We start from the raw sequence: 61,668 nt of genomic DNA on the forward strand, positions 1-61,668 counted from the left end.
TTGACTAAGAAAAGCATGTCAGTATCAAACTCAGCACCCTGTAAGCATCTTAGTGAAGATTCAGAACCTTTAGGTGTGTTAATGAACGTTGATTTCTCAAGGCAAAGCAGGACTAATCAGGAAAATCAGGCAAATTTAATCATCTGTGCCAAGGATGTTGGCAGTCAGATATTGCAAACAATCAGGAGTGAAATAAATAGGGGTGATGACAAAGGATGTTGCTCAGGAGCAAGAGCAAAACCCTCAGAAGAAACCCTTCAAGCAAGTGAACTGGTGGATTCTGTTTTATCTACATTTGAAAATCTTAAAGTTTCAGATGTGGTCTTAAAGCCAGATTATGAAACAATGCACCTCTCTGGTGAACAATATGGGAAAGACAGGATGTCTAGTGCAGAAGACACTGTCCATAAAGAGTACACTAAAAGTAACCGTAGAGAATATTCTGCTCAACGTTTCCCACCCGTAAATGTGCCTGGGATGGTGATTGATTCTTATACAGATGACACAGAAGTCATGAGTCGGGACAGTCCCTATAGAGCCCTGACTGATGCTTCATCAAAGCTTCAGCATCAACCTACACCTACAGCAGAACAAGAAAATGAATTGACATGTAAAAGCAATCGAGTTCCCCGGTCCCGGGTTTGGAAGAAACCCTCTACTTCAAATGACATGGGACTGGGTGAACAAGAGTTCATGGAACTTCCTTGCAGAAGCAATGTGATAGAAGGTTCATTTACAGATCAAAACAGCTTAAATACCGCAGAACAAAAGAGAGGCTCAGAGAAAACAACACTTGACAATGTTGAAGAAGGAGACCAGCCAAGCCCTCTCATTTCACCAAAGCTTGACTTCTCAGCAGAACACATAGCCCGTGCAGAGCCTGCAGTGTCTGACATTGAAATTGTTGCCATGAGTATTGTTGACATTATTATGGGCGAACTTGGTTTAACGGAGGCCTCAGATACAAAAAGCAAGTCTAGAGCAAGCCAAAAGAAATCAGAGTGTGCTGCTGGTCTCATCACTGAGAATATAGCATTTCAAACCCACTCCAATAATGTTAACTTAAACATTGAAAAGCTTTCAGCTGAAGAGGCATCCTGTGCATCTCAAGTACCAGGAGCCACAGCAAAGCACAATCTCCCCCCACTACAGACAAGGGTTTCAGAAGAGCCTAAGGACCACGTCAGGACCTCCACAGAGAGTTCTACAATGAGTCCTATTGAAAGGAAAGTGGAACAACTTGTCTCGAGTGGATCTCTGCGTGTATTTTCAGAAGAACTTGTCAAAAATGTTTTCCATTTAATTTTGAAATCGGGAATTGCAGTACAATTGGGCACAGCTCACAAATCTAATTCAGATCCAACTTTAAAGAGCCATCTAGTTGTTCAGGATTTATCCCATCCAAAGTCTTCAGAGCTTTCTATGCAGTTGTTGTATTCATTTACTGAGAAATCAGTGAAAAAGCTGTTGAAGCAGTGCCTCAGTTTTCCCGATTCTCCAACTTTTGATGAAAATGAGAAAGATGTTTCACTTTTTCAAGATTGTGATACAAATCCGGAATTTAAGTCTTCCCAAAGGATTTCAGAGAAAGTGTCTCTGACTGCCAAGGATCACAGACCACAGAAAAGTACTGAACCATCAGTGCCCAGTTCACAGATGTACCATGATGCAATTAATCAGCTTTCCAGCTTGCTTGTAAAGTCTGTCATGGATGTTTTGTCTGCTGTGTGTGATTTATCAATGAAGCCTGAAGACAGTGAAAATCAAGGTAAGAAGGAAATCAAATCAAATCATTTAATAGTGTATTAACCTTTTAGTTGCTATGAAGTACAAGTTAAAAAATGTAGTGACTGCACTTTAACTTGTTTCTTGAATATACTGCGTTTCTATACTGTAAATTGGAACAATTACAGAAATGGACACTTAAAAATTGTGTTTATACACATAAGATTATTAAAATATAGCTCCCAATATATGTGTTATTTCAAAGATATGTGTAATATTGAGCAATTTCTCATAGAAAGATGTGAAAACAGAACTGAAACTATGAACGATAGAAAAAAATACAAATGTATTGATTGCTACAGTATATTGTAAGATGTTAACACAATATAAGTTGGGGGTAATTCTTGTGTTGTATTGTAAATATACAGTACCTTGATTTTCTATCTCTTGTATCTTTTAAAAGTTTTTGATGTATTTAGACTAAGATAGTGTAGGCCATGACTATGAATGAGAGAATGAGTGAATATAGCCATATATTCAGTAGCCATATATACAGTATCTGTGAATATGGCTGCTTGTTTGTATGTAGTTACCTGAGCTCCAAGATGTAATAGTTTTACAGGAACATGAAGCTTTATACTCAAATATTTTGTGATGCCTGTCATTCGTTACTTCTCAATATAATTTAGTTTTTGTTTCAATTGTACATACTTTCTGATATTTTGTTTTACTATCATTAAATGAAAAGCTCTTTGTTACCATAGGTAATATACCAGCAGCCAGGGTGACATCAGAAATTGAGAAGAGTTCTTCTGAGGAACTGAAAAGAGACTCCCACCTTGAAAACAGTTCTGAAATCAAACCACTCAGTGTCCCTGTAGAACCGTTGAATATTGAACCGGTTTCCTCAGTTGGGCTCCAGGAAAGTTCTATGGCTAAATCAACAGAATCACTTAATATGACTTTAGTGTGTACTGAGACTGTGGAAAACATCATAACACAGCTGCTATTACAGATATACCCTACTTTGATAAAAGAGGAAACTTCTACAGAAATCCCAGGGAAGATGTCTGTGTCTTTGCTGAGTCAGATAGCTGTGGACCTCTTTGACAGTGTGTTGCAGGACTTGTCCGAAAACCAGGAGATAACAGTTGTGAAACAGGATAATGATGTGTTTCATGAACCACACAAGATTCAGCAGGTTGCCAGCTCTGTTCACAATGAATTGCTGTGTCAAACTGGATCCCAACAAGTTCTACAGAAAGCTGTAGCCTCCAGAAATGAGACAGTGGTCAAAACCATAATCAGCTCTATGGTGACCAACATTTCCAAGCTGACACATTCAGCTTCCCGATGTTCATCCCTTTCACCAGAAACCAGTATTAGCAGAGAAGCAAGTGAGATCGTTGATGAGGTGATGGGTGATATTAGAATCACTAGTGAGCACAACAAAGAGGCAACACCCAGTGCTCAGTCTTCTGAAGTTTCTCTTGTTTCTTCTGAAATAGTACATGGAGTCACAAATAATCTGCTAAAGGAAATTCAGCTAAACTGTTCCAGCCCTGAGTCCAGTACTCCTCAAGCTGCCATTGATATGGAAACCCGGAGCACTGAGCAGCTCATGTACACCAAAACGGACCAGTTAGAACCTTCACCTGTTATTGGTCGAACAGTCAGAAGTAAAAAACTGCAGTCTTCTATGACAAAGTCTCCAAAAGGCTTTTCTCCAACAGTCCCAAGTGGTTTTGAAAACAGTTTCCAGCCAGAAGACACTATGGATAAGCCCTGCTCATCACGTTCCCTAGGAGAAGCTGTTGGTGTGACACCTTGTTCTAATAAGAAAAAAGATTGCTTAGCTTCTGAGACCCCAGACAAGCCTGGAGATTATCTGGTTCAAAGAGTCCAGGATGTAGAAGGAGTACAGCAGTGTAAGGCATCAGGGAAGACAGTTAAGAAGACTAAGAAGAGCTCCTCGAGGCCAGACTGTATGAAAACACAACCTCTGGAGTCCTCTTCGCATGATGTGAAGGTTGATGAGGTGATGAGTGATATTAGAATCACTAGTGAGCACAACAAAGAGGCAACACCCAGTGCTCAGTCTTCTGAAATTTCTCTTCTTTCTTCTGAAATAGTACATGGAGTCACAGATAATCTGCTAAAGGAAATTCAGCTAAACTGTTCCAGCCCTGAGTCCAGTACTCCTCAAGCTGCCATTGATATGGAAACCCGGAGCACTGAGCAGCTCATGTGCACCAAAACGAACCAGTTAGAACCTTCACCTGTTATTGGTCGAATAGATGTATTGAAAGATATCATTGCAAAACTGCTTTTGAAAATTCGCCCTGGATTCCCCAAAGCAGAAGATTATTCAGGGGAAGTGGAAGAGCTGTCCGAGTCTCAGGTCAGGGACCTGGCACTGAAACTCACCAAAGATGCGCTGAAGGAATTGTCAAAGGTTTCCACTCTAACCATCAGTGAACCAAAGGCTGAAGGACATTTTCCATCACAGCAAGCCATCAAGAAAACTGTTAGCTCTGTTTACAGCAAACTGATGGAATCCAATGGCAACAAGAAAGTGTTACAAGTAGGAATTGCCTCAGAGAATCCAGAAATGATAAAGGAAATGGCCTGTCGTGTGGCTAAAGAAACAATTGCAATTCAAGGTTTAAGAAGTGGGCATTCAATTCCATCTTCACAATCTCTCATTTCTCAGAAAACCAGTGAGTCCACACAGGACAAAATTGTTGATACAAACGTAACTACAGTCAGAAGTAAAAAACTACAGTCTTCTATGACAAAGTCTCCAAAAGGCTCTTCTCCAACAGTCCCAAGTGGTTTTGAAAACAGTTTCCAGCCAGAAGACACTATGGATAAGCCCTGCTCATCACGTTCCCTAGGAGAAGCTGTTGGTGTGACACCTTGTTCTAATAAGAAAAAAGATTGCTTAGCTTCTGAGACCCCAGAGAAGCCTGGAGATTATCTGGTTCAAAGAGTCCAGGATGTAGAAGGAGTACAGCAGTGTAAGGCATCAGGGAAGACAGTTAAGAAGACTAAGAAGAGCTCCTCGAGGCCAGGCTGTATGAAAACACAACCTCTGGAGTCCTCTTCGCATGATGTGAAGGTTGATGAGGTGATGAGTGATATTAGAATCACTAGTGAGCACAACAAAGAGGCAACACCCAGTGCTCAGTCTTCTGAAATTTCTCTTGTTTCTTCTGAGATAGTACATGGAGTCACAGATAATCTGCTAAAGGAAATTCAGCTAAACTGTTCCAGCCCTGAGTCCAGTACTCCTCAAGCTGCCATTGATATGGAAACCCGGAGCACTGAGCAGCTCATGTGCACCAAAACGAACCAGTTAGAACCTTCACCTGTTATTGGTCGAATAGATGTATTGAAAGATATCATTGCAAAACTGCTTTTGAAAATTCGCCCTGGATTCCCCAAACCAGAAGATTATTCTGGGGAATTGGAAGAGCTGTCTGAGTCTCAGGTCAGGGACCTGGCACTGAAACTCACCAAAGATGCGCTGAAGGAATTGTCAAAGGTTTCCACTCTAACCATCAGTGAACCAAAGGCTGAAGGACATTTTCCATCACAGCAAGCCATCAAGAAAACTGTTAGCTCTGTTTACAGCAAACTGATGGAATCCAATGGCAACAAGAAAGTGTTACAAGTAGGAATTGCCTCAGAGAATCCAGAAATGATCAAGGAAATGGCCTGTTGTGTGGCTAAAGAAACTATTGCAATTCATGGTTTACGAAGCGGGTGTTCAATTCCATCTTCACAATCTCTCATTTCTCAGAAAACCAGTGAGTCCACACAGGACAAAATTGTGGACACAAATGTAACTACAGTCAGAAGTAAAAAACTACAGTCTTCTATGAAAAAGTCTCCAAAGGGCTTTTCTCCAACAGTCCAAAGTGTTTTTGAAAACAGTTTCCAGCCAGAAGACACTATGGATAAGCCCTGCTCATCGCGTTCCCTAGGAGAAGCTGTTGGTGTGACACCTTGTTCTAATAAGAAAAAAGGTTGCTCTGCTTCTGAGACCCCAGAGAAGCCTGGAGATTATTTGGCTCAAAGAGTCCAGGATCAAGAAGTAGTACAGCAGTGTAAGGTTTCAGGGAACAAAGTTAAGAAGACTAGGAAGAGCTCCTCGAGGCCAGACAGTATGAAAACACGACTTCTGGAGTCCTCTTCGCATGATGTGGTTGATGAGGTATGACCAACAGTTCCAAACCTGTAAAAATTTCTCTTACCAAAGTAGGATGGACCTGTTCTGTACCTAATTAACAGACATTTGTGTAGAAAGTACTGGAAGATGGAACTCATTTTGTAAATATGATTATAGTTATGTTGTGCATTTTCCTTTACAATGCAATAAAACTACAAATCCAGATTTGTTTTCCCTAATATTGTATAACATCTCAGAAATATCCCTATTGTCAGTTCATAGCGTACGTACAGTACCAAACTCACCTGTCTGTGGATTTCAGCTTTATCACTTTCTTATTAAATTAGTACAAAAGCAATCAGGTGAGTTATTGCTATTATAGAGAGACTTGCTCACAGTATTGTCTACATTTCCAAACTGATGTCTGATTATTTTAAACTGATTATTTTATATTTCATTGTTTGCCTTTATTCTAGTGTTAACGTCAGTGCTAAAATCATATACACACCCCATAATCCTTATCTTTTTTTCCGTAAGAGAAGTGTTACTTGTTTTGATTTACTTCTAAAACTGAAACAACAATCACTGAACTGTAACTTTTTGTTTTTTTGTGACAGGAGTTGCCTGGACACTCATCTTGGTATGTGTACAATCCCAGCCTTAATAAGGACAAAAATGTCAGTCCAGCCCAAAGCAAGAGTGGTCTGCGCATTGACATAGCAAAACATTACATGACCCCAATGCAACTGACCAAAACGTCTGAGAGCGAAGGGCTTCTCTCGCTCAGCAACATCCCCTTTGCAGTTAATACGCCGGATGAAGATGTGAATGTGAGCCAGAAAGTCAAGAAACATCCTTTGAAAAAGTTTGGCTCCATGATAAAGCATAAGATCATGGGTAATAGGTCAAAAGACTTCAGAATTCAGAATGAAACAAATCCATCTTTGGAAAACTTAAGAGCCCAGGGAACATCCAGTGGACGTGGGAGCTGTGAAAGCTTTGGACCTTTTAAAGTGCCTGATGAGTACAACAAGCCTCAAAAACACAAGGTATGGATTAGTTACCCAAACTTTAATTATTAATTAATTTGGGCATTATTGTATTTTTAATATTAGCACTACAGAAATTATTGGAATAGAATGACATTTCTATTAATTGCAATCAACAAGAATAGCAACTGCTATGGTGGCCAATGCTGAATATTCTGTATGAATAATGACTACAAATTTATCAAGATCAATACAGTACGTAACAGTTCAATTATAATACCTGTGGAAGAAATATTCCTTAATTGTTTTCTTTGTGTGCTCATAGTTCTTCAAAAAAGAAGTTTTTAGTTTGGACAGATTCAGTAGGAACAAGCCTCAGAACACTCCAGATGGTGAGTATTTAGTTTGTGACTGTGATTTTATTTTGTGTAGCACATTAGTGACCAGTGTGGTTCAGAATTAGACATTGGATGGAATTTATGTAGAATGGGGGAATTCATCCTAAATTTAGAATCCTTTAAAAACAAACTGATTTTTACACAAATTGGCCTTAGTCTTCTGCAAATGTCACTTTTTATTGACACTGCTACCTCCATGGGAATGGTGAGGCAGAACTCTAAACTCCACTCTGATCTAGTGGTTAACTGTGCAGCTCTACTCTTACCTGATCTCTCTTCTTCTAAATAGTCCATTGTCCAGTGCATCAATCTTTGGCAGTGCTCTTCAACAGTACTCTGTTTTCTCCATTTTCAGTGCCCTACCTCATTCCCTTCTACAGTATCTCTCGGTATAGTAAATATGACTAAATGTGACTTATATGACAAGATATAAGCTAATACGTCTTACTTCTTTTACAAGTAAAGTTATGAAAACCACTTTAGAACTAAACAACAGGATCGCTCATATGAAGACCCTAGCAGTAGTCAATATGGTTTTAGAAAAGGTCATTCTTCCTTTACCAACTTGTTAAAATTCTTCAAACAAGTCACAGCAGTAAACACGCAGAACGTACAAAATGATATGATTAGATTTTAAAGATGCTTTTGATAGTGTTCTTCTTAAATTAAAGGCAATAGGCATTTAGGGAAATTCATGTATTGAACTGGTTAAGGGACAGGTAATAGTACAGATCAGGGGTGAATAGTCCAATAGAAGATGAGAGGAATTAGAGTTATGAATGTGATTGAAATGACTGAAAAACAGTTGTCTAATAGCCAAATTACCACACACCTTTAATCAAATAGCTTCTTATTGAATAAACCTGACATTAAGATGCCGCTGGGAAGAACTGTATCCAAAGTCTATCTGACCCGCTGCCATGGAATAAAGAAACTCGAACAGTGACATGTCAAACCACTCTGTGTTTCCAGGGATCCCTGTAATTCCAAACTCCAGGAAGATGCCAAAAAAACCATCTTTGCTGTCGAAGATGTCGACCGCTTTATCCAGAGCCTTCCTGTAAGAATCAAAAAAGGAGTTCTAATGATGGGAACCTCATTTGCCTAGCTGATCTACTGTTTCTGAAATAAAAATAATTGCATTCATGTTTTTGTATAATGTTGTGTTATTCAAATAGGTGAGCACACTGCCACATCCATGACCAGACACTTTTCAACTAAATCACAAAATGGTTTGTTAGTTTTAATGTTGTCTGTAAATATCTTATTGGTGTACTACACCATTAAAAAAATAAAACAGTCTTAGCCTTCATAATTCTATTCATAGTTATAGCAAGTAACTATTCAAACTATTCAAAATCCTCAAAGCTACTGACCTACAGTAGTGCACTTCATAAGATTGAGTAGTGAAACACGAACTAGGGGAAACTATTTGAATTTTTTTAAATATAAGAGGTTTAAATAATCTACCAAACAGGGAAATGCATATTTTTATTCAAAGGGTTTGGGGCCTGGAACAAACTACCCAACTATGATGTGGACGCCGATATCCTGATGTCCTTGAAGAAAGGGTTAGACGAGTTACGTGAATGACTTAGCCACTGAATTAGCTACTGAAAAACCAAGCAAGCCAGATGAACTATCAACGTTCTACTGTGCAACAACAAGTGCACCTAATGAACTTTTGTGTGATTGGCAAGTTGCAATGCCTCACTGCACGAGCTGTATTGCTGGTCAGAGGGCTTAAAACAAATTGACAACTTTTTGTGAAAGTACATAAGCTATAACTATAGTATTCTCATTCCAGAAAATGTTGCGTTTCTTTTTTCCATCTATACTGTATATATAGAACTAGGAACTTATGTACTCTGCGTCTTTGGTTTCCCTTCGGACCGCTTAGGGGAGCGAACGGTAAACGGACCGCGGTGAGCAACAAGTTTTTTTTTTTGCTTTTCTTTTAAATTTTTTTAAATTTTTATTTATGCTTAACAAAAGAACAAACATTACAACACAAACAAGAGTACATATAACAATTCAAAACAAAAATAGCATCAGGGGTACATACTACTACATCAATTCAAGTTATGAAAAAAGATTAAACAAATTAAATAAAAATAATGTCCGCACCGCTTTCATATTTTTGCATTTCGAAATAGTCTGCAAATACCCCTTTACTTCCATTTTAAAATACTCAAACACAGGGTACCTCCCAGACCACTTCATTTTATGTATGTGATAACGTGCCAGTATAATAATTAAATTTATTACAAACGAAATTTTTCTATTGTTTTCACTGGGGCTGAAACTTAACATAATATCTTTTTCAACAAAACAAATATCAATATTAGTCTCTTTTTTAATATAATTCTGCAACTTAGTCCAGAACATTTTTACCCTGGGACATAACCAAAACAAATGCTGAATAGTTTCAGGGCTATTGTCACAAAAAACACATTTGTCATCTATATTAATTTTAAATCGTTGGGTAAGAAGAGTTTTAACTGGGTAAATTTGATGAATTATTTTGTATGAAACCTCCTTAATTTTACTGGTTATACAATATTTATTGGGCATCATCCAAATTTTTCTCCAATCAATGCGTTTTCCAAATGCAGAATTCCAATATATTGTAGTCGCAAGTAAATTATCATTTTTTAACAGGGATCTCAAAAATTGGTTATTACATCCACAATTCACAATATCCTTTCCTTGTAGTCTAACATGAGCTGTAAATTCTTCCAATGTTTCTAAAGGACTACTATTACAACTCCTTAAAAGAGTTCATATTTCCCCAGAAATCGCATTAATTACAGTAAAATACTGATCCAAAGTAATAGAAATATTGTATCTATTAACAAACTCGGTGTAACTATATATTTTACCATTAGCCTTGATTAATTGTTTAATCCAAATTATATCATTCTTGACCCAGTTTTCAAAAAATAAGGTTTTATTTCTAATTTTTATATATTTGTTGTTCCAGATAGTAAATCTATGTGGGGAAAAGTTATGTTTATACATAAGTGACCACGTCAGAAGTACTTGTTTATGAAAACTGGCAAGTTTCAAGGGGATTTTTCCAATGTCAAAGTTACACTTTAGTAAAAACTCTAGACCCCCTACTTCTTGAAATATCAGATTGGGGATTATATGCCATATACTTTGCTTATTTTCTAAATAGTTTTGTATCCATTTAATCTTAAAAATAGCATTAGATGTCCTAAAGTCTAAAGCATTTAAGCCCCCTTCTGCCTGTGGACGACAAATCATTTCTCTTTTAAGATAATGGGGTTTATTCCTCCAGATAAATTTGAAAAGTTTGGAGTCAATTTTCCTAATAGTTGCAGGTGGTACGTCCAGAACCAGTGAAGCATAAACTAATCTAGATAAACCCTCAGATTTAGACAAAAGTATTCGACCATTTAAAGAAAGGTCTCTTAACAACCATAAGTCAAGTTTTTTTTCAAATGAATGCATAATTGGAGAAAAGTTTAGATCATTTCTAATTTTTGGATTTTTGGAAATCTTCATACCTAGATATTTAACTACATCTTTTACAGGAATATTACATAGAGATGAAACATCACAGTTCCCAAGAGCCATCAGTTCACATTTTTTTAAATTAAGAGAAAGACCAGAAACAGAGGAAAAAACATTTATACACTTAATTGCCTTCTCAATCTCTGCATGGTTTCTTAAAAATAGCGTTGTGTCATCAGCTAATTGGGAACACTTAATCTCTCTATCCTGTATTTGAATACCCTGAAACACATCTTGTTTTATATGAATAGCCATAACTTGTGTGACCAGCAGGAATAAGAATGGGCTTATGGGACATCCTTGTCGAATTCCCCTACCAATTCTAAATCTATGAGAAGTTCCATGAGCCAATTTAACAGAGCTGTTACCTTGATTGTACAAAATTCTAATTACCTTTTGAAAATACTCACCAAAGCCAAAAAAATTTAGAGTTTCAAAAATAAAAGAATGTTCAATTGTGTCAAAAGCCTTATAAAAGTCCACAAATAGAACAAAGCTATCCTGACTAATAAGTTCACCATAGTCTACAAGGTCCAACACCAAACGAATATTATTACATATATGTCTTCCTTTCATGAAACCCGACTGTGACTCATCAATAATTGAGTCAAGGCCTGTTTTCAGTCTCTCTGCAAAAACAGAAGCAGGAATCTTTCCATCATTATTAATCAAAGTGATAGGCCGCCAATTATCTATCAACAAATGATCTTTATCTGGTTTTGGAGTTATGGTTATTAAGCCCTGAGTCATCGAGGTTGGTAAGACTCCCTTGTCAATTGACTCCTTAAACACCAGAAGAAGAAATTCAGCCAAATCATCTCGAAAGGTCTTATAAAATCCAGTGGTAAGGCCATCATTACCAGGAGATTTGTTAACCTTGAGCTTATTAATAACTTTCTTAATTTCAAAGATGGATATCTCTTTATCACAGATGGCTTTAAACCCTTCGTCTATAGTTTTAAAGTCTTCTTTTAATGAGTTCAGAAAATCACACATTTTTTCTGTAGAACATGCCTTACTAGTATATAACTTACCATACAAATCTGATACATATCTTGAAATTTCTACAGGATTTTGAGTTTCACAGCCATCTATGTTAAGTTTACTAAGAGATGTATAATCTCCATTCTTTTTTTCCAAATTATAGAAGTATTTTGAGTTTTTTTCGCCTTCCTCCAACCATCGTCTCCTGGATCTAACAAAAGCTCCTTTTGCTTTTTCTATGTATAGTTCATCCAGTTCAGCTTGCAGTCCAATTAATTTACAAACATCTGTTTGATCAGTATTGCTGTCATCAGTAAGATCACAAATTGCCTTAATAACTTCCTCTTCCTTTATTTTATTAGAGCGGACAGCTTCTTTACTTCTTTTTATAGCAATCAATCTTATCTTATACTTCATAAATTCCCAGTTTTGGCTATATGAATTTGTTAATTGAGCTCGCCTCCAATATGTTTGTATAATTTCCTTCATTTCCATTTTAAAGCTGTCATTTTCCAAAATCATATTATTGAGTTTCCAATAAGTCTTAGGGACTTTAGAATCCTCATTGTTACTCAAGTTAACAGAAAGATAAATTGCTTTATGGTCAGATAGTACTGATGGTTCAATAGAAACCTTGTTAATCTGTCCTTCTAATGCATTTGAACTTAACCAAAAATCTATTCTTGATTGTTTAGATCTGTCCTTGTTACACCACGTGAACTCCTTTAGTCCTGGATGTTTACATCTCCATATATCACTAATTCCTAAGCCTTGACATAACCTGTGCAACTCCATATCAGGAGGGGGAGATCTAGCAGGTACAGGGTATCTATCCAACTTAACATCAAAGACTGTGTTAAAATCACCCCCTAAAATAATTTCAATATCCTGGAACTTGTCCTTCACCTTATTCACTTCTTCTTCAACTTCAAGAAACAAGTCTCTGCTATATTGTTCATTATTAAAAGCATATATATTCCCCAGCAAAAACATTTTCCCATTAAGAGCCACTACAAGAATTATCCATCTGCCCAAATGATGAACTCTACCACTAATAATTTTACCTTTAAATTTACCCTTTAATATTGCAACCCCCGCAGAATGATTACTACCAAATGATAACCAGACATCACTCCCCCATTGACTCTTCCAAAAATTCAAATCCGAAGAACAAGCGTGCGTCTCTTGTAAAAAATAAAAATCTGCATTAAACCTCTTGCAGTACAAAAAAAATAGCCTTTCGTTTTGTCAAATCACGAAAACCCCTGACGCCCTGCCCCCTGGTACAATGACCATCTGCGATCCACGAAGGCAGCCTCTCGCAAACTTGAGCGTAGGTGGCGTCTTTCCGGCCTACATGTACATTATCAGGTTTGGAGAGATTACTTATCTGAATATAAGGTTACTATAGAGTCTGCTAGATCCACCTACTTCTCTCACATCATTGAAAATCACCAAAACAATCCCAGACATCTTTTCTCCACCATCAACACACTGCTCAAGCCAAACTGCCCCACCACATTACCTGCCTCATCACAACTTTGCAACACATTCTTACATTTCTTTAGTTCTAAGATTGACAACAGTATGTGTGCATTTGTTTTAACCACTTCCTTCACTGCTTTCATATCTGATCTTAAGTCTCTCACCTCCTCCAACGCGAAGTCCACTGACTTTTGTAAGGCAGCAACTGTCATCGTGTTGTTTCGAATCAATGCCTCCAGATGATCTGTTCTCTCATTAATCTTCCTGGAGAGAAGCACCACGATGTTATTCTGCATTTCCAGCAGAGACGGCTCGTCTTTCATCCTCTTCATGAGGGGCTTTTCCGGAGTGTCGGGCTCAATGTCTCAGTCGGAGTCGAGCAGCTGTTCCAGCTGCGTCTCTCCGGAGCTCCTCTCGCTGTCGAGGGCGGACGAGTGCTCGGCCTCGGGGGCGCCCCGGCTCCGCCGCTCGCCCCTGCTGCAGGGTGCACCTGCCCTCCTGAAGACCGCGGCATTTTCGAAACGTCCTTCTCTTTTCGCTTCTTTCCACCAGTGCTTTTTTCAGAGATCGAATCCATCCTAAAATAACGGGGTTTTTTTTTCCAGTAGTGCAATTCAGAGGAAAGAAAAAAAATCGTATCCAAGTTTTAACTTTTTTTGGGTTAGAAATAAAATTAAAACTCTCCAAAAATTGACATAAAGTTAGTCAAAAATCATAGACATCCAAATCAAAGCAAATTTTCTCCTTTCACCAACAGTTTAAGGGAAAAAGACTCCAAATTTTTCAGCGCTTAACAAAACACGTGCGAACTGGTCGCCATCTTGCCGACCTCCCCGCGGTGAGCAACAAGTCCTGAAACGATTAGCCAGCATCTTGGTACTGTCTGCATGAGAGAGTAATTTTAATATAATTTGTGTTCCTGGAGATCGATTTAGATTATTCGAGAAATACAAACTACGATCATAACATTTATATTTATAGCACATACTCCAAATATGGCGTCTCGCTCTCCATCGTCTTCCCCCGACTCTGCTACGGGTTCAGGTACCGACCCGGCTCGGCCAGACACAGGAGAGCCGCTCGGTGGTTCAGATTCGGACTCAGACGGGTCTCGGGGAGGAAGGTTGCGGTGCTGGTGACCTGGGGTATCGCCTGGAAGAGACAGAGCTCGAAGCCGAGTTTGAAGCGGCAGATGAGCGGCTCCGTGGACTGGTGCAGACAGCGAGCAGAGAACAGCTGCTTTACCTGTACGCCAGGTATAAACAGGTAAAGCAACCCCAAACCTTTGGCAACTCTTTAATAAACTGAAGCAAAGGCGTGTTTGATGTGTTTTCGGGCTCAGGATCAATTAGTTTGAAACCTTACAAATGTGCACTCAGCATGTGCATAATCAGTTGCTGTCATGTAGTTGGTGACAATGAGGGATAACCTTCGTGTTTATAAAGTACTGAGTACGTTTGGATGGAGAAACCACTAGCAATATTTTCTAGTTTCCCAAGGGATCGTTTTAACTGACGAACGTTGAATAGAAGTGTACAAAACGACTTTTCTGAAGTCGCGATTTGTGCGCAACAACGGGTTGGCTTGTTGTTGCTTTTCTTGAAGTCTGTGACGGGGGAAAGTTCCCACTTTACATCTTCAAGACAACAACTGGCAAGAAGCAATTTCCTCATGACATCTTGAAGTCGTCAGTCAAAGACTTATTAGGACCAAGATCTGATCGGCAGAAGACTCGGATGATACCTGTTTAAATTCGCAATTTTAATGTAAGGAATATGAAAGTGCTTTAAAAATCGTTAATGAAAACAAACTCTCGCGTGACATCAGATATATAAAAGTGCAGAAATAAATACTTTACACAGCCATTTTAAAAGATACTTGTGTGGACACCAATAATAGAGTTTTCACTGGCATGATAAAAACATGTGACACAGGGATAAGTACTATGATTGTAAGCTACTAAATGTGTATGAATCAGATTGGAAAGCAGCTCTGGTCTGGAGAATTTGGAAGTAGCAGTAACAAGATGTGAATCCAGTCTGTGAATGCAAATTCATATTTGAACGTTAATCCTTATTTGAGCCAAATACGCCTATCTGAGACATGCTGACCTATTTAAATTGAATAAAATGAGCAACGATAAAGGCAATGACACCACACACTGTGTTTCCAAGGACACATTCTCATTTTGAGCATAATCTCAAAATGTTCTATTTCCGTGCTGCTGATGGCAGCAAGCTCTTGTGACGTACAGAATAGAAGTTCAGGACTTGCTCTGCTTCATGAGATCGACATCGCTTAATAAATTCTTTAACCAGTTTTGCCTTGAATAATTATTGTTATATTTGTTCACTTCAGTGCTTATTTTTTCTTTCTCTTAATTCTTGAAATTTGTAGAAAGTGCTTAAAATAAGTTTTTTAAAAAAAGTTTTCACCTTCTTACTGCCACTTTTAAATTCAGTCCTGTATTTCCTGCAGAATGACCTCAAACATTGTTTTCATAATCTTGATACAGTACAATGTTTGCCGCTTGGACTAAAATATGTTAAGCACTTTATGATGATGCTTTCTAGCAAGAGAAACTGTAAATTCATTGTATGTGATAAAACTTTTTTTCAGATTTCAAATTCTGTCTGGTTTGACTTTTCAGGTCAAAGTTGGAACATGTAACACAGCAAAACCAGGCTTCTTTGACTTTGAAGGACAAAGGAAATGGTAAGTTAGAATGAATTACAGTTAAACTGGTTTAATTGGAAACTGTCTTCTTAGATAATTGTTTGTATAACTACGTTGTGATTATAAGCATAATCCATCTACAGTACCTCCTTGTAGTACTACATTGCACCTGTGACATTATTTCTCCTGGTAGTCTCCAAACATTTTGTATTTCTGACAAACCTACTGTCCACGTATACTGGTTCCGATGCTCTGGAAGACATCTTGCCTGGTGCCAGTACCCAGAAAGGGGCACCTTAAAGTCTTGAATGACTACAGACCAGTGGCACTTACATCACACATAATGAAAACTCTGGAAAGGCTTGTACTGGACCACCTCAGAACCCTGGTGAGTACAGCACTGGACCCCCTGCAGTTCGCCTATCGGTCACACCTGGGAGTGGAGGATGCAGTCATCTATCTGCTACACAGAGCTAACTCTCACCTGGAGAAGACGGGGAGCATTGTGAGAGTTATGTTCTTTGACTTCTCCAGTGCCTTTAACACCATCCATCCACCTTTACTGAGAGATAAGCTAAGGGCGGCACAGGTGGACACTCCCCTGCTGTCCTGGATTCTAGACTATCTGACCTGCAGGCCACAGTATGTACGGCTACAGAGCTGTGTGTCCGAACAGATTGTTAGCAGTACTGGGGCTCCACAGGGGACTGTCCTTGCTCCATTCCTGTTCACCTTTTACACCTCTGACTTCAGGTATAACTCTGAGACATGTCATCTGCAGAAGTTTTCGGATGACTCTGCAATTGTGGGGTGTATTAGAGAGGGGAGGGAGGAGGAATATAGGAGCTTGATTACCAGTTTTGTGGAGTGGTGTCATCTTAACCATCTCCAGCTTAACACCAGCAAGACCAAAGAAATGATTTTTGACTTTCCAAGGAATAAGTCTCCGCTGAACCCTGTTTCCATCCAGGGTGAGGCCATAGAGGGCATACATTCCTACAAGTACTTAGGGGTACACCTGGATGATAAGCTGGAGTGGTCTGGTAACACTGATGCCCTGTACAAGAAAGGTCAGAGCCAACTCTATTTTCTTAGGAGACGCAGGTCCTTTGGTGTGTGTGGAACACTGCTACACATTTTTTATGAATCAGTGGTGGCGGCGGCCATCTTCTACGCTGTGGTGTGCTGGGGCAGCAGCATCATGACAAAAGATGCAAATAGGCTCAATAAACTCATCAAGAAGGCTGGCACTGTGCTGGGGATGAGCCTTGACCCCATGGAGGTGGTGGCTGAGAGGAGAATGCTGAACAAGCTCACAGCCATCATGAACAACGCCTCTCATCCGCTTCATGGGACTGTTACTGGGCAGCGGAGCACATTTAGCAACAGACTGCTCCAGCTACGGTGTTCAAGGGAACGTTTCCGCAGGTCTTTCCTCCTGGCGGCTGTCAGGGTGTATAACGCTGCCCTAGGCTAGGACTGTTAGCCCTTCATTTGCTCCTCTATGGACAGCATGGTGCACCATTGTACTTTTTGGACAATCAGTCTGTATAAACCTATGCACATTTTGCACATATTTTATTGTTTTTACAGCGACTATGATCTGGACATTTTGCACACACCTATGTATTTATTTATTTTTATTTATTTTGTTTGTCTTTTGTTTTATAACTATTCTGATGTCTGTTTTGCTTGTCTTGGGCTGGACTGCTGTAACACATCAATTTCCCTACGGGATTAATAAAGTATTATCTATCTATCTACTGAGTTACATACATTATGTATATACAAAATTTAGAAATAAGCAGTCGGCATAAATGAACAGGGTAATAAAATGATCAATTTCATATCGAGCAATTTAAAAAAATAAATGGAATCATTTTCCACACAGTGAGCATATTGCCACTGTGAATTTAAAATAGGAATACAGTTAAATTCCAGTGGATTTGCTGTTTGAAACAGCCATTGTTATCCTGTGTTCACATGATGACTAGCTAATCATATTCTTATAGTTTGCTTCTTCTCATTGATACCTTTTCAGTTTGTTGAATATGTATTCCTTTTAGTAAGCGATAGCTAAAGTATTGTGCACAAACTCATTTTAAGTTACACGAGGCAAGAGACAAATCTGTGCGAGTCCACAAAACCCACACTAAATATAGGTTTCAGTGTTGTCCAGAAAAAAAGAAAGGTAAATGTGCGAACTTTTACAGTGATTGTAAGAAACCCAACAGACCAGGGACTGTAAGTAGGATTTCAGTTGTTAAAGGCTAAGTAACATCCTAGGCAAGTAACATCTGTCAGTCAATTTATGGGATAGACTGTGACTAGATTACGTACCCGAGAAGATGAGTTCTAGCATTGACAGTCTCCTTGCCGAACTGTATCAAAAATAGAAAACAAAACATTTGCCCTACTGAAAAGCGGTTAAGAGTGTGGTTTCTACCAGCTGGGCTCTGTAAGGCTGCCGATGGGTTACACATTGTGCTGTGATGTTGCAGGCAGGCCTGGAAGCAGCTCGGGGACATGAGCAAAGAACAGGCCATGCAGGAGTATGTAGCGTGTGTGCATTCGCTGGACCCAGAAGGAGGCCAGAAGGTAGGGACTTCTGACTCAATATCACTTTAACCTGCTATTTGTTTGGTGTCAGCTTTTGGGCGCCAGGATGACGACATGCATTGAGAGGGTGAACTGTCTCTGGGACAAGCTGTCAGATTTGTTCTAGAGATAAACCTGTTCCTGGGATTCCTACAGTACAAGAGACAGTTTCACATGATTCATCAGTAAACTACTAGCTACTAGCAACCTAATGAATACGGTCACTTGAGCAGCCCACTTGTGTCTGTAACCTCTCTTGCGTTTTTCTGTTCTTGGTAGTTTGTATACTGAAGAAATTCTGGCAGTAATTTGTAACATTAACCTCTCTCAACACAGCAACAACGATAGTGACAATCATCTTACCTAAAACAAACGTGAATATTAATGATAAGAAACTTAGGCCCACTTCAAAAATCACAAATATGCTCCTTAAAAAAATCACAGAATCGGGTTCCAGATAGTAGCATGTTTTGCTTACTCAAAGAGCAAGAGGTCTGTTTTCTACCAAATGTTACCAAAAACATCCCTGCCCATTTGCAGCTGACAGGACTTGGCTGTTTCCCCATACATACTGTATGCCATATATATCCAGTGAGTATAATATGAAGAGGGGTGGATCAGGGATTTAGTGTTCACTGTTGTCCCTTTTGTGCTACATTTAAGAAAATAAAATAATTTTTCAGTATGCATTGTCTTACCTTTATGACTACTGAGAATAAGTACTCTGGAACACAATGAAAAAAAAATTAAAATCTATATAAAGGGCCAGCATGGCTGTGGAGTGGATAGCGCTTCTGCCATGTAGCACTGGGGCCCTGGGTTCAATTCCAGACCTGGGGTGCTGTCTGCGTGGAGTTTGTATGTTCTCCCCATGTTTGTGTGGGTTTCCCCCCACAGTCCAAAGACACGCTGGTAGTTTAATTGGCTTCTGGGACAGTTGGCCTTGGTGTGAGGTTGTGTGTGTCTGTCTGTGTGTGTCCTGTGATAGACTGCTGTCCCCTCCAGCGTGTATACTGTACCACCTTGCGCTCACTGCATGCCAGGATAAGCTGCAGCTCCCCTGCAACCCTGTATTGGAAAAAGCAGTTAGAAAATGGTGGGATTTATAGTTTAAACTGTGAAGTGTATGTAGATAGAACAGTTATATTTCAGAATAAACAAGTATTCCATGTCTATGTGGAACAATTATTTGTTTATATTTTGGGTATCAATTTTGAGGTGACTAAAGGATTTACAAAACAGTAGTGCCTGGACTTTAATGAAGAGGATATGGCATTAAGGAATTAGAATTGTTTGAATTCAGCATTAGCTCTTGTGTAGATTTAACAGCCCAGTTCATAGAGGCCACGCAGAGTGGCCTCGATGTGTCAGCGTCTCTTATGACCATTGGTGCTATTAGTTGCAGTTCATGCTTGGCAAATTTGCCATCTTGCCCAGAGTGGTGAGTGCAGTATTGCAAGATTTTCTCTCTTCACAATTCTCATGACTATGCATTGAAGGACAATAATAATAGTATAATGTTAATTTATGAGTGTTTTTAAATAACCCTCAAAGCTCCTTACAGTAGTAAACATAATACACAAAAAAATAATGGCATATATCAATATTATAGCATTAATTTTTCAGCCGTTGAGCTAATATCAGTCTTGTCACGGTTTGCTTTCAGAAATGTTCTGTTGTATCTATATGGAAAATCATTAACTGACTTAACAATGGTAGTTTCTGTACTGTGTATCCAAACTCCAACTGAAGAGGTTCAAAAAGCTCATTAGATACAAGACGCAATTAGAATTGAGTCGCATTGTCCATTTCAGAGTTTTTGTGAGAAAAGGCAACTTGAGCACATAGTGGTAGTTAAGTGCTTGAGGTCCTAGGTCAGTTTTTTTGCAACAGGTGTCTGTTTCAGTCTATGAATTGAAGACCCTAATGTCTTAATTTCACAGTAACATTCTAGAGTTTAAGGATAAGGACAAAAATGTACAGACAAACCTCGAGTTACATAATAGTTCCGTTCCAGAAACCCTTACGTAACTAGAAATTTACATAAGTCGAAATGCCCATTAATCACACCCCACGGGCTATGCATACATGTATACAGTACATCAATATGTCAGTGAACATATGATGTTATTTCGGTCAGTTTCTTTCATATGAAGCACACATAGAAAATTAAGTTCAATAATTATTAATGCAGTGTTCTATAAATAGAAAAAATATCTAAACAAAAAACTAAATTCCAGTACTGAATAGTACATCGTTATGTCAATGAACATATAGAGGTTTTCTGTCGTTTTTTTTCCATATGATGCATACAGAAAGTTAAGCTCTATAATTTATAACGTAATGTGATATCAATAAAAAAATTGAAAAAACCTGTTTGCCCGGATCACTGGTGACCACGGCTGTCCCCCCAGATGACACTTTTTATTTTTAAGATAAACGCAAGATAAAGAACGTTTTTTTTAACCGCTCCACAAATGTTCTCACATGCACGTAATAATTAATAATTGCTTACACTTATATAGCGCTTTTCTGGACACTCCACTCAAAGCGCTTTACAGGTAATGGGGACTCCCCTCCACCACCACCAATGTGCAGCATCCACCTGGATGATGCAACGGCAGCCATAGTGCACCAGAACGCTCACCACACACCAGCTATCAGTGGGGAGGAGAGCAGAGTAATGAAGCCAATTCATAGATGGGATTATTAGGAGGCCATGACTGGTAAAGGCCAATGGAAAATTTGGCCAGGACACCGGGGTTACACCCTTAGTCTTTTCGAGAAACGCCCTGGGATTTTTAATGACCACAGAGAGTCAGGACCTCAGTTTTACATCTCATCCGAAGGACGGCACCTGTTTACAGCATAGTGTCCCCATCGCTATACTGGGGCATTAGGACCCACATAGACCGCAGTGGTGAGCGCCCCCTGCTGACCCCACTAACACCTCTTCCAGCAGCAACCTTAGTTTTTCCCAGGAGGTCTCCCATCCAGGTACTGACCAGGCTCACACCTACTTAGCTTCAATGGGCTGCCAGTTGTGAGTTGCAGGGTGATATGGCTGCTGGTGCAATTCTCCACGTATTCTCCAATATCATCACAAGAAAACCATAAAGTTTGTTTCCACAGACATGACACTGTTATGCAATAAACCAATAAATTAATGAACTAGCAGAATCCCAGTAAAAATACCCGGCCAGCACAGCATGTCATTATCATACATTTTTACCAACAAAACCGCAAAAGCAAAAACCAGCAAATATATATATATATCCCATGTTTTTACCTTATTCTGAAGCATTATATATCCAAAATAACCCAGACTAGTTTATCTCCAGACCTACAGATGCAGCCATTCAAAATGAGCGGTAAAAACCCGCGGTACAGTAACCAACCCGCAGGGCACCGCGGTAAGTGATTGGCTGGCCAAAATGACCGACAGGGGCACTCGTGGTGCATTGGTTGGTAGTGAAAAGATTTAATCATTTAATGTCTTTACTGTGCACATTTCAATCCGCTTAGTTTTGAATATTTATATGGAATTTTACCACTAAAGGGAAATTTTAGTAGCTGAGCATAAAAAGAAGAGGAGCATAACGCATCTGAAGGTCATAAACGATATTAATTTTGGAACATAAACATACAGTATATAGCTGGTCTTAGTACTTTAAAGAAAAAAATACACACCAGTATTCCATTTCTCTCTAAACATTTTAAGCTTCGAAGTCTTTAACTAACGTGATACCGGAGTCAACAAGCATACTTTTAGAATTTGATTAAAAGGGAATATAATATGGAATCGCGTATCTAAAGAATTTAATAACGGTATGATTATATCCGTGTACTGCGACAGGGCTGTGTAGGGCTGTTTCGCCTGCCTGTTCATGCGAGCTGTCTTGTAGCCTATTGGTCTAGGTGTGTGACTACCAACTGGCAGGTTGTGTGTTCGAATCCAGCTGGTGCTGGACTCCTCTTTTAACAAACATTTCTTCGAAAAAATAGAATAGCGATATTATGGACAATCAATTGACTTTTATATTTCAAAATATCGCAACATGATCAATATTTGCGATATTTTGAACATATCTTCCCTTCTGACAGCGGTTCCTGCTTCTAGTGTGTGTGTGTGCAACAGAGTACATTTTTATAGAGAAATGGAGGCTGGACAGTATGCGTTACAATATAAACATTTATATTGATTTAAATCGTGTTCTGATTTAAATCGCAAACGCGTGTTTAATTATGTGTTTTTTAATCATAATCAGGCTAATGCATTTCTACATTTTCTGTATGAACCGGCTTAGAGGTTCATACAGAAAGACAGCTTGTGTTTAAATTGAGTGTAAGGTAATTTATTCTTCTAAAGTCATGGTCAGCATTTATTATTGTACTGTGCTGTAAACTTTTTCTGTGCCTAGTCACATTATTTTATAGCGTTTTTATTGCGTTATTAAATCCGGTGGCGCTGTGTGTTAGTTTCCTGACTCCCATGTCACATGGTCTGTGATTGAATCCAATGGAACTATGACTTTATTTTTTAACAAACATTTCTTTGAAAAAATGAAACGTTTCCCTTGGTCAGAGATTAAATAAAACCTCACTCGCACCAAACAAATTTATATTTCTAAATATCACAAAATACGTTCATTGTCTTCCAATCGAGTCGAGTTGACACTGGAAGCCTGCCACACCCGGACTGTTAAACCAACGCATTAGCACGTCAAAGCCCATCGAGGGTATTGAGCCAGTATTGGCTTTAGTATTCCCCCCCTCTCCCCTCAATTCAATTCAATTCAAGGTGTTTTATTTGCATGACAGATGGGTACAAGCAGTGTTGGGTATGTATATTGTAACGCTTACGGCAGACAGGCACTGTGTAAGAGCCGGCGCACCAGAGCAGCGCACCGAGGGAGCGTCTGCATTTATAACTTAGTTTTTAAAATTAGTCAAGCAATATGAAGCATCTCCTTTTACTTAGTGCCTGAGCATAAAAAGAATAGGAGCATACTGCAACGCGTGTGAAGTCCATAAACTATATTAATTTTGGAACTTAAACATACAGTATATGGCTGGTCTCGGTACTGACTAACGCGATACCGGAGTCAACAAGCATACTTTTAGAATTTGATTAAAAGGGAATATAATATGGAATCGCGTATCTCAAGAAATTAATAACGATATAATTATATTCATGTTGCAAAAGAACTGCAACGGACATAAAAACTCCCTTGCTTTTAACAGAGCGTTCCATAATTTCTAACTACGAAAATGCCAGGTGAAAGGATTTGTAAACATATTTTGTTAAAGCAAGTCAGTTTTTTCCGCAACACATAAAAGACATTTTTCCAAGAAAGTTTAGCCTTTGTCACTAATGAAACCACTAAATAAAGACATAAATATAGAAATCTTAAGATTTGTTTTATTTAATGTTGGTAGCAGGATGAACTGTCAGAGTGTATATTTTGTCGCAGAGTTGCTGCAAGATGTTAACAGTGAAAAAGGTATTTAGAAATGAGTTATTTCAAGATGAAAATTTTCAGAATAATTGGTACAAACATTTTCAGCATGGAATAAACCGTTACTTTAATGGTATAAACCTTAAATGGATTCATATTCTCAATAAGATTTGGTGCTCAGTAACATGACTTAGAAAATGACAGAAGACATACGTATCATGCTTATCCTTCTATTTTTCATAATCGTAAACTCCTTAAGGCAGTTACATTTTCTCTGTTCTGACCTGGAGTTACAGAGAAATTTAAATTCTAATAAGAGATTTGTAATGAGGAAAGTCATACCAATCACTCATACAGTACCAGGATTTGCAATTACAATACAAATATTTTCTTTCTGTATGTGATTATTTTGCAGTTTGAGTCTATGGCATTCCTTTGGGGGTCTATACTCCAAGGCATGACTTTTTTATGTATAAACATCAGTATTTACTGCTATTAATTACTGTACGATTTATAGTTGAAATCTGAGCCTAGATATAAAGTTAGATATAAAGTTAAAATCTCGACAAAGCAATGTAGGAAATACAGAGAAAATAAATCCTTTCTGACATCTAAAATCAGTTTCGATCAAGGTCTCTAAAACGAACAAGAAAAAGAGGATTTTCGGAGGGCAATTACGCTGTGTTTATATAGAATAAGTGATTTATGAGCAATCTAATTTCTTGTTCGTTTAAAACAGTGAAATGTCAGCTGCAAAAGATCGCACCAGAAACAGCACTCTCTCTGCCTGTCATAGACGTTCAGGAAAGGCTGAATGAAGTCATGTCAAGTACAATAATTCGGAGATCAATAATAACAGTTGTAGGACAGTATGTAAGGAGGATAAGGATTTTGAAGTTATTGCAGGATATTGCTGAGTTATTGCAGGATAAAAGACTAGAGATGTTGGCAAGAAGAAGATAATTTGGGGAAAGCTGAGGAATACACTTATAACAAGAACACTTCCTAATGGGGTTAGGCATACTTTTGATGAAGATGATGAAGTTAACAGACTATATTTTTACATAGATACTGAAATAAGGATTGTATTTTAGATTATGTGTAGTTGCTGGCATTGAACTGTGTGTTGGATGCACATGAATTGAAGGAATGGGCAAACATAGCTGATGCGGATCCACAGAGCCAGCATATTAAGATGTTTATAATTAGAGGCAATTTGTTTAAATAACTAGGTATGGATACTGATGTGCAAGAGAGGTGGAAAGGCTGTTTCCTTAAGACAGCACTATAAAATATTTTATTCTCAGTGAGATGCTGCCATTTCATAGTGGGTTTCTAACACTGTGTATAGTTCCATCCACACAGTGCCTTTACTTCCATTTCTAATCTCTTTATCCAGTACAGAGGATTTGGAGCCTATCCCAGTAAGCAACGGACACAAGGCAGAATACACCCTGGACATAGCGCCAGTCCATCACAGGACAGACAGACACAAACACACACACATCAGGGCCAGTTTTCCCATAAACCAATTAACTTACCAGTATGTTTTGGAGTGCGAGAGGGAGTCATATCACACATATGGAGAAAAACCATGTAACCCAGAGAGAACATGTAAACCCCACACACACAGGATGGCAGGAATTGAACCTATGACCCCAGTGCTGCAAGATAGCAATGCTAACCACTTTGCCACCATTATAAATGGATGGATATCTTAGTTATCTTTCTAGTTCACAGGTTTGCATGCATAATTTAATTTTGAAAGCCACTGAGACATCAGGTACTACTGTTGTATTTATGAAAAAGAAACAAAACAAAAAACATACTAACAACTGTGCCATCCTACTCCTTAGTTAATACATTTTATTATTCATAAACTGTTAACATTGTTAGCAAATTATTTTGAATTATATTTAACCCTATTTTTTCTTTAGTTTTGTATTTAACTTATTATATGATAGTCAGACTTAATGTATATTTGAACAATGAAAATATATTTTTACAAGATTTTACATTAAGCACTTAAAATTAATATGGTTAATAATAGTAAACTGTAACATGCTGTAACAAGATCGGTTAAACTGCGAAGAAAATGCTTTCAGAGAAAATGTTTCAGGTGTGAAGAACATAGATCTCCAATGCAATTTCAACCAAACCTGTTCCCACACACCCTGCCCCCACTACCATTAGAATATACACAAAGCACTCAAATCTTTCGAGCTAATGATCAGGTGACCCGAGAGAGAGCGAGAGAAACACCAAGGGGTGCGGAACCAGGGAACTATTTACATGGAAAATGGGCGATCTCCCCAGACTGTCCGCCCGTTTCACTGTTACCTGGATACCTCTTTATTTAGAACTCACTAACTGATTTTTAGTTTAGAAGGATTCAAGTAGGGTTTTAGATGAAAGGCAGCGACTTTAATCAAGCCCAAATCATAATTGAACCCATTCAGAGCCTACATTACATTTTAGCGTTTCATTCTGAGCAGAAGACCCTCACACCTGAAGAAGGGGGAGGTGTTTTTCGCTGGAAATCTCGCCTGCTTCTACTTTACAACTGGAGTGCTGGCTGTGACGAATTAAACCGGTTTTACAGGTTTCAATCACAGACCATGTGACATGGGAGTCAGGAAACTAACACACAGCGCCACCGGATTTGATAACGCTATAAAAACGCTATAAAATAATGTGACTTGGCACAGAACAAGTTTACAGCACAGTACAATAATAAATGCTGACCATGACTTTAGAAGCATAAATTGCCTTACACTCAATTTAAACACAAGCTGTCTTTAGCCCTCTAAGCTGGTTCATACAGAAATGTAGAGATCCAGGCTCAGAACACACAGCTTCATTAGCGAATACATATGCAGGACAACTAGAGAAGACGTTTTACAGAGGATGGATTTTTAGAAACATCCCATCAGTGACATCACTGAAGTCAACTCCTAGGTACTGTAACTGTCGTGTGGATAGTTTCACAAGAATCAGACAAAGGTTTAAGCATCGCTTGTTCTAGATAAAACTGCAAAAAAAAAAACAACAACCCATAATGTACTTCTTTGCGGCTCTGTTTGCCCAAATCATATATTCACAACGTGAAATCTAGAAAATAATATTACGTAACCAAAATCCGCAATATGGAAACAGAACCTGTGTAATTGTTGATAGATGATGTACTCGTAACATTTTTTCAAGACGAACTACAACATTTAAAAAATGACTTGTATGTACTTGGTATCTCTAATCAATCCACGGGTCCCAGCACAAAACGAAACTAAAACGCATACCGTTTCGCGCTTCTTATTAGTTGCTCAAAAGTAATTTGACCGTATGAAATGCATAATATAAACCTAGAAACATATACGTGAGCAGTACTTAAGCACTGTAGTATCGGTGTTAAGACATACCTCTCAAATACTGTAAATCAAGTTAAAAATATCTCAAGACCGATTCTGGTCATAATGAAACCATGTTTCGTGTATGTTTTCTTTAAAGTACCGAGACCAGCCATATACTGTATGTTTATGTTCGGGCACAGTTAAGACATTAAATATACATATACATACTGTATACAGTACAGTTTGCATACGGTAATATGTTTATGTTCCTAAATCAATCTCTTTTATGAGCATGTGAAAGGCATGGTGAATCACTGTACTTTGCATGATTGGAAACAAATGCGTGATTGCGAAATGCTGTGGTGTTACTTTTACAAAGACGGTTAATGAAAAAAAGAATGTTGACCAGGGCAATACTTTGAGTTTACACTTACAGCTTGTCCAAGGTCATTCATTATTAATACTATTAGTAATATCTTCGTTAAAGACTTTGATGGCCACAGCTCAAACATGAGAGGTTGAGCTTTATTAGCTCCACCTTGCGGAAATTCCGGATACTATTATTTTGCTTGTCGTATTATAGGAGAATTTACGGTAACTCGCGGTATTTACCGGTAGCTTGCGGTAGACTGCGTACAGCGTACCGCAAAATAATGCGGTATCGCCCGCGCATTTTGAATGGCTGCATCTGTATAGACTCTTGAACGTTATTGACTTCATAGTAAATGTTTGAAGAACGACCACTAGAAATAAGGCGATCTGATTGTATTTTCAGCCATTCAGAGCCCTTAGGGGGTAAGACTTCCTCTAGAAGCCTCGAGCTGCATTCCGCCTGCCTTTTAGCTATCAATCATTGACTCAGAAGGGGTAATCAATCAGTTTCTTATCAGTTCTCCTTTTTTTCACACCAGAAGGCAACTCTGAGGTTTTTTTCCATTGCATAACAGCAGATAAAGGCTCTCTAGCAGTGTCTAATGGTTTTTATAGCAATTGCAATGGTTATTATTCTTATTTTCAATATTTTTATGATTTTTTATTATAGGCGTGAAATTTCATTCCAGGTTCAGTCTTCACAAAACATGATGTAGAATTTTTTCTAATTGATCAATTTGTCCCTGATTTTTATCCAAGCTAGTAGTCACCTAGAACAAGGTTTCCAAATCATTCCCAGGCCCTTGACATGCATATAGTTGAAAAATCTGACCTCTGAAGACCAAAAAAACATTTTGGCCTGCTGTTTTTTGGGGTTTTTTTCATATGTTTGTCTGCTGAGTGGACACATTAAGAAATATAAGAAATTTGACTGTTCACACTCAAAGCCAATGGGGTTACCTTCAATTTAAGACCTGAACCAGGCTCCTGCTATGTTCTGCTGCAGAGATATAACAAATGTTTAAGGAGGAGGAAATTCCAGGCAGAAATTGGCTAAATGTGTCAATGTTAATAACAGGTTAAACACAAATTGGAAGCGTCAAACATTTATCTCCTACATTTTTATGTGAGAAAAACAAAACAGAGAGTTTGTTACCTGTCAAGGTAGGTGGGGTGTTCACTACCTCATTATTTTTAAAGCAACTTAAAACGTAAGTGTACAAATGCATAAATTAAGATTCAAACAATCAAAAGACAGAACAACAATCAAACAGCAAACTGGAACTATTTCTGATCAAATAATCTGTTCTCTGATAATAAAATTGTTGTGAAAAAGTAATGTTACATTGATAGTTCAGGTGGGTAGCTGCGTCAGCATGCGTAGGCTACAAAGGAACAAGTAATAGGTTTATTCCATGCTGAAAAAAAGAAGAAAGAGAACAACGTTTCGGCCGTGGAACCTTCTTCAGGTGTGATTCCAGTATTCAATTATTCACCAGTTAAATGAATCTTCAATTCCAACTCGGCTCTTACCTACCCAATTAATCTAATTATTTGCTTAGCCACAACGGTTTAATGTCCTTCCCCAAATCTCTGGGTGCTTCAGAGATAAAAGCCATGTCCCAGTTCTCGACCTGCGCCCTAAGCCATTTCTACAAGTCCGCACTTCTGTGATGTAGCGCAAGTGTGGACTTCAAGTGCGCCAGTATTAAAGGGCGCACTAGTACAAAAAGGTAAAAAGCACCCTCGCGTGATGTCACTGTTTTGTCACACGGCTCAGGAGGGTCGAAATCCAAGTCGGCTGTTAATTTTTTCGTTGTCCGCTTGCAGTTTGATTAAATTGAATTTTATCTCGACACTGTGTTCATTCATGTTGAAAACTTAACCTCGATTCATAACAGGCGAAGTAAACTAAGGAATCACTGGCAATACCGCTGCTTATTCCAAGCTGTGTACCATTAAATACATTTCATATCGTCTGTCCCAGTACAAAAATGACAGTACGAGGAACATAACGCTTTCATTCAACTAAATAAGGTAAACTTGGCTATACCTCAAAGCTTGTACTATTAAATACGAGCACCATTAAATACTCCGTGTACAGAATACAAAGCAGGTAAATGAATAAATATACATCAGTCAAAATGGAGGTGACGAAATAAAAGCTTTATGTCAAAATTTCGTACGTAGAATACATACAGTTTGAATCTAAAGTAGCCTAATGAAGTTTGTTTTTTCAAAAAAATTGTAGCGCTCCGGTGTTCACGTGGGTATGCGCCCTCTCCTCTGCCGCCTCAGGTCGAACCCCCACCATCGGGGACTCGAACCCGGGCCTCCGGCGTCACTCAACAGGGACCCAGCCAGCTGAACTAAAGGGAAATCTCCCATCAGCCCGGCGGCTGCGGTCCCTGCTATTCACAGGGAAGGGCGGTGACGTCACCGCGCTGGTAAGCCGGCTATCACAACCAACGGTGGCCGTATGCGTTACAATATTATGAGTTCTAAAACTTAAAAAAAGTTCAATTTTACTAATACGTGGATATTTTATTCTCCATGGCAACTTCTCTCCGCCTTGATACGTTAGAATGTGGAACGTCACCATTCTGCGAGCAATTGGGGGTAATTCCCTTCAGCGGAGTCCACTCCAATGTGGACTTCAGAGAAGTCTGCCTTGGCGGCGCTGGTGAGCATCCTTGTGACAAATTTAGAAATGGAACACCCTAAGCCCTTGCATATTGGGACACGGCCAAAGCAACCCGAGATCTGCTGGATCATGGCATCCAGAACTATAGTTGGACACACATGCTTTAAGCCGGTTCTCTTTTTTCAGCTTTTATTTATTCTAAGTTGTAATGTTTAATACACGCAATGAAAGAATGTGTCCATCTACTGTTTATTACAATTTACACCTCTTTGCTGTTGCATGTATACTGGGGAATTAGTAAAGGCAGAAAAACCACTCACCAGTCCACAGACTCCTCCTGCTCGTTCCTGCAGGACACGGCTGCATCAGCAGTGAGCCCACTGTGTACAAATATCATCAGCGGCCAGATCAGCAGCATCCAAACGGCATCCTAATGGAAACAAGGGCTCAAGAAATCTGGTTTGTCCTTCTCAATTGTCTACAATCAAACCATCGAATTTGACAGAAAAATGCAATAATAAATCAGTACCAAACTGTTTTCCTTCATTATAAAATGCCCATCATTTTTTCAAACCTAGAAGCTTAACTTTCAAGACAAATTTGCATGTAGTAAGAAATGTATTCATGTTGAGTCAAACCTTTCCAGCTTGTACTGTATCTCATGCTTAAGGCTGGCACACAAGACAAAGTAATATTTGGTGAAGAAAGACATTTCAGTTCACACTTCACTTCATTCACAGCATTTATGGTCTATTTAAGTCTATTTATGGTCTGTAAGTTACAGTGCAGTTCTTTCTTGGATTAATGTGTAATTTATTGTAGTGCAATATGGATGTAGTGCTATGCGATCAGTCATTAAATGGACATTCAGCATTTTCTATTATGCTTTCATTCCCAACAAACAAAGGTAAAAGTGTATGTGAATTCTTGAGAGATTTCCAATAAAGCCATCCCATAGTCATTTTCTAGTTTTTAAGTCCAGAACTACCACAATGGTAGAAAATGAAATGTAGGCTTGATGTTAATAGCTGCAAAAATAATGCAATAATGATGGAGTAATAAGGGACTCAAAGGCTACATAACTAAAGGCTAAAGTTAGGAGCCCAGATGCCAACTTAAGCAAGACAATCCCCAACTCGTACTGCAGAGGGTGAGTGAACACGGCTTGTGAACGATACTTCTTGTGTGACTAAATTCAATCACGGAACATTCTAATTCAATTTTCAAAACTAATGAAAGAAAAACAGACACTTACCATGAGTGTGGCCTTGAAGCAGCTTTTAGTCTTTCAAGACTAAGGAGAGACAATACAGGCAGCTACTTCAGTTCACTTCTCCAATTCAGGCCACGAAACCCGAAAGTGTTGCCAGACCAAAACTTGCCTAAAAGAATGCACAGAATGCCAAAAAAGGCATTTTGCAATTGACCTTGAAAGACAAAGAACTATTTGCAGTTCTGATTTTCTGGTATATCCAGTATTAGATACGTGAAAGGACACTGTAAATCAGACTATGATCTAGAGCAGAATTTCTCAGTTAGGTACTTTGATTATTTTGACATCATTAAAGCAGTTTAAAATAATATCATCACAAAGTGCTATTGCTACATTTGTGAAACAAAATAACATATCAATGAGTGTTCATTTTATAACAGTCTTGATGTTCTTTCACCAAAACAGGGTTTTAATTCAATAAAAAAAAAATTCTGTGTCCTAACTCCCGACATACGAGGACATATGAGCATGGACAGTGATTTTGCCCGATCAGTGCAACTCACATAGGCTTAAAAAGACCTGCTGAGCGATTGCTGTATCCAATTGTTCTTTCTTTACATCTGTGCTACTATTCATTTCAGGAACCAAAGAATTTTAATAGGACAGTGAGAGCACATTTCACCTCTATTTAAGGAAGCTCTCAAATACAACAGTGTGGTGGGTCAGCAGTGTTGATGCACTAGTTTCAGCTGAGGGGGTTCAGGCCTCAATCATGTGTACATAGACCCACGTGGGGGTGAATTAGCAAATTAGTTAAGGGTGAGAGGCACATTCTCACATGGTGGCAATTAGCCTAGGTTTGGTACAGTTTATAAATAGTTCTATGGGAGGATTTTGTTGTTGTTGTTGGTGGTGGGGCAGCTTGTGACTTAACTTTTTTCTGCAGTATTTCCTTTCTGTTGTGGCTTGTCCATATGCTGGGGCCTAATGAGGTCTGAAGAGGCTGGCTTGTCTCAGACAGCTATTTCAGTCTTCCTTTTATTAGCTTGTATTCATATTGTTTTTTAATACAGAGAACAATGACTTCATTGTATATTGGAAATGGGCATATTGGAAAGCTAAAGATAAAATGTAGGAGTCCTTATATTAGAAGAGCATTACAATAATTGACATTGGAAACAGTCTAAGGAAGAGAAACCAGAATAACTCCCACATTGAAAGGTACAGTATTGTGTTGTAAACTGAGAGGTTAAAACAACTTTATCACTTTTGGCTGGAGGATTGAAGATGTGGAGACTTGAGTATTCAAAATCCTGAAAAGAACTGAGAATTTGGACTCGGGCAGCTACAGTACTTCACATTCAACATGGGGGGTGGGTAGAGAATGAAATTGAAGTCTGTGATGGAAAAGACATGCTGTGCAATCCAAATCACAGGAGTGTTACAAAGAATCTTTTATCAATAGTTACTATCAACCAAACAGAAAAGATGGGCAGAATATCTTTCTCTCACTTGTAACCTTTTAACACTCCTGGGCTAGAACTTTATCAAAATTGAAAGTTTAAAACCGCACATTGAGGAAGCAGCTGTGATCAAGGTATAAGTCCCTTCGCCCAGTTTTGCATAAGGGGAGTTTTTTCTGGGTTTACACTTTGTCAGACCAATATTTGAAATCTGATCCTACTTGGAATTTTGTTTATACAGACCCACAAAATGAAGCTCAATAATTAATTGCTTACATTTATATTGCACTTTACAGGTAATGGGGACTCCCCTCCGCCACCACCAATGTGCAGCATCCACCTGGATGATCTTAGCAATCATCTCCAAACAGTGCAAAGCGGTTTTCACTTTCTTCAAATATCAGTGATGCATTAAAATTGGACTGAACACTATAGTTCCAAGAACAGAAGTTAGTGTTTTGAGTGTTTTTCTTGGTGTGTAATAGTGATTCTATTTATCTAAGCAGGTACAGTGGGCTCAAGAATTATTGGCACCCTTGATAAAGTTGAACAAAACAACCTGTATAAAATACACAGCACAGATAATGAGTCTATCTTATGCCCAGACAATGGGAATTATTTCAAAACAAATATTTAAAATGAGTAATACATGTTTTTTCCAGGAACATTAATGTCACAATTATTAGATCCCCCACTTTCCTTTAAGGAAACTGAACAAAATAAAATCTGAAATGAAGTTCTGCTTTTTTAAATATAACTCAGTCAAAAGGAACATTTTCTGGACTTGCTGTTTCACCAGGGTATAAAAAGAGGTAAACACACATAATAAAAACTTTGGCCATCCACCACCATGGGGAAAGGCAAAGAAGTGACAAATTAAGAGACAAATTAGTATTGATCTTCACAAATGGTAAAGAATCCAAGGGTCACAGCTGGAGAACTGCAGAGTCTGGTTGCATCTTGGAGTCCTTGAGTCTCCAAATCAATAATTAGATGGTACATCCATGCTAAAAAGCTATTTGGAAGGGTTGCCAGAAGGAATTGATAACAAGAAACAAACTGAAGTGTCTGGAGTTTGCCAAATGCCATTGGGACTTTGACTAGAACCCAGTGCTATGGTCAGGTGAGACCAAAATTGAAGGGTGTGGCCACTCACACCACCAGTACGTTTGGCGTTGGAGAGGGATGCATACTCACACAAAAAAACGTATATTCACTGTGAAATATGGGGGTGGAACATTGATGTTGTGTTGTGGTTGTGATGCCACTGGGGCCCTTGTTAAGGACAAAGGTATCATGATCTCTACTAAATATCAGGATATTCTGGGCAAAAATCTGGCTGCCTATGCCAGAAAGCTACAGCATGATTTGGTCTCTGGTGGACCTCCCAGCATGACAATGATCCTAAACACACCATTTAAAAATCAACTAAGAAATGTTTGAGAGAAAACAAAATCAGTGTTTTTCACTAGTTTACCCAGTTTTGGGGTATATAAAATATAAGTCATTATCTGTGCTGTTTATTTTATATGGGGTTTTTTGTTCTTCATTAAGGGTGACAGTAATTTGTGAGCGCACTGTAAGGTGGTAGAAGAAAACGTGAAGAAAAACAGTGCCAACAGGAAAAATAAGACATTTGAGGAACACAGCACAAGATGCTAGTAGAAACGTTTTTTTAGAAGAAATCATGTTGTGCACATTTTTTCCCTAGGCAAATATGACCCAGCTCCACCAACAATGGAAGTCAGGAATATCTGCGTACCTCAGCAAATAATATGCTGTTATCTTAACTTATTGATTATAGATTAGATGCACACAACAAAAGAGTGCTGGTAGACCAGGAATTCCACTAATCTTAATATATTCAGAGCTGCGAGCACCATCATTTATTGGCTATAGATGGGATTCGCACAACAGAAGACAAAAGCACAAAATGAGGAAAGATTTCACAGAACTGCTGGTGGGAACCCAACCAAACCTACAGTATAAAGAAAAAACATTTGCGCAACGTAATCCTGATTGACATTTACAACCAGTGTCCTCTTATTTTAAATGAAGAGCTTTGCCACTACACTTCACAGGAACAAAAGCTACTTTCTGATAATAGATGAATGGATTGATAATTGCAGTCGTTGGGTGTTTCTTCTTTTGTGTTAGCCATCAACCCATGTTTAAACCTATACATTTTAGTTGTTCTGGAAAGAAGCACATTTGCATTTGAGCAACGTTTTTTCTTGCTTTTCAGCAAACATTAGCTTCAAAATATCAAGCGGCATTTGCTAAACCTGAGCGCAATTAACACTGCTCTGCATCTGCAACAGATAGATACAGAAAGAGTCAGCGTAACTGAATTGCAACAACAGGGTCAAACATTCCCCCTCTTACAGTTTAAACATGTCTCTGCACCTAACAAACCAGGACACAGCCCCCCTGAAAGCGTGGTAGATAACAGGGTTTTGTGAGCAAATAAGTCCTCCACTTTTCCACTGCTGGCAGTCCTCTCTGTTTAGATCTCCAGTGCAGATCCACTGGTCTCCATCCTCCTGGGATACACACCACTTGGCATGATCAAAGTGAGAGCAGAACTCCACAGGTCCCGGCAGTTTAATTCTTTTGATATTTAAAACGTGTTCAGGAAGGGAGCAGTTTGAAGGCAGTTCATGCTCTTTTCGTTGCCAGGTTTCCGTCAACAGAGTAGTCTTTAAAACTTGAGCAGCCCAGCCAGTGTAGATGTCTGTAAAAGACAACCCTCAAGTATGTCAACAAAGTAGAAATATAAGGCATTTAACAGCATCTACAATGGCTCTCCAGACAGGGCTCTTTCTTGGTTTAAAGAAAAAGGAAACACTCTGTGAAAAGTAAAAAAAAAAGCTCTTACCGGTCTGGAATTTAATTTTACTGCCATTTTCACATTGTATAATGAAACATTTCCCCTTACTAAACGGTTTTCAGTGCTTTGTTTTCCAATTGAGTTCTTTCAGAACTTTTTATGTTTTAATAACAATCACAACAGAACAACATAAAAGAGCTACTGGTAGTGATTGGAAAGCCCTTGTAGCAAGACAGTTTTAGAAGCGCAACATGTGTTTCTGCCCTACAGATGTGAACTACAAATGTGCAGTTTGTATGTTCTCCCCGTGTTTGCAGGGGTTTCCTCTGGGTGCTCCAGTTTTTGGTCCCACAGTCCAAAAACAACAGACTAGTTGGGTTAATTGGCTTTTGGGAAAATGGACTCTTGGGTAAGCGCTGTGTGTTTTTGTCTCTGTATGCACTGTGATGTCCTGGCATCCTGTCCAGTGTGTATCCTGCCTTTTCCCCTTTGCTTGCTGGGATAGGTTCTGGCTCCCCAGTGACTTTATAGTGGATAAAGTGGTTAGAAGACTGATGTATGATTCACTGTAGGTGGAGTGGATTTTTCATCTCAAAACTATGCGAACTCTGTTAAATGATTATTTTGGACCTAGGTCTTGTTTTCTTGGGATGTTTTCTGCTTCTAGCAATATTACACACTTTACAGTTTATTGCTGGTGATATACTATCGAATATGATGTTTTATGTTATTGCAAGATTATGAAAACAGACACATATACTGTATGGTTTAAATATTTTTCCATTCTGATATTATTATTGCATCCAATCTGAAATTGATTTTTAACTAAGCTTAGTTAAAAATGATCAAACTAAGATTGTTTTTGCCAAATCTGAAAAGTTTGTTTCAGTTTATGTATTATATTGGTGGCTAATATACCATTATATAAACTCATTGTACCATGTAATGGATAGCTTTGAATAAAGTCAAGACCAAATTGTTTTCCCTTTTCGCTGTCTGCATTTTATTTTTAATGTTTGTCTGGGATGAAGAAATGTAATTTGTCTCATTCTTCTTTTGTCATTTTCATGTTTGGCTCTTAACAATGTGCGGCCTTTTGCAAACCTGTACATGCAACCACTGGCCAAAATATAAGCAAAGCCCGTCATCATGCTGTAAAGAGTAAAAACTATGACCAGGAAGTTGCATGTACAGTATCTCACTGGTTCTGAAATATCTGTAGCATCTTGCAGTCGCATTGCTTTACAGGATTTGCAATCTTTACAATAACAATTGCAGCAGAGGTTGTGATGACAGTAAGGTGTGCAGGACTGAGCTATGTTTTTAATAGGAGCAAAATCTGGGCAATTTTGTGGCCTGTGAAAGGTGATGGAAGTCTCTGTCATGCTTCTCAAGACAGCCAAGCCACACTTTTAATGTGAGAGCACAGGAATTCAAAGGGAATTTAGCTAGCTTGTTTTTAGGACTTAAAAGTGCATTTACTTGGGTTGCCTCCACACTTCCATAAAGAAGAGAATACGTGCTAAAAATGAATATGCATTTGGCAGTGGCCTGGCAACAGACGACTGCAAGGACAGAAGACTGTAATACATCGCTAAGACAACACATTAAATCTGAATAAGTTCAAAGGGGCCACTTGTCCACACTGGTGAATTGCAAATCACTGGAACGTAAGCATAACTACCATGGAGTATTTCAACATCTTTAAATGTGAATGTATTTCTGGACGTTTCGAGAGTCGGAGTCGACTGTTTTTATCCGACTCTTCTCCTCAGTGCAGAATGAAAATCAGTGCTGTCCAGGAAGGTTTCTGAACTTTAACCAGCTCCAGAATCAATGGGAAACCTACGTGACCAAACAAATGCTCAATTCCAGGAAAAAGATTCCAAATGCATATCCTGGTACAGAACCTTTGATAAGGACAGCTGATATGTCAGATTGTAGTTGGTGTTTCATCACAGATCTTTTTGTACAGTCTGCGTGGTTTTAAAAGAAAACCACTCTCACCATCCACAAAGAAGCGAGACTTGGCAAGGCTGAGGAAGGTTTCTCCCTGAGCTGACAGCAGTTTCCCCATCCTCCTTCCCTGCACCCAGGGCTTTACAGAGCCCTCACAAATGCAGCTCATTCTGGGCAGTTCGTGGCGAAAGACTTCAGGCAAGGAGCAGTTGTACACGTGGGGGTTATAATACAACAGCTGCTCGGCTGAGGAAAAAGAAAGGAAAACAACTTTATTGTTGCTAAATCGCATCCTCTCACTTGCAATGCAAACACCTTATGTTGTTACAACAGTAACCATTATACCCGGGCCGGAACACCCACAGCCCACAGAGGTGCTGGAGGGCTTCGGTTTTATTTTTTCATACCTTCATGTCACTGAACTGTGAGGAAAAATAAACTGTTCATTTTTGTATGATTAAAATCAATAAATACAAAACTGAGGAAGGTAACACTACAAAGCGTCTTCTGTGGAATAAGGAGGCAAAGAAGCTAGAAGGGGAAATTGTGTTCTCCATTGAGAAGAGAGACATTAAGTTTTCTGATGCAGAAGCAGTTAATTTGGATTTCCCCAGCTTCTTAACACTGCCTGCTATATCTGAAGACCCGCCACACTCAATAATTCCATTGTAGTGCTGGGCTACAGCACAAGTCTGCAGTCCTATGAAGCAAGGACTACACATTCAATTTACCCCACACATTTCATTCTATGGCTCGGCTCACGGTTAAAAAACAAAAACAAAAATCCGGCCCAACAAATATTGAATCTGGTAAATGGCCTCGCATTGTCGTCTCTTTCAATTTGAACTGAGCAATACAAATAAAAATAAAATGGTATTTTGCTATTAGCATAATGCTAGCTTCCCTATGTTGTGCACCTATCTGAGGGAATTGTGTAGATTTGTAAGTGATACAGAGCGCGGTCCGGCCGTTCAGTTTCCCCGAGGACGGCCAGCTGTACCCCCTTTCTGGGAATGGAGGGAAGTGGGGGACACTGTGACTGAGCCAGAAACCCTGAGTCTGGTCAAAGTGTAGGACTCCTGTGTGGACACACAAAGAGATATTACAACACACCGAGATAACAGATCACATTCTATTCATTCATACTTACAATGAACAGCAGTTATCGATTTATGAAGAGTCAGTAGATGATGGATTGCAAGTTATTACTGTTAACACAGTACTTTGAAAAGGTCAATAATAATAATAATAATAATAATTCCTTACACTTTTATAGTGCTTTTCTGGACACTCCACTCAAAGCTCTTTCCAGGTATTGGGGACTCTCGTCCACCACCACCAATGTGAAGCCAAAGTGTACACAGAACACTCACCACACACCAGCTATTTAGTGGGGAGGAGAGCAGAGTAATGAAGCCAATTCAAAGATGGGGATTCTTAGGAGGCCATGACTGGTAAGGGCCAATGGGAAGTTTGGCCAGGATGCTGGGGTAACACCTATACTCTTTTCGAGAAACGCCCTGGGATTTTCAATGACCACAGAGAGTCAGGACCTCGGTTTTATGTCTCATCCGAAGGACAGTGCCTTTTTAAAGTATAGTGTCCCCGTCACTATACTGGGGCATTAGGACTCACATAGACTGCAGGGTGAGCACCCCCTGCTGGCCCCACTTACACCTCTTCCAGCAGCAACCTTAGCTTTCGCAGGAGGTCTCCCATCCAGGTACTGACCAGGCTCACAGCTACTGAGCTTTAGTGGGCTGCCAGTTGTGAGGTACATTGTGTTTAATTTAGTAGTGGTAATGATAAAGATGATACTGATGTTTGTATCCCTGGAAGCCATGGGCACAAGGAAGGTGACACCCTGGACAAGAAGCCCACTTAATCGCAGGGCAGATACAGACACTGAAGCGCACACTAGAGCTAATCTTTTCTCAGAAGCCAATCAGCCAACCAGTATAGTTTTGGACCGGGGGAGGAAACTGGAGCACCCAGAGGTAACCCTGGGAGAAAAGACAATTTCTTCACAGATGGCATCCTGAGTCCAAAATCAAGCCCAGGGCCCCAGTGCTGTAAGGTAGCAATGCTAACCACTGTACTACTGTGCTGCCTGGTTAGTAGTAGTACTAGTAGTAGTGGCAATTTTATACCCACCCAAATTAGAATTGGCGATTTTATCTGTACATTTCTTCTCACGCCCATGACCTTTGACCCCAGGTTTGTCCAACCTCTCTTACACAGTCATACACCTATTGACCCTACACAGTGATGTACAGGACTTTTCCAGCCCATCAAAGAACGTGTATTCCCAGTGCTGAGCCACTTATACTCCACTACTTTCGAAATTCTAATTGCCATAACATGGTCTTTTATAATTAATAATTATAAGTCTTTAGCAGACATTAAATCTAATAAACAATAAATCCGTGTTAATTTTATACTGATTTTATTATAGAATTTTTATTATAGTTTAATATAGAAAAATTGATGATGTTTTTGAAAGAATATTCGTAATATAGTGATACAAATGCATCACTTTCTATGCCATGCTGTGCTGTTCTATGAAATGCTAAGATACACTTCTAAACAAAAATAACTAGTATCTAATTATCAGGGTCCTTACTAGTGTTATCTCGCTAACTTGCTAAAATATCCTGTAGAATTCTTTAAAACATCTTTCTCACAATGATTTCATTATCCTAAAAAAAACAACAATATCTCTTTATCAAAAGAGGGGCAAGATGAAAGTGATCAGGCAACTTTTTTAAGTTATTTAAAAGTGAGATGATTTGATGAGTTTTACCAAGAATACTTTATAAACAGTTCTTCTGATTGCTTTCTTACTACATAAATAGAAGCATATTACCAGGAATATATAGATACAGGCTTGCAAACACTTATATGTGCAAGTAGTTCAGGTGGATAGCTGCGTCAGCATGTGTAGTCTTCAAAGGAGCAAGTAATAGGTTTATTCCATGCTGAAAAGAGAAGAGAGAAACACGTTTCGGCTGTGAAGCCTTCTTCAGGTGTGCTAAAGAAGAAGGCACACCTGCACACCTGAAGAAGGCTTCACAGCTGAAACGTTGTGTTTTCTCTCTTCTCTTTTCATCATGGAATAAACCTATTACTTGTCACTTATATGTGCATGTGTGTTTATTTGCTTGGACCTCATGATACTTCTGTAATGGAAGGACAGTGTTAACCTTAGAAACAAAGGCACAATCCTTATAAAAGAACTCTGAAAGCAATCAAATCCAGTTAAAAGATGTTATTGTTATTCTGCTATTATACAGTGTATTGTAATTATGTGTTTCAAGAAAATTAGTTTGAAGGCTTACCAAACCACACGACAAGGTTATGATCTAGTGTTGCTTACTGTAGTAAACTATGATAAGAACAGTAGATTAACTAGGGAAGCATCTGGGAACTTATTTTAACTTGATTTATCATGTTAAATGCAGGATTAGAGCACAAAATATTCTCATGGATTTGCCTTCACAAAAGTCAAACTATTCAATACCATTCAACATTCCTCATTCACACCCGATCATAACTATCCTAACTTTCTGTAAGTAAGGATTCCATTGTACCAGTACATGTACATGCAATAAGGTTCAAGTTCTATGTCAATATGCAAGAGCAGATCAACTATTATCAAGGAAACAAGGCTTGATTAATACAGTGTAATACATTTAATACTGGTGTTAATTGAAGTCGCATACGTGCAGCTTTCAAGGGTGCCAGCCTGTAGAGGCAGCACCTGTATGGAGACTTTTCGGCAGCAGCGGGAGCAGTGCGACGCATTACTGGGGAGGATTGGGAGGTTAGAGACACTCGTGAAGATGCAGAAGCCGGAGACAGTGTGTACCGGCAGTCAAACGCTTGAGCAGCTGTCTCCCGGTGAGTGGCTCCCCCCACTGCGCAGGTTGCAATGCCTGGCGGAAGCTCTGCCCCCCCCAGAGCACACACCGCCTCAGGACACTCCATCTGGCTTCTCTGCTCACCACCGCCCAGGACCTGGCTGACGCTGTCCCCGCCGTCTGTCACCCCTCAGGGAGCACCGTTTACACAGCGGAATTCACAGACGCCAGTGGAACGAACAATTCTCCCAGATATCCAACTGTTGCCCATCACTCAAGAGAAGGAGGGGGGGTTGTACTTGCAGTGCATCGGTATAGATGGGAAAGCCAGAGCCGACCGCTACGCCGCCCTCGTGTTTGGGGTGCTTATCATTCTCAGTGCATAACAAGGAAGATTTATAAACATAAACATAATCTCATGGTTAAATAGTCAAGTCTAGCCATGTGTGAGTCTAGTCTCACAGAGCTTCAACAGCAGATGACAACTTGTGAGTTCGATTAAGAATGAATAAAAGCATTTCATTAATAACGCGTTTGCGTTTGTCTGGGTGCTGACAAAGTAAAACACAATTACTTTTTGACAATGAAGAACTGTGTGTGTGTCTCTCTCTCTGCTGGCATTTGTAATCGTTTTTATTTTTAAATACATTTTAGCAAAGTAATGTACCATAAAAGTATTGTGAGACATATTTGGGTTAACATGTTCAGTGTTCAGTGTGTGGTAGTTTGTTTGGTGCGAGTGAAGTCTTATTTAATCTCTGACCCGGGGAAAAGTGTGGTGTGGACGGCTGAGGAGAGAATGCAGGCTCGCGCTGTGTCCGTTATTCTTTTTTTCTTTTTCTGGTTTGGTCGGATAGTTTTTGTTTTTGATTTATCAATAAAGTTTGATAATCGGCCAGTGAAAGCTCTGTTGTCCTTCACATGAATGCCTGAAAGATTGTACCGAACCCAGGATTTTACAGTATTTTTTCTTTAAAATACCAATAACAGCAACATACAGTTTACATAATATGTTGATGTTCCAAAATTAATATTGTTTATGACCTTTATGACCTTCGTTATGCTCTTCGTTAATGTCTAAGCCGGAACACATCATTATATCTCATTTTGTATTTCTTTTTTAAAAAAAAATCGTTTGCCCAGCCTAACAGTATTGTTGTTATTGTTTTTATCCTGTAAAGCGCTTTGAGGAGCCACCTTTAAAAGCGCTATATACAATAAAGTTCATTATTATTACTATTGTTAATTTGCTGGACAGAGAGGTGAACATTATTACGCAGAAGACAAAGATAGTGATTTACGTTGCATTGTGCATTGTGCTGCTGTAATACAGTTTTAAATAATTAAAAGTCTAAACAGTATCAGCTTTATTTATGGGTTGTAATTTAAAAAAAGTCAAAAACCGCACTCAAAATGCAATTTATAGCTTTCTGGCAAGAGGAGACACCCAAATTAATAATGTAACATGCCACTGTTTGTGCATGAATAAGGTTATACTGCTATTTCCTTAGATACTGTACGCGATTCCATGGGGTTTTTCCTATTACTTGATTCTTATGGATGAAAAAAAGAAGAAAAAACACATTCCATAAGAATCAGCGCTTTTATATAGCGCCTTTAAAGGTGGCTTCTCAAAACGCTTTACAGGATAAAAACAACAATAACAACAACAACAATATTGTATTTCATTGCACTTTGACAGATCGTCCTTAAATCAATTGTTGATTTAGTTTGACAGTAACCCTAACACTAACCCTATTTTATTTTTTCAAAGAAATGTTTGTTAAAAAAAGAGTCATGGCTCCAGCTGGATTTAAACACCCAACGTGTGATGTGTGAGTCGGGAACCTAACCCACAGCGCCACTGGCAAGGCCACATGAGAAGTGTTGAAAAAGCCCTACAGAAACATTATCAACAGACATCGTACAGCGTTCTTACACATTTTTGTGTTGCGGTACATGAATATAATTATATCGTTATTAATTTCTTTAGATACGCGATTCCATATTATATTCCCTTTTAATCAAATTCTAAAAGTATGCTTGTTAACTGCGGTATCACGTTAGTTAAGGACTTCGATGCTTAAAATGTTTAGGGAGAAATGGAATACCGGTGTGTATTTTTTCTTTAAAGTACAGAGACCAGCCATATACTGTATGTTTATGTTCCAAAATTAATATCGTTTATGGCCTTCACACGTGTTACAGTATGCTCCTATTCTTTTTATGCTCAGCTACTAAGATTTCCCTTCAGTGGTAAAATTCCATATAAATATTCAATACTTAAACGGGCACAGTAAAGACATTTAAATCTTTCTACGACCGACCAATGCACCACGAGTGCCCCTGTCGGTCAACCAATCACGTACCGCGGTATTTTGCGTCATCTCGCGTCACGATGCGCGATGACGTAGCCAATTACCCCCGGTACGTGCCTGTGCCGCGCACTTTGAATGGCTGCATCTGTAAATCCAGGGTACAGTGTCTATGATTTTTTTTTGTCATAAAGAAATTACTATTGGATTTTAAAGTGTTTTTTTCCTTTCAATAGTTCGTTTTGAAACGATTCACCAGAATGTATTCTTGAGGAGAGTAATGTTTGTGAGATGCTTGCCTTGCCTCGCTTCTTTTAGTCAACTGTTGACTCTTTGTCAACTGCTGCAGTTCAGTTCTACAGAGCTCTGCTGGTTTAAAATGCAGAAAATGAGCTCTAATCGCATAAGATTATTCCAGTTTTGCCACAATGCTCATGTCAAACATGGGCGACCCCTAAAAACAAGAGCTATTTTCGCTTTGTAGGCCACTACATCACCTAGAAATGATCAAGGCTGCTTGACCCTTCTTCTCTTGCCACAGGTTCTGGTCATCTCCCAGAAGCACCAGTGCACCCACAGACTGGCAACAGACACTAGTATTGTTTAAGTGCCCTTTTTATTTTCTAGTGATCACAACAGTTAACACTGTCTGTCCAACACCCAGGACACATTGTACAGTGTCACAGTTCTAGAGCAGTATACAGTATGTAATACTCTTTTATGTGTTTTTGGAATCATACAGGTTTATTCTGTATAAGCTGCCAGACCACGATGAAGGAAGAGGTCTGCGATACCTCTACATGGATGACCATACCAATGGCTGGGTATATGGGAAGAAATTGGTAAATGACTCCAAGAGTGCAGTGGGGCAGACTTTGCAGCCTTTTTTGTCCTACATTCATAAAAAGGTAAGAAACCTTTATTTATAATCTGTGTCATCTCCCAGAAAGTGAGGTCAGGATATACATTGTCTTTTCGATCTGTTTATTTTCACAGGTTTCTCTTATAATTCAAAAGCCTTTTGTGCAATACAAATACAAACTTTGTATTGATATTTTTTATATTCCTTCCTAAAAGACTGTGGACTTTGGGTATCTTCTATACAACGATCAACCTCCCAAGTCATTTAAACCTGCTCCTTCATCTTTTGGACACAGCAAAGGTAAGTAACATTTTACAATGTACAAGACAGAAGGACACAGAAAATGGGGGGGGAAAAAAACATCATAGACAGCACAACAAACAATATAATTGTATCCGTAATACTTGCTGGGTTTGCTTGCTTATTGCTATGATTAAAGCCAAGTGCAATGTTTGCTACATATGCAGGATGTGAATTGTTCATTTTATATATATCTAAAATAAAATATTTTAAAATTTACACTATTTCAGGGTAGAACATTTACATGTGTGATTCTGCAGATTTTGTCCAAATCATTGATTCAGTAGAAAACATTTATTTTATGATTTACTCAATATGGTCAAGACATGATGGCACGTCCGAAGTATATACTGTACTGTTTCTGAAGAATACCAACACCAGCTTTCTGTGTTTTCTGGTTTTAAAACTTGAATCATAAAGCTTTAAAGTATATATTTCCATCTTGTTTTTGTTCATTATTTTTTTTCCCATTTACATTTCTTTTTCTGAGGCATCACATAAGCTAAGAACAAATCTGTTGCCATCAGAGCTTTTTCTCCTGGTGAAAATCACTGAGTTTAAAAACACTTCTGTAAGTCAATATAATACTGATGTTTATAATAAAAGATTCATTTGCTGGGTAAAACAAAACTAAAGATGCTTGTTTTGGGCTCTAGGTTTCTATTGAATTGAATTTACAGTAGCCCATTTCTAAATGAATACAGTAAATTAAATTGTTGAGATTAAGAAATAAATCTACATACTTCATGGCCAATTGTCAGTTCAAGAGAACTGAAAATAATTAATAGGATTAAGAATAGTCCTATTTTGGACTATGGTTTTCAATTCTCTTAATCTGACTTTTGGCCATGAAGTATGTTCAGTTAAATTCGGTTGGACAAAAAAGCCAAAAGTCAGATTAAGAGAATTGAAATTAGCCCAAAATAGAAGTTTTTTTGTTTAGTTTGATCAATTATACAGTTCTTGTTTGATTCTTGAACTGAATTGATTAATTGAATTCGTCAGCTGGAAGCAGGCTTGATAATGGACTCTGTTCAAAAAGAGCAGACTTGTCCTTTAAAAAGATTGAAACTGAAAAACCAGACGGATCAAAAACGATCAAATTTTGAGATTTGAATGTATCTTGTGTGACCTTTTTCAGGGATTGTGATGTTAGACAGACAGGAGTGTGGCTGGTTCACAGCACCCCAGAGCTTCCAGATGTGAAAAATCATTCTACATCATTCTGGCCCTCCAGTGGGCATGAAAATTCACAGACCTTCTTCTGCGGGACTTACACATACAGCACCTTCAAGGACATAGGTAGGCGTTCACATGAACATACAGCTTTAGTATGTACATGGCATTGACATCGCAGCTGTCTATCACTTTCTGAAAGCCTTTGGTACAATTTTTCCAGATTTTAAGATTCAAGTATTGGCAGTTTTTGTTCTGGTTTGGTGCACCTGTTCTTTTCCTATTTTAAATTTACCTGTGGGGCAAAAACCAGTCTATTCTGTTATTATCTGTTGGTGGTTCAATTTCATATGCACGCTTAATATAACCCTGAGAATAGGTGGACACTAATAGACTTACACCTCATTGTGTATACAGATGAAAATAAATACCGAAATAGCCTTAGACTTTCTAATTAAATCTAAATGATGTGTATGGTGGCTGCTGAAAATGTATGTCAACATTTCAGAACTTGGAGGATAGTTTAACAAATGAAAATAAATAAAGGAAACTCTCCAAACTAATGGAAAAAGAAAGGGGGCATTTGACCTGGATGTATGAAAATGCCATGCTTACTCTTGGTTATTTTTCATTCTTGTCTCTACAGCTGTGCAACTCCAGTATATCCATGTATACTCTTTTGACTATCACATCCCCCAAACCTTCCACAGAGACCTTCAGTGTGTGGCTCAGAGAACATGCTATCCCAGGAAAGAGCCTTGGTTTATGCAGCTGCCCCTGACATCTTTAGCAGGGGAAACTTTCACCAGCTTTGCAAAATACTCTAGATTTAACGACGGTGAGCACCACTTCTTCCCTCTCGAATCTCAATTCCTTTTCATGAAGTTTCTGATAAATGCAAGTCGATCTGAAATTTCCCTTATGCAAATGGCACTACCACCCATACCAATGCCAGATATTGGTTTTAAGATTAAACAAAACGTATTTTTCTGTTCTACAACTTACTTCAGACATCCCCCTTAATTCGCATTTCTTTTCAAAAGCTGCTCAAACAATGTGTGAGATGGGGGGAAAACAACATTGCGAAGGCACAAAACCTGTCAGTGTTCAGAAAAAGAAAGCCAAGGCAGAGCTAGAGTCTGCAAAACAAAAAAATCAGTAAAGTCTATGGATCACGGTTTTTTCCCAACTGATCGCTTCTTTAGAAACTATTCTCCAATTCAAAATACAGAAACAGTAGTGAACAACACAGTTGCCATGATCCATAAACAATCTCTGTGCTTCATTATTGCAGTTTGTTCCTGGAGAAGTGAAAATGTCACATCAGCTATTTTTCTCATTTTAGATATTTGGAATCAATAGTTAATTTTTTGCATGCCTCTACATTTTAAAATCACAAATGAATTATCACAGTTCCAGACCAGTACCAGCTTGGAAGAGATGACGAAATGTACTTATTCCTTCAAAATATGTGCTATAACAGCCCCACAGTGATGCTAAGTGTCGGAGTTGGCATAAGTTGTACCAATGATGTTTCTTTCACTGACAACACTACAAGAGCACTGGTGCCCAGCTGGTCATAGAGGTTGCAGTTATCGGACGCGTCTGAGATCGCTTGGATATCCCAAAGTGCCCAGCCCTGTTGGTGTTGGTATTCTGTGAATTATGTATCACTGCTGAAACTCGGACAACAATGTCTGATTTACTCTGAACAAGCACTTATTGAGCCTCTCAGAATCTGAATTTATTTAATTTTTACAAAGTCTAACTCTATTGTATGTTGGCCGTTTCTAGCCAGCAAGACCCACTTTCTCACAAAGATTTTGTTGGAACAATATCCAGTTTATTTTTAGTCAAAGCCTTTCCCAATTGAAGATGTATTTATATAAAAAAGCAGACTTCGTTTTGGTGAAACTTTCTCAATCTGCCACCTGGAAACTGAACTTTCCTACATGTTTCTGCGGTTACACTTTAGATTTAAGGTTTCATAGCATCGCTTTCTTTCAACAGAGATTTTATGGGATGTTAGTAAAGCATTCATTTATATTCAGTAGTAATTTAGGTTTAGGATTTGTGTCTGAGGTAGTTTGTAGGTGCTTTATTAACATTCTGTAAAGCCCAATTCTTGAGCAAATTGATTAATAGAATATTTCAATCTTTTATTCATACAACAATCTAAAACAAATGTTTTTTTCTTGGTATGTTGATTTAAACATAAGAAAAGATAAAAATATAACTTGTGTAGCTTCTTTAGATACCATTTAATACCTAAGAACACGAGAGGTTACATTTGGCCCATTTAGCTAATTTCTTAGTAGTTCATTCAAGGATCTCATCCTGCTGTTTCTTGAAAGGAACCAGGACTTAAATAACACGTACAGTTTGTTCCATTAATCTCAACTAGTTTTGAAAAGAAATTGATTAATTGATCCAAGGATCTCATTCTGCTGTTACTTTAAAGGTTATTGGAAACGGTTGTCATATTTTATTTAAATACATTTAAAAAAATGTTATGTAGAAAAGGAACAATCCAGTAAGTTTCAAACACCGCCCTTCAAAAGCAATATGTCACACTTCACACTTGATCTACTGTATATTGGTGGTGTTGATTTTAAAAAAGAACGTTCTGGGTAGGAACCAGTACAGTACAGCATTCAGAGAGGGGGGGGAGAAATACACATTCACTTGTTCTTGGATCCAGTTTGACGTTTTGGTAGCAAGTGCACTTCCTGTTTTTGGTTGGGTAGAAAGTGTGCCTGGGACAGATTCTAACATGGAACCTGTGACTCTGTTCCGTTTCAGATCTCTACTCGGGTTTGCTGGTTAACTATTTAGGAGATGACTTCGCCAAAAGCTGGGGGAAGCTTCATCGGCCTCTGCCGTCGAATTGCTCCGTGGCGCACAAGGTGTACAACGTGACGACGATGCAGCTGCCAGAGGCCAGGCCTTTCGGCATCATGGTGGACCACTCCAAGTGGTGTGTGACGAAGGGCGGGGGTCCGCACTGGACCTGCATCGCGGACACGAACCGAGAGATCAGTCAAACGAGAAGAGGAGGCGGGGCTGTGTGCACAAGCAGGCCTGGAGTGTGGAAGGCCTTCCTCACAGTAGTTGACACATTTGAGGACTGCCAGTAACACGTGGCTGGCAGAAATAGACAAACAAGAAAGGGCTGCTTTTCAAACGATACTGCATAGTTTTTCCAATTCAAAGCAAATGGTGGTAAGTAATATGTAAGAAAACTCTGCAGTAGCTCAAGTAGGTAGTGCGTCAACACGCGTAGGCTGCAAAAGAGAAGAAAAGAAACGGGAACTGACACCTGAAGAAGACTCTACAGCTGAAATATTGTTTCTTTTCTTCTCTTTTCAGCATGGAATAAACCTTTACATGTTCCTAAACTATTCAGTACTGACCTTAATAGCAAAAGTAAAATGTATTTAGAAAGGATATGTATCATTAGGAAGTCATGCATCTAAAAAAACATTTTTTGAATGAAGTACTGAATATATGGGGGGGGGGGAGTCAAATTATTTTTGCTGAGGCGATATACAAATATTTCAAATCATAAAAGTACATTCTGTTTGTGTTTCCTTAAAGGCTTGTTTGTAATAAAAGTGCTGGATCTGAACTGCCTTCAATTATTCCTGTGGCCCCATTAGGCAGTTTATATCAAGCACAAAAACTGACACTGACGTTATATTGATATTAGTATTCCTGTTCGGCACATATCTGTGATTTCTGTTTCTGTGGATGTGGCTAAAGGGTATTTTTATCAGGAGTACTGACATTGTGCAGTTTAATAATGTAATGGTTATGTTGTATTTCGATTTCATTACTCAAATCCAACTCCTTGGAGTTAACAGTATACACCCATGGATAGGTATATCCAACTACACGTGTGTATTAGCTTTCAACGCTACACTTTTCTCAAAATATTGCAAATGCAAGTGATCTCCAGTGTCTTTTAAACATAATCAATAAGTTTGTTTTCACAGCAGTTTTGTAATACATTAATAGTGTAATGCTGACAACACTTTACACAGAAACCACACAATGAATGAATAATATATATATTTTTACTAGCTAAATCAATAACACCACAGACTACATATTGCAAAACACAAAACCTATGCTTTTCAGAACAGGTGGATAAGGTTAAATAAAAACAATCACCACATCTTCATATACAGTACAGTTACTACATTATTGATCAACTTGAAGCATTGGATTATATGACTGTTTACTCTGTGGAGCTGTCCACTTCGACTGGCTTTGTAATAGGCCTGTACAGTTTAAAAGAGAGAGTTTATGTTCACATTTTTATAAAGAATAAGGTTACAGTGCCGTGCTGGTGTTTCGATCTGGTAAGAATATCTTAAGTCTATTAAACCTTACAGCATTCTTTAATGATTTACTGATTTTTAAGTCAAAGGCCATACACCTACCTGAAGTTAAAAAATATCTGAGGAACTTAAACCATTATCAAGCTAGCACTTGCAAAAGCAGGCATGTCTCTAATGTTGGGTAGGATTGAGTCTCCCCTTGCAGTCTTGATTTTCTGACCTGCTCAATGCCTATGACCTCACAGTGATGTCACTCACAGTCGTGTTCTTCTCCAGTGGGTGATCTCTCTTTTATAAGCTCAAAGCATGTCAAGCGGGGAAAGACTCTCTCTCATGAGTATGTCAGAGGAGTGTGTGCACATTTCCTCATCCTGTTTCAATTGTGTTATTTTAATCCGATAGGTAAATATTAACCCACATATAAGCCGTGCCCGGGAATGTAGACAGTGGAAACTGAAAAATGAACTTCACATGGCACAATTTACCATTCTTACCACTTAAAAAGAAGCTCTTAGTTTTTAAATAAATAAAGTAAAATGTAAAGGTGCTTTTTTTTCTGCACAAAACTGTCTTTCATAATGTAATATTATGCTGTGGATTAAAAACAAAAGATTCTTTAAAAAATCCCAAGTATAAGTTGTTATAATTAGATGCCATTGTATGCTATATTCGTTTATAGTAGTGCAGGTGGGTAGCTGCGTCAGCATGCGTAGTCTGTAAAGGAACAATGGGTTTATTCCATGCTGAAAAGAGAAGAGAGAAAACACAACGTTTCGGCTGTGAAGCCTTCTTCAGATGCGTCTCCACACACCTTAAGAAGGCTTCACAGCCAAAACGTCATATTAGTTTATAGCCGTATCTTTAATTTGTAAAAAGCAGTTTTTGAGCAAAAAAAGATGTATTTCTAATATCACACTTAAAGAGGGAGTAGACACTCCACTGAAACAGATGCCCACAGCCACAATTTAACGGCAGCTGATTGTCGGAGCCACCTGAGAAGTGACAGAGAAAAGCCTAATTTTGCAGGGAAATGGTTGTTCTCTTTGAAAGATTCAATTGAATATATGGAATTAATATTCTGTTTGAATGTATCTCATGAATGCTGTTAAATGATAGTACCTATACAGTACTAACTACATGCTTCAAGACTAACATTGAGCAAATTAAATTCTAGAGGCTAAATACTGTATGCAGTACAGTGGTAAATATTGAATTGTTTTGGGAAATAAAAGACAAATTATATTTACAGTGACTACTGTTCAGGGGATAAAGTGAGTTCCTGAAGTGATTATCCAGAAATAACTAATTTATATACCATAAATATACAGTGTTGCCAAAGCAGGACAGTTTAGTCCAAAAACCTACTGTTCCCCCTAGTGGAAATATAGTGTTTGTACCGCTTTCCTTGTGCTACAAGAATATTTGCCAGTATCAAATGATCATAATGTATCTCTTCCAGGCTAAAATAAGCAACAGTAAACACTGGTATTTAACTGGAATATAGTAGCATAAAAAAGTGGTGCAGTGGTGCTGTCTCAGAGCACTGGGGCCATGAGTTCATCCTCATACCTGGGGTTTGTATGTTCTACATGTGTTTGCTTGGGTTGTCTTCAGGTAATTGGCTTTTGTGAAAATTGTCCCTGGTGTGAGTGTGCGCTGTGATGGACAGGTGTCCAGTTCAGGGTAAATCATGCCTCTGGCTCCCCTGCAACCCTGTAGTGGATAATGCAGTTAGAAAATGGATGGATTAAAACCTTCATTACCTTTATAGAATTCTTTCCTTTTAACATTATTTTACTACTGGAAACCACTGTAATTTTAAATCATATCCATTCAGCTATCAACTATTTTACCACAATATTACAGTACATTTTACCTTTTGTATATCCTTCTGAAACAGTGCTGCTGTGCATTCCATTGCAAAAAACGCTACACACATTCTGCTACCAGAAAGTTTCATTAAAACACTAAAGAAAACATACTCATTAAGTGCAATTTGAGACTTTACATCTCATTTAATATGGAGACCGTAAACTGACACTGACTCAATACATACAGTGAAAGTGGTTCAAGCTTTTAGAGACAACCTGTAAAATCTCACTGTCAGCCTCTGAGTCTGCAGATTGATTAAGACGCACAGTCTTTGGGGTGGGAATTCTTTCTTATTGGCTTATTTGCTGACAAGGGAGAGTTGACACATTCAAGAACACCATCCACAATTCAGAGGCAAGGTTATTAGATCTGCAGCAGGTGATTAAGAGACTCTTCTCCGGCTCCTCTTTTCATTGTACAGGGAGATGGCTGGGAGCAGCACTCTGATAATGGACACTGCCACCCACGCCACTATATTCTCCGCTATGTCATTCAGTTCTTCCGTTGTTATCTGTTTTAAAGCAACAGCATAAATGTAGGTTAACCACGGAGGACTAACATTGTCTTTTATTGCTATTAACAGAGTGTAAGCTGAGCATTAGACAGGATTCATCCATTCTCCCAGCAAACAGTGATAGGCTGATTTCTTTTTAAGGTCTTATTTTTGTTTTGACTTCACCTTGGAATATGTCATATTCTATTCTCATTTTTTCTACAGCCTATTCTGGACTTTTCTTTCGTTTGCTTTCCCTTCTTACCTCTCTCCCTCCTATTCCTTCTCTCTCCCAAAACCAAACCATTGTGCATTTTACTACACTGTATTACAATTAAAACACAAGATGAAAGGTTCTTATAAAATAGCTACAAATTATTTGTTTCTGGTACTAAATCTGGGTTTTGAAAATCATACTGCTTGGGGCACATTGCATTCTCTTCTTCTGACAAGATACCAAGGGTTTTGAGTCCCAGCTGGGTTTCTTCACAAGTCTTTTTCATAGGAACCCAATTCAAACAGATTACATACAGTAATTTCTAATTTTCTCGGGCAATGCAATAGATGCTGTTAATGGAATACAAGTACATTTTAAAAGACAACCTTAGATAATGTGACAATCAGTGCAACTCTTTTCAGTCCTTCAGATATCCCTTGTGGTGCCTCCGGGGGAAAGTTTATGTAAATGAGAGAAGTACTCACACCACACTTTTCTTTCCTGAGTTTCGTGGCGTTTCTTCCTCCAATTATCTTCCAAATCCAGTCCGTAATCCGCTCTCTTAATCCTGTTCCGATCCGAGTTACTAAAATCCGTAATAAAGCCAATCCGCGATGTATCCTTATCCACTATCCGCAATCCAAAAACCATAAACCTTTTCTCCTTTCAGTAGTCCGTTATTCATTAGTCCGATCTTTATCATAAACCTCTTTCCTCTCTCTTCCTCCAAACCACATTCACCTGATCGGCTTCCGCCCTGTTCTTATATTCACTTATATTTCACTTCAATTTCGGTTCCTGATGCGGCTCAGCTGTGTCTCATTGTTTCTCAGGGTAGACCCTTTCCATATACAGGTCAGCTGATTTTTTTTGGCAGCCATTTTGCTTAGGTCCATATCTAGTATTTTAAGTAGGTCATTCCGAAAATACCTGTTATGAATGACCCTTCCCCTGGTCATCTTACACCCTTTACTTGGCTGGCCTGTTGTGTGGGTGTTATATTCTATGATTTTCTCCTTGTTTTATTTATTACCTTGTCCAGTAGGTGGCAGAATTAGCACAGTAAGGAACTAGGCTTAAGGAGCAATATTTGTTTAATCAAGCTGACATCTTCCTCTAAAATATGTTTTTTTTTTTTCGGTAGTGGTATGAAAAACACAACGTGAAAATATAGTAATGAAAATGAAAAGTCAAAGCTTGTGCAACCAGGTGATGAGCAGCTGGGCCCGGGAATCGGGAACAGCGCCTCGTGCAGGCTGGTAGACCCTCGCTACCAGCCTGCTGTACGCCTGACTTGTACGTATCTCTGGAAACTCTCCCATGGCTCTTTCTAATTTTTTAGGTAAGATCTGAAGTAATAAGGCTTTTTTAAAAGGTCTGTAAATTTATGTTTACTGATGTCATAGTTTCGGTTTAAGGTTTACGCGTTTATATTTGTTTTAAGAGTATCAAAAGTGTATTCGGGCTCTGCGGGTTATCAGAGACGAAATTGAACTTCGTTAGCTAACTGTGTGAAGTCGCTAGATGAAAACTGTCTGTGTGTTGTGAGTTAAGTTCTTAGTGAGTTGAGTTGTTATGTTGTGTCGCGTTTAAATGGTGTTATAGTAAACGTCTTAAACAGGGGAAAACAACATGTACGAGGGTAGGAGTCAGACTCTCGCTACCAGCCTGCTGTAAACCTGACTTGTACATATCTCTGGAAACCCTCCCATGTTTTTTTCTATTTTTGTAGAAAATAAACTTTAAAAAAGGAAACTGTGTGTGAGTTCCTCTTGCGCGCGCCAGTGAGTGCACACGATCAACGGTAAAGCTGCCAGAACTGAGAGGGCCCCGCTAGAGGTCACCACAGCCAGGCAGAATAGGGACTGTGACGTAAACTTGAGTATTGCATTATGGGAGTTGTAGTTCATAAAGCCAACGCTATGTCCGTGAGCAACTATAGCCAGTTCTAAAACCCGGCTCCCCTTAAGTGAGGATTACAATTGCATTCCAGGCTTTTCTATGGAAGCCTGTTTCCGCCAGGGAGTAAAAAAAACGCGCTATGGTATCTCAGAATTCCGACTTAGTAACTCAGAATTCCGACTTAGCAACTCAGAATTCCGACTTAGCAACTCAGAAAGTACCTCAGTTGGCAGGACCTGGGTTCGAGCCAATGCAGTGAGGCACAAACTATGGTGGGAGCGGCGAGGGCACAAGCCCTAGAACCCGAATCCGTTACAATAACAAAAGGACAGACAATGAAATATGGGCTGTTTCGAAGTCGCAAATGTGAGATATAAAGTCAGAATTCTGAGTTACTTAGTCGGAGTTCTGAGTTACTAAGTCGGAATTCTGAGTTGCTAAGTCGCAATTCTGAGATACTAAGTCGGAATTCTGAGATACTAAGTCGCAATTCTGAGTTGCTAAGTCACAATTCTGAAATACTAAGTCGGAATTCTGAGTTACTAAGTCGCAATTCTTAGATACTGTCGGAATTCTGAGATACTAAGTCGCAATTCTGATTTGCCAAGTCGCAATTCTGAGATACTGTCGGAATTCTGAGTTACTAAGTCGCAATTCTGAGATACTAAATCGGAATTCTGAGATACCATAGCGCGTTTTTTTGACTCCCTGGCGGAAACGGGCTTCCATACTTTTCAACCATCTTTTCCTTTTCCAACATTTCCTAAAATATTGATTTTTTTAGTGCGTTTGATTGAAACAGTTCTTACATAAAAATAACACCATTTTTAAAAATCATTTAGAATAATATTTTAATAAACACGAAGGTGCATTCATCATTTATCATAATGCAGAAAGTTATCTTTTTAGAAATAAAATTGGTGAACGTGTTTGGGGGTCATTGAATTTGATTCCAGACGTGTGCACCTTATGTAGGGGGTTTGCGTCTTCTCCCTGCTTTCACATAATCTTCCTTTGGGTGATTCCCTCCATCTTCCATCTTCAACACATGCTTGTTCGGTTCACTGGAATGTCTACATCGCCCTGTGTGTTTGTGTATGTACCCTACAAGGGGACAAGTATACTACTAATGCCGAGTTACACCTCTGGTATTCTGGGATAGACTCCTGGTCAGCAAACCCTTAAACAGGAATAAGCAGCCTTCTGATAAAGGGTGGATAAAAGACAATTAATCAAATAGATCTTAATTTCACGACCTGTTGTTCACCAGACTGCAGAATAAACACAAGCAGGACTAACAGTTCCCAACAGACAGTCAAGTAATGAGAGAGACTACTGGAAATGAATCAGATGCCAGTTCTTCAAAGACAAAATATTATAGAAACGGAGTTCTCGTATCCTGCAGGTGATCAGACCAGCAATGTGATTGTCAGCAAGACTAGGCTAAAAACAAGCATGTGCTTATTTCATACATTCAGGGTATTAAAATAATAATAATAATAATTGCTTACACTTATATAGCGCTTTTCTGGACACTCCATTCAAAGCGCTTTACAGGTAATGGGGACTCCCCTCCACCACCACCAATGTGCAGCATCCACCTGGATGATGCGACGGCAGCCATAGTGCACCAGAACACTCACCACACATCAGCTATCAGTGGGGAGGAGAGCAGAGTAATGAAGCCAATAATTCATAGATGGGGATTACTAGGAGGTCATGACTGGTAAGGGCCAATGGGAGATCCTACACCCCTACTCTTTTCAAGAAACGCCCTGGGATTTTTAATGACCACAGAGAGTCAGGACCTCGGTTTTATGTCTCATCCGAAGGACGGCGCCTGTTTACAGTATAGTGTCCCCGTCACTATACTGGGGCATTAGGACCCACATAGACTGCAGGGTGAGCGCCCCCTGCTGGCCCCACTAACACCTCTTCCAGCAGCAACCTTAGTTTTTGCCAGGAGGTCTCACAACCAGGTACTGACCAGGCTCACACCTGCTGAGCTTCAGTGGGTTGCCAGTTGTGAGTTGCAGAGTGATATGGCTGCTGGATAAAATGGATTGTATTCTCTTTTTTTACTAGGGATTTGAATTTGAAGGACTGTATCCACATCTTATTGCACCCAGCCTGACCGTGTGGCTCTGCAGATCAATCAGTGAACACACATTTAGTTAGCAAATTTGATCCCTCTGTCATCCACTGAGTCTTTTTCAGACGTTCCAAGCTTTGGCATTTGTATTATGTAATCTTGGTCACAAATCCGAATGCAGATTCTGTCCAAAAGAAAGGATAATCCTCTTGCAACTAAACAGATAAGCAGTATAATTGTTGATGACTGTAATTTTCTTTGCTCTCACACTGCAACAGAAATGAAGAAACTGACCTCTGGTAATTGCAGAGCCCTTCTCCACAGCATTGAATTGGATCAAGTGATTAGACAATGGATGGATAATATTCCATGTGTCATGCTGCTGTGACTGAAAATATTGAGGACAAGACCTGTATAACTATAAATGGCTGCAATACCATAATTGACCATAATTAAAATTGCATTTCTACACTTCTTTTCCATCCCAAAGGATCCCAAAGTCCATCACGCATTGTCCACCACTATACCAGCAGTTCCTTGGAGCTACAGATGAAAAGTGGTTGAAAAGTGAGAAATGTCTTCACCAATTGTTTTAAGGAAAAACTTTAGGAAGGCCAGATTAAGAATTCCAGAGTGAAATCTAGCTAGAATACGGAGGGGTTAACACACCTATTCTTATAAACAGGGATCTTAAATAACCAAGTATGAAATTTAAAGCACGGCATTGCTACGGTACAAATACCTTCAGCCAAACCGAAAACAACCAGAACACATCTCGAGGCTGAGGAGTTAGGAACCTCGTGAAATGGCCGTTCCGTTGTGACGTCATCCTACCGTCGCGCCCAGATTTGTTTTTAAAAAGTTTCTGTCGGTGCGTTTTCAATCCCTTTCTGCAGCTACACAGCTACAGATACCAGTTTACCAATTTAACAGCTTCTTCCTGCAGATTAGGTGCCGTTTTAGACATATCTAGAACAGACACATCAACCGCCAAAAAGCAAGACTGGGCAGAGAGAGGATGTTTTCATCCTTATTTCACCAGTGAAGCCCAACTGAAAGGAACTAGGACACAGCAGAGTGCAAGATTAGCATTATAAAACGCTTCGAAAAAAAGTGTTTTATAAGACTATAAAACCTACTGTATTTACAATATACTGTAGCGTTTACAGGTTCTTTTCAGAACAAAGGACCAGTGGAGACGTGATTAACAAACCAAGCGATAGCTTTATTCATTAACAACCACAAAACCAAACACAGGATATACATGCACATGAGGAGACTGACGGAACACGTACACATCTTTAGGGTGGTAATTACTTAACAACACGCTATACACTTATAAGTGTGGAGCCTCCCCCACGGCTCCTCCTCCCGGGCCCGGTAGGGGGCCAGGCGGCCTCGGTGCAGGACCACCACTCTCCCACCACTCTTCGCAACCGGACACGGTAGCAGACCTCGCCCACCACCCCGAGTACCTCAGCGGGCCCCTCCCACGACAGCGCCAGCTTAGGGCTGAGTCCCTGGGCTGGAAGGCAGGCCCCCTGCAGCGCAGGTCGTAGTGCCGCTTCTGCCGGACCCCCATCTGAGTCAGGTGGGTCCGTGCAAAGCTGTGCACCCGCCGCATCCGCTGCCGCAGGTCCCACTCGTAGTCCGGTCCAGCCGGCGGAGCCGACCCGTCTCCGGGCGGCGGGCCAAAGACCAGGTCCACCGGGGTTCGCATTTCCCGGCCCAGCATGAGCTAGGCCGGGGTGCACCCGGTGTATTCCTGGACCGCGGTCCGATACGCCCAGACCGCAAGGGGGAGGTGGCGGTCCCAGTCCCGTTGGTGCTGGGACACCAGGGTGGCCAGCTGGGTGGCGAGCGTCCGATTAAACCGCTCCACCAAACCGTCGCTCTGGGGATGCAGCGGGGTGGTCCGCGTCTTAGTGATCCCCAGGCGCTGGCACACTCTGGCGAAGACCTGGGACTCGAACTTACACCCCTGGTCACTGTGTAACTCCTCTGGCACCCCCAGCCTGGCAAACATCCCCTCCAGTAGTGCATCGGCCACCGTGGGGGCACTCTGGTCCGGGAGGGCGTAGGCCTCCGGCCACTTCGTAAAATAGTCCATGGCCACCAAGACGAGTACACTAAAGAGTACACTAAAAGTAACCGCAGAGAATATTCTGTTCAACGTTTCCCACCCATAAATGTGCCTGGGATGGTGATTGATTCTTATACAGATGACACAGAAGTCTTGAGTCGGGACACTCCCTATAGAGCCCTGACTGATGCTTCATCAAAACTTAAGGATCAACCTACTCCTACAGCAGAACAAGAAAATGAATTGACATGTAAAAGCAATCGAGTTCCCCGGTCCTGGGTTTGGAAGAAACCCTCTACTTCAAATGACATGGGACTGGGTGAACAAGAGTTCATGGAACTTCCTTGCAAAAGCAATGTGATAGAAGATTCATTTACAGATCAAAACAGCTTAAATGCTGCAGAACAAAAGAGAGGCTCAGAGAAAACAACACTTGACAATGTTGAGGAAGGAGACCAGCCAAGCCCTCTCATTTCACCAAAGCTTGACTTCTCAGCAGAACACATAGCATGTGCAGAGTCTGCAGTGTCTGACATTGAAATTGTTGCCATGGGTATTGTTGACATTATTATGGGCGAACTTGATGTAATGGAGGCCTCAGATACAAAAAGCAAGTCTAGAGTAAGCCAAAAGAAATCAGAGTGTGCAGCTGGTCTCGTCACTGAGAATATAGCATTTCAAACCCACTCCAATAATGTTAACTTGAACATTGAAAAGCTTTCAGCTGAAGAGGTGTCCTGTGCATCTCAAGTACCAGGAGCCACAGCAAAGCACAATCTCCCCCCACTGCAGACAAGGGTTTCAGAATAGCCTAAGGACCAAGTCAGGACCTCCACAGAGAGTTCTACAATGAGTCCTATTGAAAGGAAAGTGGAACAACTTGTCTCGAATGGATCTCTGCGTGTATTTTCAGAAGAACTTGTCAAAAATGTTTTCCATTTAATTTTGAAATCGGGAATTGCAGTACAATTCGGCACAGCTCACAAATCTAATTCAGATCCAACTTTAAAGAGCCCTCTAGTAGTTATCCCATCCAAAGTCCTCAGAGCTCTCTATGCAGTTGTTGTATTCATTTACTGAGAAATCAGTGAAAAAGCTGTTGAAGCAGTGCCTCAGTTTTCCTGATTCTCCAACTTTTGACACAAATGAGAAAGATGTTTCACTTTTTCAAGATTCTAATACAAATACGGAATTTAAGTCTTCCCAAAGGATTTCAGAAAAAGTGTCTCTGACTGCCAAGGATCACAGACCACAGAAAAGTACTGATCCATCAGTGCCCAGTTCACAGATCTACCATGATGCAATTAATCAGCTTTCCAGCTTTCTTGTAAAGTCTGTCATGGATGTTTTGTCTTCTGCGTGTGATTTATCAATGGAGCCTGAAGACAGTGAAAATCAAGGTAAGAAGGAAATCAAATCAAATCATTTAATAGTGTATTAACATTTTAGTTGTTATGAAGTACAATTTAAAAAATGTAGTGACTGTATATAAATATACAGTACCTTGATTTTCTATCTGTTGTATCTTTTAAATGTTTTTGATGTATTTAGACCAAGATAGTGTAGGCCATGACTATGAATGAGAGAATGAGTGAATATAGCCATATATTCAGTAGCCATATATACAGTATCTGTGAATATGGCTGCTTCTTTGTATGTAGTTACCTGAGCTCCAAGATGTAATTGTTTTACAGGAACATGAAGCTTTATACTCAAATATTTTGTGATGCCTGTCATTCGTTACTTCTCAATATAATTTAGTTTTTGTTTCAATTGTACATACTTTCTGATATTTTGTTTTACTATCATTAAATGAAAAGCTCTTTGTTATCATAGGTAATATACCAGCAGCCAGGATGACATCAGAAATTGAGAAGAGTTCTTCTGAGGAACTGAAAAGAGACTCCTACCTTGAAAACAGTTCTGAAATCAAACCACTCAGTGTCCCTGTAGAACCATTGAATATTGAACGGGTTTCCTCAGTTGGGCTCCAGGAAATTTCTATGGCTAAATCAACAGAATCACTTAATATGACTTTAGTGTGTACTGAGACTGTGGAAAACATCATAACACAGCTGCTATTGCAGATATACCCTACTTTGATAAAAGAGGAAACTTCTACAGAAATCCCAGGGAAGATGTCTATGTCTTTGCTGAGTCAGATAGCTGTGGACCTCTTTGACAGTGTGTTGCAGGACTTGTCCGAAAACCAGGAGATAACAGTTGTAAAACAGGATAATGATGTGTTTCATGAACCACACAAGATTCAGCAGGTTGCCAGCTCTGTTCACAATGAA

The 61,668-nt window shown here is 39.2% G+C and overlaps 3 protein-coding genes across 3 annotated transcripts; 2 read left to right on the forward strand and 1 right to left on the reverse strand.

Annotated features, from left to right (window-relative positions):
• The first annotated feature begins 3,499 nt into the window (after nucleotides 1-3,499).
• LOC148823755 (uncharacterized) lies at nucleotides 3,500-8,350 on the forward strand. Its single transcript, XM_088928118.1, has 4 exons — nucleotides 3,500-3,763; nucleotides 6,517-6,948; nucleotides 7,214-7,280; nucleotides 8,259-8,350. The coding sequence occupies exons 1-4, from the start codon at nucleotides 3,500-3,502 to the stop codon at nucleotides 8,348-8,350; spliced, it is 855 nt and encodes a 284-aa protein (XP_088784244.1).
• Nucleotides 8,351-30,342: 21,992 nt separating this feature from the next.
• LOC148823756 (deoxyribonuclease-2-beta-like) lies at nucleotides 30,343-41,386 on the reverse strand. The gene is made up of 6 exons (XM_088928120.1): nucleotides 41,377-41,386; nucleotides 38,774-38,935; nucleotides 37,905-38,102; nucleotides 35,474-35,801; nucleotides 30,712-30,771; nucleotides 30,343-30,439 (listed from the first exon to the last, which is right to left on the reverse strand). The coding sequence occupies exons 1-6, from the start codon at nucleotides 41,384-41,386 to the stop codon at nucleotides 30,343-30,345; spliced, it is 855 nt and encodes a 284-aa protein (XP_088784246.1).
• A 2,735-nt stretch (nucleotides 41,387-44,121) lies between these two features.
• LOC148823757 (deoxyribonuclease-2-alpha-like) lies at nucleotides 44,122-49,506 on the forward strand. Its single transcript, XM_088928121.1, has 6 exons — nucleotides 44,122-44,126; nucleotides 44,774-44,939; nucleotides 45,109-45,197; nucleotides 46,335-46,495; nucleotides 47,016-47,207; nucleotides 49,172-49,506. Exons 1-6 carry the CDS (start codon nucleotides 44,122-44,124, stop codon nucleotides 49,504-49,506), a joined length of 948 nt encoding a protein of 315 aa, XP_088784247.1.
• Nucleotides 49,507-61,668: the final 12,162 nt, after the last annotated feature.

This window comes from Atractosteus spatula, chromosome 11, assembly GCF_055471065.1.
Source record: "Atractosteus spatula isolate fAtrSpa1 chromosome 11, fAtrSpa1.hap1, whole genome shotgun sequence".
Taxonomy (NCBI): domain Eukaryota; kingdom Metazoa; phylum Chordata; class Actinopteri; order Semionotiformes; family Lepisosteidae; genus Atractosteus; species Atractosteus spatula.

What these genes read in the sequence shown, in the direction of transcription:
- LOC148823755 (XM_088928118.1), top strand. Translation starts at nt 3,500, where the DNA reads ATGGATAAGCCCTGCTCATCACGTTCCCTAGGAGAAGCTGTTGGTGTG. An exon ending in ACAAGCCTCAAAAACACAAG is followed by an intron (nt 6,949 to 7,213) that starts GTATGGATTAGT and finishes GTGTGCTCATAG; the next exon opens with TTCTTCAAAAAAGAAGTTTT. An exon ending in GCCTCAGAACACTCCAGATG is followed by an intron (nt 7,281 to 8,258) that starts GTGAGTATTTAG and finishes CTGTGTTTCCAG; the next exon opens with GGATCCCTGTAATTCCAAAC.
- LOC148823757 (XM_088928121.1), top strand. An exon ending in TGTCCTACATTCATAAAAAG is followed by an intron (nt 44,940 to 45,108) that starts GTAAGAAACCTT and finishes CCTTCCTAAAAG; the next exon opens with ACTGTGGACTTTGGGTATCT. An exon ending in CAGCACCTTCAAGGACATAG is followed by an intron (nt 46,496 to 47,015) that starts GTAGGCGTTCAC and finishes TTGTCTCTACAG; the next exon opens with CTGTGCAACTCCAGTATATC.
- LOC148823756 (XM_088928120.1), bottom strand. An exon ending in TACACAATTCCCTCAGATAG is followed by an intron (nt 38,103 to 38,773) that starts GTGCACAACATA and finishes CTTTTTCCTCAG; the next exon opens with CCGAGCAGCTGTTGTATTAT. An exon ending in GCTGTGTCCTGGTTTGTTAG is followed by an intron (nt 30,772 to 35,473) that starts GTGCAGAGACAT and finishes ATTTGTACACAG; the next exon opens with TGGGCTCACTGCTGATGCAG.